The following is a 72,089-nucleotide window of genomic DNA, read 5'->3' as shown; positions in this document are numbered from 1 at the left end:
TTCTGACCCTCTGAGCCTGCCAAGACCTGATGACTGTGCTGTCTGGATTTCTGACCTGTATCTGTGCCCTGACTCTGCTCTCGGATTCTGGTTTGGACTGTTCCTGGATTTCTGATCACCTGGACCGGCTCTCGGATTTCGGACTCTGGTAATCCCCTTTGATTCTTCTGCCTGACTCTGCCATCACAGTTCTGACCCTGTGCCTGCCTTTCAACCACCGATCACCTGCCCAGTCTGTGAGAAAGATCCTTCCAGCTGTGATGATCAGACTCTGTTTCAGTTTTTAACCTCCTGCAGTTGTCACTTCAATAAACTGTTTTCTTTACTATTTCTGCTTTCGTCTGGTTGAATTCTGGGTCCTCGGTTTCAGTTCATTACAGAATAATCTGTCCATAATCTGGAGATTGCTACACTCCCACATGTCATACAGAGGAAGGGTATTGGTTTTAAATAACCTAGTCGCATCATACCTGTGGCACAAACTTTCCTGTTTAGACCCACCATCTGGTTTGTTTGCCAATATTCAAGCAAAAATCGACAACTTTTTTTGGAATAGGTTTCACTGGGTGCCACAGTCTGTTTTGTTTTTACCCAGAGAAGAGGGGGGCCAGGGTAATCTGTGTTTGGACTGATAAACTTGCCAGAAGAGCACACCAGTGGAGGACTTAAGTCCCCAATACAAACTGGTGATCTCCAATGGAGGTGCAATGGCCAAAAGCTCGTTTTTATAATTTATTAATCGGGGTGTTTTAAACAAGTGTCCTTTCTGCAGTCTGTCTAAAAATGTATTTCATGTTTTTATGGACTGCATCAGACTAAAGACCATTTTCAGAGCCATGGACTACAATTCAGATTGGGTTGGGAGCATGTGCGATGGGGATGGGGGGGAACGAAGCAATTTCACACATCCACGAAAAGACATCCCCTCACAGCAGGGATGCCTGCTATGAGCCTAGGCCACTCCTCACTATCTTACACACTTCTTCCTGGGGCTCTCGAGGAGATAGGGCTGGGGCCAGCCAGCCTTACGAGCCACATGGGACTCAGACACATGGGGCTCAAGGCCCACCAGCTGCACAGAACGGGCCTTCTGTGAAACTCATCTCCCCATTCAATGGAGCGACAAAGGGGGAAATTCTCATCTTCTGAGCTCAGGGCAAAATCTGGACTGAAATAGCTTGCAGCCGGGTCAGAGACTGAAAGCAGGACGTCGGACCGGCCTACCCTGTTCCGACCATGTTTCAGCCAGCCACAGAGCCACTAGCCTGCTGCTAAAAGAACCAACGTTTCCCTGGACCACTGCGCCCCCTTGGATGGCCAAAGTGAACCGAAGTCACATGAGGCACAGACAGGTTTGACAGAGAAACAAACAGGGAAAGTTTAAATGGTTGTTTGGAAGGTTTTTGTGATGCGGTTACATTGTGGTTTCAAACATAAGGTTTTTCTTGCTTACCTCTTCTATCGTTTGGTAATGCTACGAGCATTATCACCGCATTAATATGGAATATAAATGTCGGTTTAAAGGTGTCTTGTATAACTTTAGAAATAACCGATTTTGGCGACTGATCACTACAGCGACCCCTAGCTCCCAGAGGTATAATTGCAGTAATAAAATCAAGTGTCCCAAAAGTTTACAGATTGTTACTGTGAAAATAATTTTTTTAAATGTTATTTTATCAAATAATGTTTTGTTTGGCTTGGGATTTGCATTGTGAATGGGTTGAAACACATGCAAATGTTGTTCTGAATTAGTTAAGCTAATTTAAGATCATTCCATGTTCTTTAAGATGAACTTTAGTTCTTTAACTGATGATTCTGATGATGTTGATCAACCACTTTGTTTTGTCTTTTGTTTCTTTTTGTGTGTATATAGTTCCTTAGATTATTTTTATCTTCATTTTGTTTAGTAGTTATTAGCCCCATTTACACTACCCTTGTTAAACTGATCCGAGCCGAGACCAGTCCGATCTTGGATCAGTTAACCAAGCTGAGCCTCGTTCTGACGACCGTTTACACATCACGCTATCCCGGTTCCTTGGTTGCTCATCGCCTCCTAGTGACGATCTTCAATACTGCTGCTCTCTGGGTTTGAAGGCGGGACCAAGAAAATCACAACAGCGGCGCCCGTAACATTCAGGATGCTATGCTTAAGTATTATTGTGATATTTCAGTGTTTGCGGAGAGTCAGGGGAAGAAGGCAACAGTTGGTGAATTTACTTGAGAGAGTCGGCTTTTGGGAAGTGGATGAGACAAACGAACGTCTACTTCGGGTTTGCAGACGCCGGAAACGACAGGCGCTGAGGTTCATCACGCTGCTAAGCAGAATCATCACTGGAAATCGTGTGGCACGGTAGGGAAGCTAGTATTATTATGAATGTCTGAAATTTGTCTGAATGGAGTGTGAATCGGGACGTGCAGCCAGACACGCCGGACTGTAAGGGCATGACGCGGTCTGCTCATGCGCTCTTCGTTGTCAGATAACCGGAACAGAAAAAAACAGGCCAAGACCACACCTGGAACTGGTCTGCATTTAACGCGGTCCAGTTATGTCTGGCTCGGTTCAGTTCAGTCTGCTTACCATTTACACTGGAGAGTTATCTCAGTTACCGAGCTCGGACTGGTCTCGGCTTGGTTAAAAAAGGGTAGTGTAAACAAGGTTTTAGTTAAGTTTCACTAGCTTAGTAGAGAGGATTTGTTGATTGAAACATAGTGTTAATTCAGATAAACAGCATTATATAGTGATGTTCTCTGGATGTTCATTTTATTTCTGTTAATAAATTCTTGAACTCGAAAATAAGTTGTCACTCCTTATTTTATATGTGTGCAGAGTTTGGTGTCAAAAGATCACCAGTGCTCGAATTCATATCTTTAAACTATTTTCCGGTGAGCTGATATTCACCAGAGAATACCTAACAGACAGTTATTTATTAAAAATTAAATAACTTTAAAACAGTGTGTAACTGCACAACATTAACCTTTTCTATTTGCCACCATTTTTATGACTTTTGAATTTATTGGAGGAGTCTACCAAAGCAAAAGAAAGAAGCCAAAGGCCCAACTTTTAAACTTTCTAATCAGCAAAGCAAAGATGGCCATTTACTTCTCCCATGGAAACAAACCGCGGGAAGGACCTCACCTTGATGCTGTGGCTCTGTGGAGGTGCAATGTTAAAGCCAGGATAAAGCTGGAGTTTGACTTCCACAGAGCTACACAGAACATGGAGGAGTTTATGCAGTTGTGGGGTTTCAACAAGATTTTATATAATGTGTCAGAAAAAAAGAGATCTACAATATAACAAGCTCCTTATTTAAGTATTTTATCTAAATTACACTTGTTTTTAACTAAATTATGCACGATTTTACATTTTGTAAATAAAGTTTTGTTAAGTCAAAACTTCGTGTGGGAGGAGTGTGAGTAAAGGAGCGGAAGAGAGTGAGCGTTAGAAAAGCTGTTTGAGTGATTTTCTTATTTTTTTCTAGCTTTTCATGGAGTGTATGTAAATATTATGTATATAGTTGTGTGTTGTACTTGAGTTTTTTAGGTTTTTGGTGCTTTTGTGGGGTTTGTTTCCATTGGACCGTGTTGCCCGGTGTCAGGTCAACGTCCTTGCATGCCATGGTGGTGGCTGGGGGTTCTGGAGCCTACTCCACACTGACACAGAAGAATGACCTAAAGGTGGGCGCTGGATCCGTAGACATTATGTACATAGATGCCTTGTTATATGCAGGAGCACATCCTGTGTTGCCGCCATATTGGATGGGTCTTTCTTACTCAAGGCTGGCATAGCAGCCAATGACAGTAAACTCAGAGGGAGCAACTTCACCCGTATTTTCTGCAGTTTATGGTTGCAATAACTGGAGATACCTATTGACGGTAGAAACTCAACAAATGGACCATGATTTTGTTTATTAATTTGTTATAGCTGTATTTCACAAAATAAGGCTGAATAACTTTGTCAAATTAAGTGCCATGGAGTTACAGAGTACAAACACATGCAAGAAGCTGTTGTTAAAATATCATCCCTTGACGCTGGTGATTCTCCCTGAATTTGTTGATGAGAGGGAACAAAGGCAAACAGTCGGTGAATGTAAATCAACCAAATATTTAATATTTGGAACCAAGTACAAAGATATCTTTGGAGATCAACACTTACAGTGATACAGTGGAAAGCCCCACCAGTGTCGATCTGATCTCTGTTGTGCCATGATGTTAAAGCTATGATCAGGGATGGGCACAAATACATCAAAATGTATTTCCAAATCCATCCATCCATCCATTTTCCAAACCGCTTAATCCCTCATGGGCAGGGGAGGATTAATGCACAGGCTGGTCTAGGCTGTAGCCTAGGGGCCCCACGTGTGCAAGGGCCCCAGATTGGCCAGGATATTTTTATTAATTTATATTTGCTCAAATAAAACATTGAAAAATAAGGCTGATTGGGTCTGCAAAATCTCCTTCTATCATCTAAGAAATATTTCAAAACTCCGTTCTACACTTACCTTGGCTGATGCAGAAAAACTGGTCCATGCCTTTGTCTCCTCCAGGCTGCACTACTGTAATGCACTTCCCATCGGGATCCCTAACAAGAGTCTGCAGAACTACAATATATTCAGAACAGTGCTGCAAGGATCCTGATGAGAGTCAGAAAGTATGACCACATCACACCCATTCTCCACTCCCTTCACGGGCTCCCTGTTTCTGCAAGGATTGAATACAAGATCTCAATTCTCACCCACCAGTGCATCTATGGAAATGCCCCACTATACCTGAAGAACTGCTCACCCCTCTCACTACAACACGATCCCGCCGCTCAAAACACTTAAATCACCTCCTCCTCCCCAAGACTAAGCTAAGCACCATGGGCGACCGTGCCTTCTGCTCTGCCGCTCCTCGGACCTGGAATGCCCTACCTGATCATCTGAGGGAACCACAGACTATTCAGACTTTTAAAAAAGGATTAAAAACATTTCTTTTTAGCAGGACGTATGACTTTTAACATTTTACAATTATGCTATTGATTTTATTCATAAGTGTTTTAAAGCGATGCTTAGTTTTAAATTTTGATTTTACCCTTCTATGATGATTTTACCTGTAGCACTTTGAGATTTTTCTTAAATGTAAAGTGCATTACAAATAAAATTTATTATTATTATTATTAGATGTGGGCCACATCTACCCAATCAGCTGGCCCAATGGACCCTGGCCATATCATGTGGCCAGGGTTCATAAGGTCAAATTGGTCTTCAAATGATACATCACTGGGTGCTACAGGACAGGAAAGCGGCAAGATGTCCGATAGAAAATACGATAGTGGGGCACAAAAACGGAAAGCCCAACGGCTGAAAGAACACCGTGACCAAGATCTTCTAAAAAAAATCCCAAAATTGACTGGTTATTTCAAGGCTGCCGAATCTTCATCTAGTCGACCAAGTAAAGATCCACAGGCACAGGAGGACTGCCAGCTAATGGCTAGCATTGGCGCGGTTGAAACAACTGCATCCTCAGCTGTAGCTGTAGCTAGCTCTAACCTTAATTATGGCAAAGAAGACACTTCCCACCTCCAAGAAGACCACGACCATGCCTCACTACCAGGTGACCTGGACTCAGATAAGGAGTCGGAGACAGAGGGTCTGACATTTCAACCTGAAATACCGGTGTGCTGTGTTGCCACCACCAACACCCCGGGAATTAGCCGTGTCATCCTAGCCGCCACAAATCCCTCCATGACGCCCTCACCTGTTGCTGCGGAGAGGGGACAAGAGTCTACAGATCCCACTACCTATAGCTCGGATCCCGCATGCTGGGATAAAATTGATGAGCATATGAGGACATACTGGGCTAAAATAGGACCTGAAACTTGTCAGAACAAAGACGCAGATGTCTCCGCCTCAGAAAGACAACATAAACACCAAAAGAGGTACTTTTCCAAAACCCTGTTTAAAAGAAAGCTGGCAAATGGCGAAACTGTGCCAAGAGAATGGTTGCTTTATTCCCCTTCAAAGGGCACTGTGTTTTGTTTTGCATGTACATTATTTGGGGGCAGCGATCAGAAGTCTGCACTCACAGCAGGCTATAGTGACTGGAAAAATGCCGCCACACGTTTGGCTGAACATGAAGGATCAGAGAGTCACAGAAAGGCTATGGTTGCTTATGTAATGCGCTGTGCTGAAGCTGGGTGTATAAATTCAGAACTAAAAAAACAATTTGACAATGAATGTGAATATTGGACAGAGGTTTTAAAGAGGGTAGTTGCGGTGGTAAAGTTCTTAGCAGAGCGAGGACTACCTTTCAGGGGACACAGTGACATTTTTGGCCAACCTGATAATGGGAATTTTATGGGTGTGCTGGAAGTTATCAGCGAGTTTGATCCATTTTTGAAAGCGCATATTGAAAAGTATGGCAATGCTGACAGGGGAACACCATCATACCTCTCTCATCAACAACATGTTTGGAGTTTATTGAACTGATGGGAGAGTGGGTCCTCACAGAGATAATAAGTCAGATAAAAATGGCAAAGTACTTTTCGATCAGTGTCGATTCCACTCCAGATGTTACATACACAGACCAGCTCACGTTCATAATGCGATATGTGTCACCTGACGGCAGCGTTACGGAGCGTTTTGTGAAGTTTCTGCCAATTGAGAGTCATTCAGGAGAGTCACTTTGCCAGTCTGTTCTTGGTGTTTTACAAGAGATGGGCATTGATATCGATAACTGCAGAGGCCAGTGTTACGATAATGCAGCCAACATGTCCGGGATATACAGTGGCCTGCAAACGCGCATTAAACAGATTAACCCGTTGGTTGAGTGGGTACCTTGCGCCGCACACACACTCAATTTAGTGGGGCTGAACAGTGTTAACTGCTGCCTTGAGACGGAGGAATTTTTTAACTTTGTACAGACACTTTTTAATTTTTCCTCCAAGTCCACATCCCGTTGGCAGACAATTAAAGCAGGTTTAGAGTCTAATGACAACCACAGGATAGAGACTTTAAAAAGTCTTTCAGACACTAGATGGTCAGCACACGCGCAAGCAACAAAAGCAGTGCACCAGAATTACGCCAGAATTCAAGAGTCACTGCAAAAGTTAGGTGATGACTGAAACCAAACCCTTACTGCTAGGGATGAAGCCAGGACGCTCTATGTGAAAATGAAAAAACTCGAGAATGCCATTCTGTGTAACTTGTGGAACAACATACTGCAACGTTTTCACAAGACTAGTACTGCTCTACAGGCAGTTGAACTGGATTTATGTAATGCTGTTAATTTGATCAGCTCATTGAGGGATTATGTGGCCAGCCTACGTGATGATTTCGACAACTTTGAGAGTGAAGCAAAAAACATGTCTCCAACTTTGTCCCAACACTACAAAGCGGACACACAGAGGCACAGAAAAAGGAAAAAACAAGCAGATGAATCTGATCAACTGGAGTTTGAGCGATCAGGCCGAGATAAGTTCAAAGTCACTGTTTTTATCGGCGTCATAGATCGACTTGTAGCAGAACTGGATCGGAGGTATCTCTCCTACAAAGATATTCAGCAGACATTTGGAGTTTTGAACAATGTTCCATCTATCTCCGTACAAGAACTTCGTACAGGAGCAGCTAATCTTCAGAAGTAATATGCTGTTGATCTGGAGGACGATTTTGTGGACGAAATTGTACAATTCAGAGAATTTATTAAAGAAAATGAAGACACCTCAGCAAGGTCACTTCTGCAACTTATAAGAGGACGGAAACTACAATCAGTGTTTCCAAACGTTGATATAGCCCTCCGACTGTTTATGACTTTGCCTGTAACCAATGCCAGTGGGGAGCGCTCTTTTTCAAAACTGGGACTAGTTAAAAATAGACTGAGATCTACTATGGGCCAAAACAGACTGAATCACCTGTCTTTGATGTCAATAGAAAGTGACATTCTGCGCAAATTAGATTTTACCAGCGTCATTAAGGACTTCTCTGTCAGAAAAACAAGGAAGAAAAACTTCTAAGGGTAGGAATATGATTGTTCTGCTGCTGATTATTGCTTGCTTTTATGTGCTGCTGCTGTTTATGGTATTTGTATGGCTTTATTTTATTGGAATATTATACAGCGTTTCGATTTGTCTCTGTCAAGATGTTGTGATTTTGTCGTAGTTAAACAGAAGGTGCTGCAAGTGTTTTTGGCCTAACTGTTGGTTTAGAAAGGTAAAATATGTTACTAGCTTGCAGGTGTATCTTTCAGGATTTTTTTCTGTGGCATTGCTGTTTATAGTAGGCTAATGGTTGAATTGTTTTGGACTGTAGACTAAGAGTGTTGCACATGAGGCGTGTAATTTAGGTGTACCCTTTTACACATGGCACTAAAGAATTTATTTTCTGGTAAAGCCGCTTGGGGGGGGGGGGGCACACAAAAAGTAGCCTAGGGGCCCCTGACCACCTTAATCCGCCACTGCTCATGGGGTCGCGGGGCTTGCTGGTGCCTATCTCCAGCGTTCACTGGGCGAGAGGCGGGGTACACCCTGGACAGGTCGCCAGTCTGTCGCAGGGCAACACAGAGAGACAAACAGGACAAACAACCATTCACACCTAAGGACAATTTGAAGAAGCCAATTAACCTAACAGTCATGTTTTTGGACTGTGGGAGGAAGCCGGAGGACATGCAAACTCCATGCAGAAAGACCCAGGGGTGTACTCGAACCCAGGACCTTCTTGCTGCAAGGCAACAGTGCTACCCACTGCACCACTGTGCAGCCCTTATTTTTGGATATTTTGTATTCCAAATAAAATACAAAATACCCACCTTAAAAATGTATCAAAATAAACTACAAAATACAGCAGCCAAAAAAATATCAAAATAAAACACGTTTTTTTTGTATTTTCAAAATACTACAAAATGCTTCATTCTAAGCGCCTTTTTCTTCTATCCCTTCACTTGTACACTATCTGGAAAAACATATGCTGACCCCTCATGTTAGACACCCCAATATAAACCTCTGCCCTGAGAAATGTTCAGTAACTCAAGAAGCCCTTCCTTAAGTATACTTATTTACTCTATTGGTGGAATAGATTGCTCACTATAAATCAGTGACAATAACTCAAAGACAAACAATCCAAATAGGCTGTGGGCCAGAATCTGTAGGGTGATTTTCGTATGAACTGTCAGGGGGCAACTTTCTTTCACTTGGATAAGTTGTTACACATAGCAGTGATCTCAAAACACCAATGTTCCCACGTTTTTTTAAGCCGATAAAAAAATTTGGTAACACTTTATTTGAAGGGGTGTACATAAGACTGACATTACACTGTCATAAACATGACATAACACCTGTTATGAACATAAATGACTCTTTATGAATGTTAAGGACTGTTGTCATTAATTGTCATTCGGTAAATTATGACACTATTAAAGGAAAGTTGACATTGTTTAAAATGTCTTTGTTATGACAACTTGACATTAACAGAGACAAAAATGTCTTTGTTATGACAACTTTACATAAACCCAAAGCTCATAACCCATCATAAATATGTCATGACAGATCTAATTATAAACCTTTAAAAAGTTATTGTTATGCATGTTTTTACATTAAATTACACTGTCATATGTGTTTGTTCTTAACTTTGGCTATCATAAGACCATTTAAATTGTTTTATAAAAATGTCTCCTTATAGGACTAGTTATAAAGATGTCATTAAGCATTTATATCCTGTCAAATGCCTTAATAAAATAGTCAAGAAAATGTTCCCTTACCTCAAGTAAAGTGAAACATATAGGACTAGTTATAAAGATGTCATTAAGTGTTTATATCCTGTCAAATGCCTTAATAAAATAGTCAAGAAAATGTTCCCTTACCTCAAGTAAAGTGAAACATATAGGACTAGTTATAAAGATGTCATTAAGTGTTTATATCCTGTCAAATGCCTTAATAAAATAGTCATGAAAATGCCTCCTTACCTCAAGTAAAGTGAAACATATAGGACTAGTTATAAAGATGTCATTAAGCGTTATTATGCTGTCAAAAAGTTTAATAAAATTGTTAGTGTAATCTCTTCCTAGACCTTTAAAACTTACACTTGAAAAAAGGATGTCCTAAAGTGTTATTACACTCATAAATGCTTTTAATATTATACCATAATAAATTATACCATAATAAAACCAATCCACAAGTAAACACAAACACTTTCTTTTATTTGCTTTGAACAATTTTTTTCTTCCTCCAACAGAGGGTTCAATTTCTGGCCGTGTTTGAGCACAAACCTTCAGTACTTTTAACAAAAAAGAAAAAGTTGTTCTTCCCCAAACAGAGGGTGCAACTTCTTGTTCAGCAGATTTTACTTCTGAAATACAAATAAAAAAAACTAAACACACAACTCAACAAAAAAAAAACAAAAAAAAAACAAGTTGTTTAAAAGTAATAGTCTAAGTGTACTTGTACATTATTGGGAGGAGTTTTCCACTTCTTTTTTTTGCTGTGATGGTTTCAGCCATCTCTTTTGGTATAGCATTCCTACAACGCTCTGCAAACTGGGAGATCTTCTCATTATTGTGGTTTCCTGGGAGCAGCTCCTTGAAGGTGTCAGGAAAGGTTATTGCAAGCTCAGCAATAACAGCTGTCCTCGCAATGGTGTTGCGGTCAACTTTAATCTTGTTGAAGGCCTTTTTCATAGATCCAAACTTAGTGAATCTCTTCAGGGCACTCTCATAGCGGTTGATAACTCCATCCACTGTGGTCACTTAAAAAAAAAAACATGAATAAATAAACAAAAAAAACAATAACAGCATCCACTTTAGGCATGGTTTGTTGGAGTTTTTTTTTTTGGAGCAGTTGGTTGGGGGTAATTGGGAAATTATCCAATTTTTGCAAAAATGGTTTTAGGCCATATCACTTAGCCCGGCCAGTAACCTTTACTCAATACCACTGACGGCAATATTACTGAGCACCATTGTTTAAAAAGTTGCTCTGTATCATCAGTTTTAGACAGTGAAAAAAACTATAAGTAAGTATTTACTATAAAATCAACCTAAATCATTCTCATTTGTGACCTAGGATGGAAGTAATAAAAACACTGGTCCTCTCCATTCACAATGTTTTTGTCAAGTTTGCTCCTTTTCTCCTAGCCATTGTTTACTTCATGGTTCCTGAGCCTATCAGATGACAGTTCCCAGGGTTCCCAAAACTGAGCACAGAATTTTGTATTTTATCTTGACAAAAGAGCAGCATCGCAAACATTGAAGCCAGTAAGAGACCAGAACAGACAATGCATTATACACATGTCCTGTGGAAGGAAAATTAAAAAAAAATTTAAAGTGGCATATTAGGCTACGTTCACACTGTAGGTCTTGATGCTTGATTTTGTTTTTGCTCAAATCAATAATTTTTTAGTTGGCCATTCATACTACCAATAAATTAATTCATCATACTGCTGTATGAACAGTATTTTATGAAGCACTAACTTCTACTACTGTGTGTGGATGTGTAGTTGGAGCCATGAGATTGTTGTGAAAGATGGATAAAATGCAACATGACCAGTCAGAGTGTGGATTGTATAAATATCGGATATGTAAACATATTGAAGCTACACAAATTGGCTGTGCTTACTTCTTGAACGGCTGTACGAATCAGAGTGTTTCTTGGACTTTTTGGTCTTCTTTTTCTTCTTCTTTTTTTCCTCTTCCTCTGAAGATGATGAGGAGCTTAAGTCTGTGGAAGAAGAGGAGGGGGTAGTAGATGTTGAAGATAGAGGAACCTGAGCAATCTCTCTAGAGCCTGGAGGTGGAGAAGAGAGAGGTCTATTAGTAAAGGTTTAAGAGAAGGTGCTCACACTGTAGTATTCTGTAAGTCCTTGGTTACTTTTGAAATCAAACCAGAATACCACTGGAACCTCATGCCATTGGAAACATTGGTTACACAATAGACAAAGCCGTACTTACATATTTCGACAGAATTTTGAGTGTATTGTACCACACGATATCAGTAAGTAAGCACAAGAACTATGGTAATCATAAGGTGCACAAGATTAAAAATGTGTACCATCATTTTTGGAGAAAATGTAATGATTTTAAGTGTGCCTGACAATCCAGAAAATTCCGTAAACTGCGAGCCGCCTTTGCCTGAATCCAAAAGGTTGCTACTCAGACATATGTCACAAATCCCAAGCGGCAAATATGATTGGTCCATCCATTTCATGGGTTATGGAAATCCATCACAATAGCAGCAAGTCCTGATGGATGTGTGGAGCCGTGTGAAGGTCGGCGGAACTACATCCATCTGGCCAGAGCCAGGTTACTTAAAGGGGTATTATTAAAATTACATGTGAGTCATCTTGGTTTGAGGTGGACTTCTGCACCTTAAATGCTTGGTTTCCTATGACTATAAAATAATAGCTTTTTGGTGCACAATGTACAACGTCTCACAGTGAGCATAACCATGTCACTCTACACTTCAAAATCCATACTATTTTTCTATTGATTTTATGACCGTTGTACCTGACTTGCTGCTAGATGCAGGTGCCACAGTGGCTTCCTTAATTTGTGTAAGAAGGAAGTCTTCTTACACAAAGAAAGGCAAGGTGAGGCAGAATCTTTTTCAGCTCCCTGTTGGCCTCCTCCAGGTATTTAATGCGGTCCTCAAGGTGATCAATCTTCTGTCTATCCATCTTTGCTTGTTGTTTCAGTTTGGTCAACTCCACTGCCCCCGTTGGTGACCCTGGAAATATGTATTGGGTAAATACATTTGATTTTAATATTAATTAAAACGTTTTATTTAAATTCCATCTAAAAAATGCCCCTTGCTGTTTACTGTACATGCAAATAAATGGGCAGTAAGAACTTAAATGGTTGTCATAAAAAAACAATATAAGTATCAAAATTAAATCTGTCTTTGTTAGCACAAGTATCATGATTACTGGAGCTGAATTAAACTATTCTGATCAAAGATTTGTTGAAGTTGATATAGACTACTAATGCTTCTATTTAGAAGATAACATTTATTGTTTAGATCGAAGGCACGTGAGGTTATAAGAAAGTAGGGCTGGGTGATATATTTATTTTATGAAAAATGAAATTTTCTGTTTAAGATTTGCTTTTAGGAAAATCTGTCTTTTTTGATCATCGTACTTATTGGGCTTTCATAGTTCACAGTAAGATCAGGTCATGATTTTTTGTTCTTAGATGTACACTAATAACTAAAAAACTAGCTTAATGTATAATAACACTATCTGTACACATTAAGTGTGTTATGTTTAATCCTTTTCAGTGGCAGGGCCTACAAATTATTGTTTTTCCACAATGTTTCACAGGTTGGATTTAGTTGCACTTAGAATTCAAATAAAAGTCAGCTTTTGAAGGTAATTCATGGCCTTCTCAATTTTTATTAAGAAATTTAAGGGAGAATAAAAATCAATCTTATTTTTGAGCCATATCTTCCAGCCCTACAAGATGTGTATTTTTGTCACTTAATATGCCTTCATAAATATTTAAAAACAAATACAATGGCTTATGTATGCTTGCAAGAGGCTTATTAAACCTTCAAGGGCTACTGTACATTTTTGGGTGTATCTCTTAATCCATAATAGCTACTAATTTCCTTTTTTTTAATCCAAAACGTGAGATCTTAGATTTTCCACTGATACCATTAACATAGTGGTTTGCCCTCCAAAACCGTATAGAAAACGGATAAAAATCAGTGACCGATGCGTCCTGGTAATGTGACGCAAAGTTCCCCAATCAGAGTACAGAATGCGGATAAAAAAAACTGTTAGACGACAAGATATTAGCTTGGTTTAACTTGATACGCTAGCATGAATCTGTAAGAAAAAGGCTATAAATAAGATAAAAATCAGCAAAGCAACAGTCCTTTATGAAGGTTTATTGTGCGTAATTGCACAGATAGTGATACATTTACACAATAAGATTTAACTTATTTAACTTCACAAAAGTATTCGCTGAACCAGAAATGACTTTGTATGTACATTTTTACATACTGACAAATAAGCTTATCAATGAAAAATGGATGTATAATGCTTAACTGAAACATTTTAGATGGTGTTATAACACCACTATGAAATAAAAAAAATCTTCAGGCAAAAATATGCTCTCAAAAGGCCTTAAGACATTGAAGCGTTACTAAATAAACAGATTGAACATCAGATGACATAGTTTACAGACAAATTAAAAACCTTTAGCAGCCTAAAATGTAACTTTTGTATTAACTGGGCTGGTGGGATGAGTAAATTTCACACCCTTCCAGAGAAAATAGTACACCAAAAGTAACTTACACAATTTCCTTGGGGAATATTTCATTTGCTTCTTTGGCTTTCGACCAACGGAGGCAAGTTCTAAATCTTGTGGCTTGTCCACGAAAGCCTCCTCCACAACCTCTTGCACTTCTTCGACAGCGTCCTGTACCCCCCCATCGCGTGTCTTTTTGCCAAAACGAGTCTCCATCTCGCTAAAATTGGCACAAAAAAAGAACACAAGCAGCATGTGACATCAGTTAAGTTGCTTTAGTAAAACACACAAAACGTAACTTTGACCTGGTAGTTTATTGTTTACTAGATTTAAATTTGAGAAAAAATATAAATGCCAGAATTTCTAGAATGTGTACAATTTTAAGGACTAATGTTCCAGATAAAGAGTTAGTTGAATTTAGCTAACGTTAACTGAAAGCTAGCTGAAATCAACTTTACATAGAACGAAAACTGTTTTTTCTTAAAAGATGTAATTAAATATTAAGCATAAGCCTACCTTTTATATTTATCTGGGGAGTTACCTCTATTCCCTTTTACACCGCAAGTAAAATATGGTCTGGTCCAGTCGTTTCTTCTAGCTTACATTAGGCAGGCACACAAGACGAAGGTGGTGTTCTTCTTCGTGGAGTTTTTTTTTGGCGGTTTGCAAAAAAAACACCATGTGCGCACTACCGCCATCTACCGACATGGTGTGGGGCACAGAATGATTATCAGTGAATTCTATTTAATTTCTTGCTATCCTCAAATTTCATTACCCACCTTTGTGGCTTTAAAAAATGTAATCAAATTATGATACTTTTACTGTCTTAATCTTTCAGCAATATAATTATTACATTATTTTTTTCTTGAATCTTTCCAAGGTCTTCTATCATCCATCTTCTTTCTTTTTCATATCTCCCACATGCTAATATAACAATATCTACACAATGTTGACATCTTCCCATAATGTTTCTTTTTTAAAATGAATATATGCAATATATAATTAAGTCCTGTGTGACCAAACGTTAATTATGTTATTAATTTATCCTCCCTCCTGTTTCTCTGTCCTGTACTCATTTCTCTTGATTGTATCATATTGAATCATATAATACAATCTACTCTTTTTTGCTTCTTTTCATTCATTTTGTCACTTTTTATTTATTTATTTGTTTGACTACACTTCTTGCCTCTGATTTTCTTGTAATTACACTAAAATTATTTTTCCTTTGTTGTTGCCATTTTGGCCTTCAATGGCTGCTGGTACCCATTAAAAAAAATAATTCCATCATCTGAATTCTGAACAACGAATGCTGTATTTCAACTAAAATGTCTTGTCTGCTTTCTGAGTGACTTTGCTTTAAACGTATAAGTGCTGAACTTGAATCCAAACTTACCAATGCTTTTAATGGTTTTAGGACTCTATCCACTGCAATGCTAATAGAATGGATAAAAAATCTCCCGTGTATACTGATAGTCCCTTATTGATTTGATTTCTTTGCACTTTTGGTACAACACTTGCTTTTCCTATGTTGCCAGCAGAGTTTTCTGATGTATCTGTCAATATCTTTACAACAATTTACTGTATGTATTCCTGCAGTATATATGAATTGAATATGACTTCTTTTTCCTTTTTATCTTTATTAATTTATTTTTGGTCCATAAATGCTAAATCTACTTTTGCATCTGTTAAAATCCATAGTGGAATCTGTGTTAATGTTACCATTGAATTTATGGTTTCGTTACTTATTTGTGTTAGGGTTAGGGTTCTTGACTATTTTATTAAGGCATTTGACAGGATATAAATGCTTAATGACATCTTTATAACTAGTCCTATAAGGAGACATTTTTATAAAACAATTTAAATGGTCTTATGATAGCCAAAGTTAAGAACAAACACATATGACAGTGTAATTTAATGTAAAAACATGCATAACAATAACTTTTTAAAGGTTTATAATTAGATCTGTCATGACATATTTATGATGGGTTATGAGCTTTGGGTTTATGTAAAGTTGTCATAACAAAGACATTTTTGTCTCTGTTAATGTCAAGTTGTCATAACAAAGACATTTTAAACAATGTCAACTTTCCTTTAATAGTGTCATAATTTACCGAATGACAATTAATGACAACAGTCCTTAACATTCATAAAGAGTCATTTATGTTCATAACAGGTGTTATGTCATGTTTATGACAGTGTAATGTCAGTCTTATGTACACCCCTTCAAATAAAGTGTTACCAAAAATTTAAACTGTAGCGCTCCTGGTCCAAGAGGTCACGTAATTCGAGTTTTGCTGCTCAGCCAATCAGATCGCTGTATTGTCAGCTGTGCGAGTTCAACCAGTTCATCAAGGCTGCGTCTGTAAGGTGTTGTTTGCATCTGTTTCCAAATGAAGAAAGCCCAATAATAGCATTTTCTGGTGCCAGTTGGCAGAGATCTTGACGGCAAGGAAAAAAAAATAGCCCAGTCCATCCATCCATCCATCCATCCATTTTCTATTACGCTTATCCCCGCTGGGTTCGCGAGGTGCCGGTGTCTATCTCCAGCTGTCAATGGGTGAGACGCGGGGTATAACCTGGACAGGTTGCCAGTCCATCGCAGGGCAGAAATAGCCCAGACTTTTGCCCAATTTGCCGTGATATCACCAAGACCTGCTGCGCTAGGATAGCACAGGCGACAGGTGTCTTTGTGCCAAACGACTTATCCCCGCCAGAATTTGTATCCCCTGCGTCGGGAGCGCATTCAACTGGAAGAATTAATCCAGTCAACTCCGCCTCATTTCCAACCTATTAGGCATGGAAATGAAGATGTTTTACTTTTCTTGATGAACTATAGCAATGGTGTTATAATGGATATTAATAATTATCAATTAAGTGAGCACACCACTCATGAAAACAAATGATGCATCGTTTGACTTTAAGTTATTTAATTTAAATGCATGAGCGTTTGAATGTCTGCGTCCCCCAACGCAGTCAGGAAACAGCAATGAGAAAAAGACCACACTAAACTTTTATACATTCTGGGCTAACAAAGAAAGTGGGAGGAATCTTCGGAGGAGTGCAGCCACTGGTACGATCCAGTTCCTATCTAACTCAGCTGCTCTCTGTGTCCTTGGATGTTGAAACACAGTAGTAAATCTGTAAGCATGAGAGCTTCTTTCACACGGGTAAGTAATACAGGTGCACCCAGAGAAGATATGATCAGAGTTACATACATCAATAAACTTTTTCACAACAGTTTTGTTACATTATCGTTCAGTAAGTGTGAACAAACTGAAAATGTAACACTTGTTAGTGCTATCATAAAGAATTGCTATGTCGGTTAAAACTCGATTGATCACTCGGTATAACACGTTATAAGAAAGTAAATGGCTCTGTGGTCATTTCCAGATGTGTCACGAAAATATTAGCTTTATGTTATTAGATTGTCGCATGTCTGTCTGCTAAAACCACAAATCCACCTTCCTGAGTCCATCACAGCTGTCTACTTGTTCGTCTGTTTTTCTTCTTTTTTTTGGTAGCTAGACCCGCATGAATAGATCATATAAAGCAGATTTCACGTGTGATCAAATGAACACTGAATAAAGGTACAGCCAAAATTATTAGACCTAATGAGATTTTAATTCAACCAAGAATCATATAGAAATATTAACCATATTAAGAAAATGAGATATGTCGCTTTTAAAAATAGAACAATGTATTAGGAGTTTAAAAAAATCTATTTAATTTTATTAGAATATGATGTTTAAAAATATTTAGACTTTACAAAGCTGGAGGTTAAAAGTTTTATTGATTTCAAGCACTCTCCTGACGCAGGGGATACAAATTCTGGCGGGGATAAGTCGATTGGCACAACGAAACCTGTTGCCTGTGGTATCCTAGCGCAGCAGGTCTTGGTGGTATCACAGTAAATTGGGCAAAATTCTGGGCTATTTCTGCCCTGCGATGGACTGGCGACCTGTCCAGGTTGTACCCCGCCTCTCGCCCATTGACAGCTGGAGATGGACACTGGCACCCCTCGCGATCCCAGCGGGGATAAGCGTGTTAGAAAATTAATGATGGATGGATGGATGGATGGATGGATGGATGGATGGTCTAGGCTATTTCTTTTTCACCAGAAAATGCTATTATTGGGCTTTCTCCATCTGGAAACAGATGCAAACAACAACTTACAGACGCAGCCATGATGAACTGGTTGAACAGTTGACAATACTGACAATACAGCGATCTGATTGGCTGAGCAGCAAAACTCGAATCATGTAACCTCTTGGACCGGAGTGCAAAATTTATATTTTATATTGGCTATAACTTATTAATGTGCAAGCGAAATCGTGGGAACATTGGTGTTTTGAGATCACTGCTATGTGTAGCAACTGATCCAAGTGCAAGAAAGTTGCCCCCTGACAGTTCATACGAAACTTCTTAAGGAGACGTCCTACAGATTCTGGCCCACGGACTAAAATGGATGATTTATTTAGACATTTAAACTGGTAAGCATTTTAACATTTTAAGTGATTTAACACCATAACTACCACAGTGCACAACCTTGATCAATGTAAATACCAAAAACAGTAAAAAATAAAAAATCTAGTTGTTAAATTAATACTGTAAAACATAAAAAAAGAAAGGCAAATTGCAAACTCAAGTGTTGCGTTCTAATTCAATTCAATTCAATTCAATTTTATTTATATAGCGCCAAATCATGAAACATGTCATCTCAAGGCACTTTACAAAGTCAAGTTCAATCATATTATACAGATTGGGTCAGATTATACAGATTGGTCAAAAATGTCCTATATAAGGAAACCAGTTGATTGCATCAAAGTCCCGACAAGCAGCATTCACTCCTGGGGAACCGAAGAGCCACAGGGAGAGTCGTCTGCATTGTACATGGCTTTGCTGCAATCCCTCATACTGAGCAAGCATGAAGCGACAGTGGGAAGAAAAACTCCCCATTAACGGGAAGGAAAACCTCCGGCAGAACCGGGCTCAGTATGAACGGTCATCTGCCTCGACCGACCGGGGTTACAGAAGACAGAGCAGAGACACAATAAGAGAGACAAAAAAGCACAGAAGCACACATTGATCTAGTAATCTGTTCTACATTAGATGGTAGTAGCGGGTGAGCCGTCATCTCTGGATGATGTCACAGTTAACAGAACGCCAGACCAGGTGTACCTACTCTGAAGAAAAAGAGAGAGACCAAAAAGTTAAAAGCTGAAATGACTATAGTTATTTCAATGTAATACAATGCAAAACTGGAGAACAGTAGACTGAGGAACAGTAGAAATCAGTAGAGTGAGAAAATTAGACCCTGATGTCCTCCAGCAGCCTAGGCCTATCACAGCACAACTATAGAGATAGCTCAGGGTATGAGCCACTCTAACTATAAGCTTTGTCAAAAAGGAAAGTTTTAAGATTAGTCTTAAAAATAGATAGGGTGTCTGCTTCACGGACCAAAACTGGGAGTTGGTTCCACAGGAGAGGAGCCTGATGAACTGAACTCTTGCCGCAGCATTTTGGATCAGCTGAAGACTTCGAACTGCATTTTGTGGACTTCCTGATAGTAAAGAATTACAATAGTCCAGCCTTGAAGTAACAAATGCATGGACTAGTTTTTCAGCATCACCCCTGGACAGAATGTTTCTAATTTTGGCAATATTCCGGAGGTGAAAAAAGGAAACTCTGGAAACCTGTTTAATATGGGATTTAAATGACATGTCTTGGTCGAAAACAACACCAAGATTTTTAACTTTATTACCAGAGGCCAAGTTAATGCCATCCAGATTAAGTGATTGATTAAGAACTTTATTTTTTTGAAGACTCTGGCCCAAAGATTACAACTTCTGTCTTGTCAGAATTTAAATGCAGGAAATTTAAAGTCATCCAGCTTTTGATGTCATCAAGACATGACTGCAGTCGAAGTAACTGATTGGATTCATCAGGATTTATGGATAAATATAGCTGAGTGTCATCAGCATAACAGTGGAAATTAATCCCATGCTGTCTGATAATTTTGCCAATCGGAAGCATATATATATAGTAAATAGAATTGGTCCAAGGACTGAACCCTGTGGTACTCCACAAGTGACCCTAGAGTTTGAGGAAGATTTATTATTAACATGAACAAACTGGAATCTGTCCGACAGATAAGATTTAAACCAGCCTAATGCTTTTCCCTTAATCCCTACAGTATGCTCAAGTCTTTGTAGGAGAATATTGTGATCAACTGTATCAAATGCAGCACTGAGATCTAACAGGACAAGTATAGACACAAGTCCATTATCTGAGGCCATGAGAATATCATTGGTGACCTTCACCAGAGCTGTTTCAGTGCTATGATGAGCTCTAAAGTCTGACTGAAACTCCTCAAGTAGGTCATTACTTTGTAAATGTTCAGATAGTTGATTAGCAACTACTTTCTCAAGAATTTTAGATAAGAAAAGAAGATTAGATTTAGGTCTGTAATTTACTAACTCATCTTGATCAAGAGAAGGTTTCTTAAGTAAAGGTTTAATAACAGCTACTTTAAAAGCCTGTGGTACATATCCATTTACCAAGGATAGATTAATCATGTCTAAAATAGGACCACTGATCAGAGGGAATACCTCCTTAAAGAACTTGGTTGGGATTGGGTCTAACATACAGGTAGAAGGTTTAGTTGAAGCTAAAATTTTACATAGCTCAGAAAGCTCTACTGCGCTCTACTGCGTTCAGACACTGCGCAGGTTCTAAGGATTCCTCCAATGCTGCCTCACTTACTGAGGACGAGGTAATCATGTTTGGGAGGATGCCAATTATTTTATTTTTAATGGAATCAATTTTATTTATGAAGAATCCCATAAAATCATTACTGCTAAGAGCTAAGGGAATGGATGGATCAACAGAGCTGTGGCTCTGGGTAAGTTTGGCAACTGTACTGAAGAGAAATCTAGGATTATTCTTATTCTCCTCAATTAATGATGAAAAATATGCTGCTCTAACTCTGCGAAGGGTCTTGTTATACAACAATAGGCTGTCCCTCCAGATTAGGTAGGATTCCTCTTGGTGTGTAGAGCGCCATTTTCTCTCCAATTTCCTAACATTGTGCTTCAAGGAACGCAGCTCTGAATTAAACCAAGGAGCCAGCTTCCTGTGAATAATCACCTTCTTTTTCAAGGGAGCTACATTGTCTAATGCAGAACGCAATGACGAAGTCATTTCGTTTACAAAGACATCTATTTGTGAATTGGAAGAAACAACATTGCTGCCATCTACAGGGCATTTCTGCAATACGGAGGATATAAAAAAGGGGACAGACTCTTTAAGTTTTGATACAGCATTATCCGATAAAGATCTACTATAATGGAACCCTCTTTTGGGGGTGGAGAACTCAGTTAGATTAAACTCAAATGTTATTAAAAAATGATCAGATAGGACAAGGTTGTGAGGAAATACTGTTAATTCTTCACAATCAATGCCATATGTCAGCACAAGGTCTAAAGTATGGAGCCAAGAGTGCGTCGGTTTATGCACATTTTGAGCAAAACCAATTGAATCTAGGATAGTTTTAAAGCTAGTTTTCCAAGCTTTTGAACTCAACTTGTAAGCCTTGTGCTGTGTAACCTTACCTTGTTTAAACTGTGGATCAAAAGAAGGGCTCTAGTTCTCATGTTCTGCCCTCTACTCGCCCAGATTCAACCATAATTTGTTACCTTACAATATTACTGTCTTTGAATTGTAAGGCATTACACTACGTTTACATTACTTTCACCAAAATAACAGGAAATATGGATTTCTTCATGTGTTCAATGCAGCTCATTACACGGCAGGAGGTGATGTGCTATGGCATAATGACTGAGCTAGGCTTAAGGCTAACAAATTATCTCTGAATGGCAGAGATAACTCAAAATTCCCTTTCTACAGTCATCTAAACAGGGCAATCAGATTCCAGGACCAGCTTTTTTAATTATTGGATAATCTTCTTTGGTACCAATTAAGCATTTCTCAATTTTGGATTAAAAAGCAAAGTAACTTCAGTTACTGAGAATTGTAAAATATACTGAAATTGTATCGGTAATGCCTCACATCACTGCATTACTGCAAAAAGCAATGCATTACTGTAGCCCAATTAAATTACTTTGTTACTGCATTACTCGCTGGTGAAGATTCTCAGTCATCCAGGTCATGCTGCATTACTCCCAACACTGATATTGTGTAGGCTACATACAGTCAACAGTAGAACATTATTTGGGTACATTTCTAAGAAAAAGTTAATTAAAACGGGTTTGCCAGTCCTTCAGGGCTGGCATGGAGTATCATCCATGAGAGGAATCTCATGAGCAATCAGGTTATTGCAACCCAGATCACTGTCATGGGCTGAGAAAACCTCGCCTTCCCCTTATCATCCACATTCTTAAGTTGATCCAACACAGACTCAGAAATTGACTGAGATGAGACGGTTGCAGCATAGGGTACTACCTTTGTCACACCGGCCAGCAAACTTGGCATTGTAACTGCAACCAGTCTGGTCTAAGGATAGAGCAGCACATCTGTACAACCCACATGTATAACTAAAATGTTAACAATGCCCTAACCAAGGCAGGTGAGTTAAACAATCCAGCAGGCAGGTCAGACTCCAAGAGCTCAAACAATGCACTGGTGCCCGATCGTCCAGAGCATGTGGCTGCCACAATTTTCATCACACCACCAGATATACTACAAGCCTTTTTACCACCCGCTCTGGTACTCCCAGGGGCTCCACATAAGGTCTTCACACTGGTCTGGTGGCACTTGTGGAACACCTGCTGAACAGGTTCTGGGATTTGCAGAAACTGTTCAGGTTAAATAAACCCAAACCATGTTGTCCAAAGAGCTCTCTGTAGCATCTGCTGAAAACATTTATCCCCAAGACACCAGGGAGGGGAGATAAATCTCCCTCAGAGGTGAACTTGATCACAAAAACACCACACTGCATCATTGTCTTACTGAAGAGTTCAACTACATTTTCAGATAACCAATATAGCCAAACCATTAGCTGCCCCAAATTGTAGCCAGTTACAAGATCAAAGCTTATCTGTAGCCCACGGTTCAAAATGTTGGTGAAAGGATCTTTCGGTGATTGTTGACACCACGAAACCAGTATCCAACAAGCAGGGATCCAATTCCCCTCTCATTTTAAATTCTATCTGGGGACATGACCACATAAGCTTTGAAACTTCTGAGCCAGAAGCTGCACCCCCTGAACTTTGGATCTACAGTTCGGCGGGCCTTATTTTTGCGATGGTGCAGCATGATTGCTCAGCAGGGAACCCCTTCTCCTTACCGAGCCTGACCTTTTACCGGACAGAACTTGACCTGATGTCCACCCTCCCCACAGTAAAGGCAAAGATTTAGTTGCTGCCGGCGTCGACGCTCCTCCATGGTTAAGCCCACCCTTCCCAGTTGCATGGCTTCTGGGTCAGAGGAGTCCTGGGGGGGTGAAGAAGCAGCCGGGGCAGATGAAGGTGTCTTGGGATGAAAAGAGAGAACCGAACGACGTTCCCGTCGTCATTCAGCCAGGCGTAAATCAACGCGGGTGGCCAAGTCCTCTAACTGCTTTAAAGACTTTGGGTAGTCCCGTGTGGCGAGCTCATCCTTAATTCTATCGTCCATAACCTCTCTGCAGATAGCAGATGAAACTCAATAATGTACTCTGATACTGACCTTTTTTCCTGTCTAAGGGATAAGAGCCCCCTTGAGGACTCTCATCAGGGTAACAATGGGCTGAACACTAGTGAGCTCACGGGAGAAGGCATAATATGAGTGGCAGATGGGGAAATCATTCTACCACTCGGAGGCTCCCCAAAGTCTAGCCCTTCCGCTTAGCAAGGAAATAACATAGGCGACCCTTGCATGGTCAGTGGGGAAAGAAGAAGGCTGCAGCTCAAAATGAATCTTACACTGAGTGAGGAAGGCACGACACTGGTTAGAATCGCCCTTAAACAGTTCGGGAGGGATGAGACGCGGCTCAGGGGGTGATAACGTCACCGGAAGTGACGTAATGTCGGCAGGCGATGTTTGCGGAAGAGTCAGGGCTGGAGCCGCCTGGTCGCGGAGATGAGTTATAATCTTGGTGATGCCTGCTTCTAATTGAGAGATGGATCTCTCCACGCCTGCCCGCCACTGACCATCGGGTCATCGGGATGGATCCATTATCTTTGGCCAGATCATTCTATAATGCGTCGAAAGCTGGATCCAAGATTAACCAAACAGGTCAGTTACGTTTAAAAAGGTTTATTCAAAATCCAGAGCAGCACGCCTCGACTCTCACGGCTCGCGCTCACTGGTGTAGAAGTTTGATAAACATCATTAAGGTCATTCTGACCTGTCTCTCAGCAATGGGAGTAAAGAAAGGAAACATCTGGATGTGGAGCGATAACTTTGTTTAACTGTAGTGTTCCAAAATTGTAAGTCCAGCCACCAAGAAGCTGGATGTCACTAGCTTGCAATACACACCAATGGAGACACACATATTTTTATCATAACGCACACACATCTGTGGCTTATAATAGTCTGTTCACGGTATTGTTTGTTAGAACTTTTTGCTTGTACCTGTTGGACGTGCAAGGAGTAATAAAGGAAGTTCTCGTTGGCATTAGACAGAGGAACAATTTCTCCCCGACTCTTCTTTCGTTTTTAAGGTTCAATAGTTAAATAATTTCCCACACTGGCTGCAAACTCCTCAAAGTGAGCAGAAAGACTTTGTGAAGAACTGACCTTGTACTCAGGAGAGCTGGGCAGTAAAGGCAGATGCCACGGGGGCTGAATCCGTCCGCAGGTGAGCCTGAAGCCGTTGAGCGGCTGAGGGGAAGTCAGCCAGAGTGGGGCTTTCCAGAAGGCGTTTGTCCAGGTCTGGTATCGGGGGTCCAGCAATCCAAGCGAAGCACAAGGGGAAGATCCGAATGGGGGGTCCATGTCCTGGTCCAAATCTAAATCTGGTACACAAGGAGGCAGTCCAAGGGTAGGGGTTCCAGGAGGCAGGGGACCAGGCAGACAGACACTGGCTAGGAATAGGCAGGCTCAAAAACACGGTTACTGGTCGACGTCAGGTTCTGGGACAGGCAGGTAGTAAATAATGCTGGAAAGTGACTAACCGTGAGGCTCAAAAAACGATCTGGCACTGGAGACTGATTTGTAAAGAGCTTTTATACAGGTGGAGACAGGTGAAGCCAGTAGAGGTTGATTGCAGAGGGGTGGAGACTGGACAGGGGTGTTAATTGTGAACAGAATCAGTTTCAGTGCCAGAATCATCACAGAGCACCCATAAAGCTTCTGAAGCACAGCAATTATTCTGCAATTATTCTTCCTTGGGATGGAATTTTATGTCCTCATGCGCCTCTCGTTCAAGGTGGTCAAATAAGAAAAACGTCTAATCCAAATCAGTTCTCATGCACCCCTTTTCTTCTTCCAGAGGAAGAAAAGGCATTGGCTCGATAGTGTGACGATCTCGGCACTGGCTCTGATCTTTTCCTTTGTTCAGCACACCTGCTCATTCTCCACCCTGCTCGCAATTAGTCCTCATTGGTTCCACCTGTTTTCACCTCCTTATAATCCCTGTGCAGATCAGAAGCCAGTGCCAGATTGTCTCAAGCCACCTGTACGAGCATTCCAGCGTTTCCTTGTTCTGCCTGTCCGTGTCTGACCTGATTCTGCCCTCTGTTACCAAGCCTGCCTGTTCCCCGTTCTGATTCTGCCTGGAGCCTTGACCCCCCCCCCCCCCCCCGCCTGTGAGTACCGGATTCTGCCTTGCCCCTGTGGTTATTCTGAGCCGCCTGTTATCGGACCTGGACCGGACCTGGACCTCACCTATCGGATTCCCCTCTCTGTGCTGCCGCTGGACAACTGCCTCTCTGTGATCGGACCCGGACCCCCCTGGATAACGCCCCTGGATTTCCCTGAACGGATCGTCTGCCCGCCTGTAGTCGCTCTACGGCTTCAGTCCTGGAACCCCGGCCCGAAGTTAAAGCCCAAGCTTCGGAGTCCCACTACCAGGTTAGTGACCCAGCCTCCCTCATTCTTGCCCGACACCACCAGCTGATCACTAACCTGTTGTCTCTGCTGCAGGGAGGTTTCCGGTCTCTGAGCGAGCAGCGAGTTCCGAGTGCCTGCGGCGGCGCATCTTTAATAAACTTGCTTAAAAAGTCACTGACCTGTCTGGTTTGAATTCTGGATCCAGTTTCCTGTTCTTTACATTACAATCTGGCCAGCATGGATCCATCACTGGAAGGACAGTGGCGCGCAGGCGTTGAGAAATCAATTTCTCAACTAGAAACCGGGGTTGCTGAAATCCTCGCTCACCTCCGCAGCCAGGCTGCTCCAGCCCCGCCACTTACGCAAACAGTGGCCCCAGCCGCCGCGTCACGCACCTTGACGTCAGCGCTACCCGAACCGCGTCTATCTCCACCCGAGCGCTACAGCGGCGATCCCGATCAGTGCCAAGCGTTTCTCACACAGTGTGAGATCCAGTTTGAGCTACAACCATCTGCTTACCCCACTGAGCGCTCCAAAGTGGCTTTTGTGATTTCTTTGCTTGCAGGCAAGGCTAAGTTGTGGGCAGTTTCGGAGTGGCAGAATGATTCCCCTATCTGCCATTTATATTTTGCTTTCTCTCATGAGTTGACCAGAATTTTCAGCCCGTTATTACCCTGCCGAGAGTCCACTAGGGGGCTCTTATCCCTAAAGCAGGGTGAAAAGTCTATTTCAGACTATATAATTGATTTTCACCTGTTAGCAGCAGAGAGTTTGTGGAATGAACACGCCCTAATGGATGTTTTTATCACAGGACTAAGTGAGACAATAAAAGATGAGCTTGCCACCCGTGACTACCCGAGGTCTCTCAAACAGTTAGAGGATTTAGCCACCCGTATTGACCACCGGCTATCAGAACGGCGAAGGGAGCGCTGATCGGCTCCTTTACACCACCCCAGAACACTCTCAAGATCTCCTGTCGCCTCACCACCCCCCCAGGGTCCTGCTGACCCCAAACCCATGTGGCCTGGGAGGGTCGGTCTAACCACGGAGGAGCATTGGCGCAGGCTGCAGCAGGGACTCTGTTTATACTGTGGGGGAGAGGGTCACAGAGTCAGTTCCTGCCCAGTAAAGAGGTCTGGCTCAGTAGGGGTGGGGGGGTGGGGAGGTTCCCTACTGAGTAGCACTAAACTCTCCATCTCCCCAGATCTGCTGTTACTCGCCACTCTAACGTCCTCTGCTCGGTCCCATCAGGTCTCTGTCTTTGTCGATTCTGGAGCCGACACAGAGTTCATGGACGAGACGTTCGCCAGAAAGCTGAATCTAAGACTTCACCCTGGTCCGTCCCCTCATAGCATCGTCGCCCTGGACGGTCACAGGCTCAATCACTCCCGCCTCGTTACGGAGCCTGTGGAGCTGCTGATGGAAGGTAACCACAGAGAGAGGTTAACTTTTATGATCATTGACTCCCCACAGGTTCCCATCATTCTGGGGGTTACATGGCTCAGGTGACATAACCCCCAAATTGACTGGCGCCGGGTCGAAGTTATGGGCTGGGCCCCCTCCTGTTCTGCGTCCTGCCTATTATCTGCTCAGCCCATCCAGGTTTCTAAGGGAGAGGTGGAACAGAAGTATCCAGATCTCTCCAGAGTTCCCCCTGATTACCACGACCTAAGGGAGGTTTTCAACAAGGCTAAGGCTACAAGTCTCCCTCCTCACCGGCCGTATGACTGCTCTATCGACCTGTTATCTGGGACAAACCCCCCCAGAGGTTGTCTTTATTCTCTGTCTGCCCCTGAGTCCCAAGCCATGCACGATTACATCTCTGATGCTCTGAAGGCGGGTATAATTCGTCCCTCCTCCTCTCCTGCTGGCGCTGGGTTTTTCTTCGTAGGGAAGAAGGATGGCTTGCTCCGGCCGTGCATTGACTACAGGGGGCTAAATGACATCTCTGTCAAGAACCGTTATCCGATCCCCCTTATGAACACAGCTTTCGACCAGATTCAGGGGGCAAAGGTGTTTACAAAGCTAGAACTTCGGAATGCTTACCACCTGGTCCGTATCAAGGAAGGCGACGAATGGAAGACCGCCTTCAACACACCAACAGGCCATTACGAGTACCTGGTCATGCCGTTCGGCCTCACCAACGCCCCGGCTGTGTTTCAGAATCTAGTTAAAGAGGTTCTCAGAGATATGATAGGAAGATACGTGTTTGTCTACCTGGATGACATCTTGGTTTACTCTGAGAACCTCACCATCCACAGACAACATGTCCACTCCGTTTTGCTCCGGCTCCTAAAGAACCAGCTATATGTCAAGGCAGAGAAGTGTGAGTTTCATGTCACTTCCACTTCCTTCCTTGGCTTCATGTTATCCCCGGGACAGATTTCAATGGACCCAGCCAAGGTCTGTGCTGTTATTGAGTGGCCCCTCCCAGCTGACAGAAAGCATCTCCAGAGATTTCTGGGGTTCGCTAACTTTTATCGGCGGTTTATCCGCAACTACAGCCAGGTTGCCGCCCCGCTCCACGCTCTAACTTCAACTAAGCTCAAGTTCACTTGGGATGAACAGGCGGCCAAGGCGTTCAAGCGCCTCAAGGAACTATTCACCTCTGCTCCAGTGCTGGTCTCTGCTGACCCAGACAAGCAGTTCATAGTGGAGGTTGATGCCTCAGGTTCCGGCGTCGGAGTGGTTCTTAGCCAAGAGGCCAATGATGGTCGCATTCACCTCTGTGCCTTTTTCTCTAGGAAACTGTCTCCCTCTGAACGCAACTATGATGTGGGCAACCGGGAGCTGCTGGTGGTCAAGTTGGCTCTAGAGGAGTGGAGGCACTGGATGGAGGGATCCAAAGTGTGTCCACAGACAGAAGACATGTTGGTGTGTTGCGGATTCCAGGCTCAACTGTTTGTTGTTTTGTATCGTCCACCAGGCCCTTACTCTCAGGTTTTGGATCAGTTGTCAGACTTCTTATCTGATTTGGTGATAAACACTGACAAGGTTATTATAGTGGGTGATTTTAAAGGTATACTACGCAACCGGGGTTGATTTTCCAGCGAGGCTCCCCCCAGAGGGCGAAAGTAAAAGTGCACTGTCGTAAAGATGCTCAGCTGTTCTGGTTTCTCCGTCAAGCCAGGCGCGGTTGTTTTGAGCTTAGCAGACAGGCGAACGCAACGAAAAGTGGAAAAAACGGCAGTACAAACAATGACTAACACAGTGAAGGTATGAACATCAAGCTTACCGCAGCGCTATCTTGGCCACAGCGCTATCAAGCCGCCGCCCGCCGCCGCCCGCCTCGCCCGCCTCGCCAGGCCGCGGCCGCCTCGCCAGTTTTATTATTATTATTATTATTATTTTTTTTTTTTTTATGTTGGCGAGACGCTAACGCCACCGCCTCGCCAAGCCGCGGCCGCCAACATAAAAAAAAAAATAAAAAAAAATAAAAAAATAAAAAATAAATAATAATAATAATAATAATAATAATAATAATAAAACTCAATATGCTTGCATGTTTATTTTACGTTAACACGCGGTTCTTTGTTGTTGCTTTCGCGTGTGCATATAGTGAATGGCAGGGCAAAAACACATGGAGTTCTCGCCGTAAAGCGAGACTTCTGTGTGTGCGGGCCGTGAGCTCTTGCAATTGTAAGTGCGGTATTTCCCCCACAGACCCCCAGGGCGGCCGAGAAAACCTTTGTTCGACCTGAAATGACTCATTTAATCATCCAAAACAGTATGGAACACATTAATTAACTGAAAAATGTTGCATAGTATGCCTTTAACATTCATGTTGACACAGAATGTGATAACCTTAGTGTAGCCTTTAAAACTATCCTAGATTCAATTGGCTTTGCTCAAAATGTGCATAAACCGACGCACTCTTGGCTCCATACTTTAGACCTTGTGCTGACATGGCATTGATTGTGAAGAATTAACAGTATTTCCTCACAACCCTGTCCTATCTGATCATTTTTTAATAACATTTGAGTTTAATCTAACTGAGTTCTCCACCCCCAAAAGAGGGTTCCATTATAGTAGATCTTTATGGGACAATGCTGCATCAAACTTTAAAAAGTCTGTCCCCCTCTTAATATCGTCAGTATTGCAGAAATACCCTGCAGATAGCAGCAATGTTGTTTCTTCCAATTCACAAATAGATGTCTTTGTAAACGGTATGACTTTTTCATTGCGTTCTGCATTAGACAATGTAGCTCCCTTGAAAAAGAAGGTGATTATTCACAGGAAGCTTGCTCCTTGGTTTAATTCAGAGCTGCGTTCCTTGAAGCACAATGTTAGGAAATTGGAGAGAAAATGGCGCTCTACACACCAAGAGGAATCCTACCTAATCTGGAGGGACAGTCTATTGTTGTATAACTGTGATGATCTCGGCATTGGCACTGATCTGTCCCACCAGTACACCTGCTCATCTCCACCGTGTCTGCAATTAGTCCTCATTGGTTTCATCTGTTTTCACCTCCTTATAATCCCTGTGCAGATCAGATGCCAGTGCCAGATTGTCTCAAGCAAGTTGTATGAGCATTCCAGCGTTCTCGTCCCTGTCTGCCTGTTTCCTGACCCCTGTGTTTCTTCTGAGCCTACCCGTGAACGAACTTGGACTGGACCCGGACTTTCCCTGTTGGACCTCCCTTCTGTACCGCCGCCGGATAATTGCCCTCTGTGTACTGGACCTGGACTCCCCCGGATTACGCCTCTGGAAAAGCCCCTATCGGATCCCTGCCTGTTCGCCCGCTACCCTCCACTCCCGGATCAGTTCGCTTGGGTTTCTGCCGGCTCTCCGGACTCAGCTACCCCAACTTCAGGGGTTAACCACACTAAGCGCGAGCTACTGCGCGTGGAGAGGGCGAGTCCACTTCCTGCTTGTAAATAAAAACATTGAAAACGCCACTGACCTGTGTCGGCTGAAATCAGAGTCCTGCTCCCGCATATTACAATAACAAGACCCTTCGCATAGTTAGAGCAGCATATTTTTCATCATTGAGGAGAATAAGAATAATCCTAGATTTCTCTTTAGTAGAGTTGCCAAACTTACACAGAGTCATAGCTCTGTTGATCCATCCATTCCCTTAGCTCTTAGCAGTAATGATTTTATGGGATTCTTCATAAATAAAATTGATTCCATTAAAAATAAAATTATTGGCATCCTCCCAAACATGATTACCTCGTCCTCAGTAAGTGAGACAGCATTGGAGGAATCTTTAGAACCTGCGCAGTGTCTGAACTGTTTAAAAGCAGTAGAGCTTTCTGAGCTATCTAAAATTTTAGCTTCATCTAAACCTTCTACCTGTATGTTAGACCCAATCCCAACCAAGTTCTTTAAGGAGGTATTCCCTCTGATCAGTGGTCCTATTTTAGACATGATTAATCTATCCTTGGTAAATGGATATGTACCACAGGCTTTTAAAGTAGCTGTTATTAAACCTTTACTTAAGAAACCATCTCTTGATCAAGATGAGTTAGTAAATTACAGACCTAAATCTAATCTTCTTTTCTTATCTAAAATTCTTGAGAAAGTAGTTGCTAATCAACTATCTGAACATTTACAAAGTAATGACCTACTTGAGAAGTTTCAGTCAGGCTTTAGAGCTCATCATAGCACTGAAACAACTCTGGTGAAGGTCACTAATGACATTCTCATGGCCTCAGATAATGGACTTGTGTCTATACTTGTCCTGTTAGATCTCAGTGCTGCATTTGATACAGTTGCTCACAATATTCTCCTACAAAGACTTGAGCATACTGTAGGGATTAAGGGGAAAGCATTAGGCTGGTTTAAATCTTATCTGTCGGACAGATTCCAGTTTGTTCATGTTAATAATAAATCTTCCTCAAACTCTAGGGTCACTTGTGGAGTACCACAGGGTTCAGTCCTTGGACCAATTCTATTTACTATATATATATATATGCTTCCGATTGGCAAAATTATAAGACAGCATGGGATTAATTTCCACTGTTATGCTGATGACACTCAGCTATATTTATCCATAAATCCTGATGAATCCAATCAATTACTTCGACTGCAGTCATGTCTTGATGACATCAAAAGCTGGATGACTTTAAATTTCCTGCATTTAAATTCTGACAAGACAGAAGTTGTAATCTTTGGGCCAGAGTCCTCAAAAAATAAAGTTCTTAATCAATCATTTAATCTGGATGGCATTAACTTGGACTCTGGTAATAAAGTTAAAAATCTTGGTGTTGTTTTCGACCAAGACATGTCATTTTAATCCCATATTAAACAGGTTTCCAGAGTTTCCTTTTTTCACCTCAGGAATATCGCCAAAATTAGAAACATTCTGTCCAGGGGTGATGCTGAAAAACTAGTCCATGCATTTGTTACTTCAAGGCTGGACTATTGTAATTCTTTACTATCAGGAAGTCCACAAAATGCAGTTCGACGTCTTCAGCTGATCCAAAATGCTGCAGCAAGAGTTCTGATGAAAATCAACAAGAGGGATCATATTTCTCCAATTTTAGCTTCCCTTCATTGGCTTCCTGTTAAATCAAGAATAGAATTTAAAAATCTCCTTCTAACGTATAAAGCCCTTAATAATCAAGCTCCATCATATATCAGAGCTCTGATTACCCCGTATGTTCCTAACAGAGCACTTCGCTCTCAGACTGCAGGTCTGCTGGTGGTTCCTAGAGTCTCTAAAAGTAGAATGGGAGGCAGATCCTTTAGCTATCAGGCTCCTCTCCTGTGGAACCAACTCCCAGTTTTGGTCCGTGAGGCAGACACCCTGTCTATTTTTAAGACTCATTTTAAAACTTTCCTTTTTGACAAAGCTTATAGTTAGAGTGGCTCATGTTACCCTGAGCTACCTCTATAGTTGTGCGTTTTATGCGTTAGTCGAAGAATTTTAAATTCTATTTTTGATTTAACAGTAAGCCAGTGAAGGAAGGCTAAAATTGGAGAAATATGATCCCTCTTGTTGATTTTAATCAGAACTCCTTCTGCAGCATTTTGGATCAGTTGAAGACTTTAAACTGCATTTTGTGGACTTCCTTATAGTAGTAAAGAATTACAATAGTCCAGCATTCAAGTAACAAATGCATAGACTAGTTTTTGAGCATTGTTCCTGCACAGAATGTTTCTAATTTAGAAGGTGAAAAAAGGAAACTCTGGAAACCTTTTTAATATGGGATTTCAAAGACCTGTCTTGGTCAAAAATAGCATCAAGATTTTTGACTTTATTACCAGAGGCCACATGTGGAATATTGCTAAAGTAATACTTTAGCAATATTTCCAATTGATAAAGTGTTACTGTTACAGTATTTCTTTTTGGTGTTTATCCACCAATTTAACTGTCAAACGTTCATAAAAGCTGTCTCAATGCAAGAAAAGAAACCCTTAAACACATGAAATAACAATTAACTTTAAAGAACTAAAAAGGTTTTGTTAACTTTTGACATAAAGCTGGATTACCAGCTAGTAAGATACCTTTGATTAAATTGGTATACTAATGTTTAAACCAGGGGTGTCAAACGTACGGCCCGCGGGCCAAATCCGGTCCGGTGGCCCAATGCATTTTCATTATTCAACGGCTGTATCTCCTCGCTGCATCGACCGATCTTCACCAGATTTTTTTGTGAGTCGTGGGGGAGTGCTGCCCAACGCATTCGTGTGAATCGTCAGGTGGACGGGCGGGAAAAATGCGTGACAACTTCTGCGGTGGCTGGCGGCCGGCAGTGCGCGAACCACTGCGGTGGCCAATAGGCCAGAGCGGCGCTTGGCTGCAAGGGCTGATCATCACCGCTTGCAGTTTTAATTAGGCCCGAGCAGCGAAGCGCTGTGAAGGCCTATTGTATCTGTAGTGTTAATTAGGCCCGAGCAGCGAAGCGCTGCGTAGGCCTATTGTATCTGTTGTGTTAATTAGGCCCGAGCAGCAAAGCGCTGCGAAGGCCTATTGTATCTGTAGTGTTTAATTATTATTATTAATCTGCCACCCCAAAGAGGGGCCTTTTTGAGGGCTTTATCATATTCAAAAACTCACCAAACTTGGCAGATGCATAAAGACTGTTTAAAAATGTTGTATTTTAAGATCGTCACAAAAATCAAAAGAAAAATGCCTCAACGGCGCCACCTAGCAATTTTCAAAGGACCCTTTGCTATTCACTTACTTAATCGTAGAGCCGAGATTTGGTACAGTTGTAGAGCTCAACAAGACGCTCAGAATTTACTATTAACGTCATAGTGCAAGTATCACAGGAAGTTGGCCATTTTAGACTGAAAGTCTGATTTTGACCTCAATTTTGACAGTTACAGCATTGATATAAGATCGAACTCCTCCCAGAGATATCGAGCGATCGGCTTGAAACTTGGGCAGTCTGATCATAAGGCATGGCCAATTAAAAGTTATCAAAACGGTGAGTTTTTGAGCATGTTGAAGGGGGGATAGCACGGGTCAGTTCACCTACTCGCCATGAAACACAAAACTGTTATATTTCATACACAAAAACTCACAGAGCCACCAAACTTTCAGTAATTGATCACCATCAGGCCTCCTATAATATCCAATGGTCAAATGATGACATTGCTTAGGCCACGCCCCCTGACAACAGGAAGTGTCATGTTTTGTTGCAAGCGGTCGCTATGTTACCCCTCTGAGCTAATCAACATGAACCTGTGCCCATAGAGAGAAGACATGTCGGTGTGTTGTGGATTTCAGGCCCAACTGGATTCGATGGAGCAGGGAGGCGTGGTGGCGTGGGGAATTCACCTCAAACGCCGCCGCCATATGTCCAGACTTCCATAGGATGTTGACAAATTTAATGAAAAGTAACTTAAAATTAGCTTAAAAGGACAACATTTTTAAAAGTCAAAAGGCTTATTTAATGCTTTGAGGACATCTCTTCTATTCGGCTACAAAATCAACCAAAACAGGATGATCTTTTAAACTATAAGACCATTTTTAGGATGTCAAAACATAGATTTTAAGCTGGTGGGTCGCCACTGCCTCCGGTGGCCAAATGCATCGCTGCATCAACTGATCTGCACCAGATTTTTTGCGAGTCGTGGGGGAGCGCTGCTCAATGCCTTCGTGTGTATTGCCCGGTGGACAGGCGGGGAAAAAGCGTGACAGCTTCTGCCGTGGCTGGCGGCCGGTGGTGCGCGAACCCCTGCGGTGGCCAATAGGCCGGAGCGGAGCACAATAAAGATTTAAAAAGAATTGTAAAATATTTTTCTGGAGCTTGACTCAAATTAAAACAATGTTTATAATTATTGGTAAACATTTGTATACTCTATGTTTATCTTGTTTTTAAGTATTTTATATTTACAATAAAATGCATAATTTATTTTTTAGACTAGTTCCATATGTAAGGTTGCAAGAAATCTTGTAACTATACTGAATTTGCAGCTTAAGAAGATTGGGTTTGACAGACCACACCAACTGTCCCCTCAATCCAGTGCACACAATACCAGAACAGACCTCATCACGCTCTACAGTACATCAAGAAAACTATATCAACTAAAACAAGTTCACGAGTGCACATGAAATGAAGGTAATCCATATTTGTGTGTCAGGGTGTCTAAGCACTCTCCAGAATTTGACATCTCAGCAGAACCTGTAATAATTATAGAAAGTAACGTTATAGTTGTTCTGCCTTTTGTTAAGACAGCAAGGAATTCATGTCGTGAATACATTACATAAATAAGATATTAATTAATTCTTAATCAGAGGAAATCCATGGTAAAAACAGTTAGAAACGTTTTGGGTTCATATTTTATCAAAGTGAGACATCACAACTTAGTTAGATCTCTATGTGAATTACGAGAGATAGTGAGTGCTCTCACCTTAAAAAAAGATCTTTGACGTATTTTGCTCCGGTTAAAAGCTGCTTTTCAGCTATGAAGCTAGGGAAACTACTAATGTTGAAGTTGAATTTGTTCTACACGCTTCTGCCTTGGAAAAATATTTGTCTTTTTACAAAAACAATGTTTAAAGCCAGATTTGGGAACAAAGGTTATTCAGACAACGCAAGAAAAGGAAGCTTTGTGTGGGGAACTTTTGTCCTAGCTGTCTAGATGCATATGGCCCCAGGACAGCACAATAGTTTTCTTGAAGTATAATTTTGGAGAAGTAGAAACAAGTATTAATTTCAAAAGGTAGGTAAAAAAAACAAAAAGTTATTACAAAATCTTAAAATGTTGGATAGTCGTTATTTCCATCTTGCTGTGAAAATTGGTGAAATGTCATTTTTAATGCTTAGATATAAAATTGCAAGGCAATTACTAAAATTGCCTTTTGTTGAAAATGTTTTTTGGCATGCCATACTTTATATTTATAGGTAGCCTAGATGTGCATAATAAAAGAGTGGAACTAAAAGCTGGTCTAAAATTTTTATGGAGTTTTAACTTGCTAAGAGTAATAACGTTAGATGATTATATCTTTAAAATGAGATAACTGTCTCATAAAATGTGATAGTTTACTTGGTCTAAAGAGATGATTCAATTCAATGTTATTTATATAGCGCCAATTCATGAAATATGTCATCTCAAGGCACTTTACAAAGTCAAAATCAATCAGATTATACAGATTGGGTCAGATTATACACATTGGTCAAAAAAATTCCTATATAAGGGAACCAGTTCATTGCATCAAAGTCTTGACAAGTAGCATTCTCTCTTGAAGAAGCGTAGAGCCACAGGGAGAGTCGTCTGCATTGTCCATGGCTTTGCAACAATCCCTCATACTGAGCAAGCATGAAGCGACAGCGGGGAAAAAAAACTCCCCATTAACGGGAAGGAAAAACCTCCAGCAGAACCGGGCTCAGTATGAACGGTCATCTGCCTCGACAGACTGGGGGTTACAGAAGACAGAGCAGAGACACAACAAGACAGACAAAAAAGCACAGAAGTTCTACATTAGATGGTTGTAGCGGGTGATCTGTCTTCCCTGGATGATGCCACAGCTAACAGAACGCCAGACCAGGTGTACCTACTATGAAGAAAAAAGATAAATCAAAAAGTTAAAAGCTGAAATGACAACAGTCATTCAAAATTGAAGAACAATAGACCCTGATGTCCTGCAGTAGCCTAAACCTATAGCAGCATAACTATAGCTCAGGGTAACATGAGCCACTCTAACTATAAGCTTTTAAAAAAAGGAAAGTCCCAAGAGCCAGCTTCTAGTGGAGAAGTTCAAGTATCTTGGGGTCTTGTTCACGAATGAGGGGAAGATGGAGCGGGAGATCGACAGGCGGATTGGTGCGGCATCTGCTGTGAAGCGGGCGCTGTATCGGACCGTTGTGGTGAAGAGAGAGCTGAGCCAAAAGGCAAAGCTCTCGATTTACCGGTCGATCTACGTTCCTACCCTCATCTATGGTCACGAGCTTTGGGTCGTGACCGAAAGAACGAGATCCCGGATACAAGCGGCTGAAATGAGTTTTCTCCGTAGTGTGTCTGGGCTCTCCCTTAGAGATAGGGTGAGGAGCTCAGTCATCCGGGGAGGACTCAGAGTAGAGCCGCTGCTCCTTCACGTCCAGAGGAGCCAGTTGAGTGGCTTGTGCATCTGGTTAGGATGCCTCCTGGACGCCTCCCTGGCGAGGTGTTCTGGGCACGTCCCACCGGGAGGAGGCCCAGGGGAAGACCCAGGACACGCTGGAGGGACTATGTCTCTCGGCTGGCCTGGGAACGCCTTGGGATTCCCCCAGAGAAGCTGGCCCAAGTGGCTGGGGAGAGGGACGTCTGGGCCTCCTTTATAAAGCTGCTACCCCCGCGATATTGCTAAAGTGTTCCTTTAGCAATAGTCCAATTGCTAAAGTGTTACTTTTACATTACTTTTGGGTGTGTATCCACCAATTTAGATGTCAAACTTTCATAAAAGCTGTCTTAATGCAAGAAACAAAACCCTTAAACACATGAAATAGCAAGTAACTTTAAAAAAATAAAATGGTTTTGTTAACTTTTCACATTAAGCTGGACTAACAGCTAGTAAGATACCTTTGATTAAATTGGTATACTAATGCAGGGCAGTCAAAAGTAGCCGGTCAACGGCGGCAAATCGCCGTCTATAGCAGCTCCTGCCGCCGCCTACTTTTCCCCGATTATACATCCCAAAAATCACTTTAGCATCTGTCTCCACTGAGAGCAACATTAATGAGTGATTGGGTTCCTTGTTCCAACCGAGATGCTACTTTTCCGATCAAAACACAGACCGGTGTTATGCCGAAAAGTGCAATAAAACCGTGAGAGCCGACGTGAGTTCTGAAACTGCAAAGCTTTTTCTTAAGCGGAAGATCAAACGTGCACAGCACAGCGTTCATAGACCAGTGTGATGCATTCACGAGCGTCAGAAAGCTATGGTGCATTCAGGAGCATGGGACATTTCAAACTTACAAGGAAAGAGGCATAAAACGGAATAGAACTTAACTCATACAATAATGTATTTATCCAGAAACAGCGTGGGTTTTCTTACAATACTGAATGCTCTATAATTGTATTTCTGATATTTTTTGATTATGCACATCTGTTAGCTTTTTATTCTGAAAAATCTACAATATTACATATAATAAAATATAATATTACAGCAGCAAATTATCAAAGTTTTTCAGGGGATGCATTTTGTGTTTGTGTCTAGAATCCTCGTCGATGATATGATATCGTGTCGTGTGTGTGATGAGTGCAAGTGAAATTAAACTGAGATAAGAAATATCGAAAGAGCAATATGACTGAAATAAATTCAACATGTAAATTAAATTTCAAATTCCAACCCTGTATTTTTATCATAAAAATTCGACTTTGTTTGTGAAGAAATGTTATGATCGTTTTTAGAACAGAACTAAAATAATAATAATAGACCTCACCTAATCTGATCTGTTTTATGTGGTGCTAGTAATTCAAATTAAACAAATTTTATGCAAATGGGGATTACCTTTGTCATGGTTTAAATTTTGTCTGGCTTCTTTGTTATTTTGTAGTTCACTTAGCTCTCCCTTGCTCAGCTTTAGTCACTCCTCTGGACACTAATTAGTTTTCATTCCCGTCACCTGTCAGGCAGCAATTACCCCTGATCTCTTGCCACCTGTGTTCACCTCTTTATAAGACTCACCTCATTCTGTTCTCGTCGCCGGTCCATAGCGTTCACTTGGCGCTCAGTCTCTGCCAGAATCCTTGTCAGCTCAGTTTTTGTTACAGTCAGCCTGAAGACTCCCTTCAACTTGGTTTTTTGTTACAGTCAGCCAATAGACTTTCCTTCAGCTTTGTTTTGTTCCAGTCTCAGCCTAGATCCAGCTCAGCTCTGTTCACACTCCTGTTCTCTCTAACCCTCTGCTCTCAAGTCCACGGCTCAGAGGTTCTGCTCTCAAGTCCACGGCTCAGAGGTTCTGCTCTCCACGACCTCAGCTCAGATGCTCTGTCCTGGTCGGCTCCAGAGTTCCTCCCGGTCAGTCTCTCTACACGCCTCCTGCCAGCCAGCTTCTGCACCCTGCACCTCCGTCTGTTGAAAGACTCTGGGTTCTTCATCATCCATCTTCCACACCATTCAATAAAACTCACTTCTAAGAACTAGCTCTGTGTGTGCGTGCTGTGTCCGGGTTCATCCTAGACAAATATCATAACAACCTTACCTTGTTAAAACATGATGATAACATCATGTGAAAAAAGTATGTTTTAAGAATAATAATAAAAAACAAAAGTTGTTTTTGAAGAATTAATCATTCAAATTTTTTGCCTTTTATTCAATTTGAAACATGCACTCTGACTCTATTGTTTAAATAATCACCTGTCTTGAAAGCTTCCAAAATATATCAGGGAGACTCTATTTTTCAAAATTCTCCCCTCCGGGGCTCGGCCACCGGCATAAGTGTACCCTCCAATATGATAGTGTGTGGCCTGCTACTGTAAAAAAGTTTGACTGCCCTGTAATGTTTAAACCAGGGGTGTCAAAGCTACGGCCCGCGGGCTGAATTCGGCCCGCCGAACGATTTAGTCCGGTCCTGTGGCCAAATGCATTATCATTATTCAACGGCTGTATCTCCTCGCTGCATCGAGCGATCTGCACCTGATTTTTTGTGAGTCGTGGGGGAGCGCTGCCGAACACGTTCGTGTGAATCGCCCAGTGGACGGGCGAGCAAAATGCGTGACAGCATCTGCGGTGGCAGGCGGCCGACGATGCGCAAATCCCAAATGTTGACATTGTTGGTGTGTTGTGGATTTCAGGCCCAACTGGATTCGATGGAGCAGGGTGGCGTGGTGGCATGGGGAAGTCACATCAAACCATATATTTTTAATCTATTGAAATTGATAGCATTGGAATTTGCTCAAACTTGTCCACCAGGTGGCAGCAAGAGACCACAAATAAACCACAAACCAAGTTGTCTTGTTCAGTGAGTATTCACTGAGCTATATTATACACCGGAGTGCTGATTTTGCAGAAAAACTGAAGTCACTGGCCGCCATCTTGCTACTTCCTACTCTCACAGAATACCATTGGGATTTGGTTGTAACAACAAGCAGTTTTCTTGCTGTGGGAAAACGTTTCACAGGTAATTCTACAGTCAGTGGATGCACTAACACTCAACTACTAGGAAATTAGGTGCTGAAATATTTTACATGTTATTCATATTAAATATATGTTTAATGTTTAAACCAGGGGTGTCAAACGTACGGCCCGCGGGCCGAATCCGCTGTATCTCCTCGCTGCATCGACCGATCTTTACCAGATTTTTTGTGAGTTGTGGGGGAGTGCTGCCCAACGCTTTCGTGTGAATCGCCCGGTGGACGGGCGTGAAAAATGCGTGACAACTTCTGCGGTGGCTGGCGACCGGCGGTGCGCGAACCCCCGCCGTGGCCAATAGGCCAGAGCGGCGCTTGGCTGCGAGGGCCGATCATCACCGCTTGCGGTTTTATTTGAGTTTACTTTACTCTGATGACACACGACTGTGTCCCCAGGTTCACCACCATTCACATTGTGAAGTTTGCAGACGACACAACGGTGGTGGGCCTGATCAGAGACGACACGACCAGGACCAGGACTGATCCTGAACGTGGAGAAAACAAAGGAGATCATCGTGGACTTCAGGAAGAAATGGCCTCGCCATGCTCCACTTCTCATTAACAGCTCAGCTGTGGAGGTGGTCAGCAGCAATAAATTCCTTGGGGTGCACATAACACACAACCTCAGCTGGTCTGTGAACACCATGTCACTGGCGAAGAGGGCACAGAAGCGCTTGCACTTACTGCGGAAGATGAAGAGAGTCCACCTGCCCCCGCCCATCCTCACGACCTTCTACAGAAGTACCATAGAGAGCATTGTGACCAGCTGTCTCTCTGTGTGGTGTGGAGGCGGCAGCACCTCCGACTGGTGGAAAATGAGGAGAGTGGTGGGGACAGCAGAAGGGATCATCAGGGCTCCTCTTCCCTCCATTAAGGACATTTCATCCCAGCGCTGCATGTCACCAGCCCATAGCATCAACAGAGACCCTCAAACCCCCACCATGAACTGTTCCCCATATCTATCTATCTATCTATCTATCTATCTATCTATCTATCTATATATATATATATATATATATATATATATATATATATATATATATATATATATATATATATATATAATGAATGTTCTTCATTTACAGGTTCAGAGCCTTGGCGTCATTCTTGACAGCCTCCCATCCTCTCCTTCACTTTCCACATCATCACCTGGTTAACTTTCATCTCGGCAGCATCAAGTTCTTCCTTCATACTGTTGCCAAACTGCTTCACAGTCCACTCACCTCTTGACTTGACAATTTCTGCTCCCGTTCTCCAGTCCATATCGTAGCTGCAGTTTATTTTTTTTATTTGACGTAGTTTCCTTAATAATTTGCATGCATCAAAATCCTTGTGATTTTATTTAACGGCGGTCCTGGTGAGCAGCTGCTCCTGAAGTGGAGCTTCTGCTTATTGACTGACAGCCGATGCAGCTCTGCCTTCTTTGTTACAGAAAAGCTCAGGTGGAATTTTTTTCACTTTTTCTGAATCAGACTCATTAAATACGGGACACTGTTTCACATTCCGAACATTGTAAAAAAAAAAAAAAAGAAAAAGTGCATCATGCTAAATTAGCCTGAGCTAATAGCAAATCATGAGGATATCCCTGTTTGTTTTATCAGCTAAGTTACTGGCAGTGAGGGAATACACGCTGACAGGTGACGTGGCCACAGGTGGAATTAATTAATTAATTAACTGCAGGAGCAGCGACAGATACACTTACCGATTAAGCTGTTGTCAGTTGTTCATTACTTACAATTGAGAATAATAAAAGACTGATAATACTTTTCTGTGGAGTTCCATTATCAGTTTTATATTTATCAGATTTTGTTACTCCCATCTGTACCTGTATAACTCTATTAAACAAAAAATCTTCAATCCAATTATAGGCCCTTCCTGTTATGCCCATTTTATATAATTTTATAAGCAACCCATCCTTCCATACCATGTCATATGCCTTCTCATTATCAAAAATATTGCTACTACTACTTCCCTATTAACCTGAGCTGTTCTAATATCTGATTCCAAACACACAACTGGATCCATTGTACTTCCTTTTCTGAATCCACTTTGACATGAAGACAACAGTCTTTTACTTTCTACATAATATGTAATCCTTTCTGTTATCATTCTTTCCATAATCTTTCCTAAACATGAAGTAAGTGCAATTGGTCTATAACTTAAAGGGTTTGTTGGATCCTTTCCTGGTTTAATAATTGGCACAATAATTGCTACCTTCTAATTAGAAGTTAATCTTCCTTCTTTCCAAATCTTATTTTATAAACCTAGAAGTTTTTCTTCAGCTTGTTTCCCTAAGTTTTTTTTAACATAATATAGCATATCTGATCTTTTCCAGGTGCTGTTAATCCTGATCTAAATATCACTCTCTTCATTTCTTGCATAGAAAAATAAACATCCATGGCATTTCCTGGAGTTGTTTCACCTTCTAAAATAAAATCATTTATCCTTCTTGTCTGCTCTCTCCTAAATTTTCCCGTTTCTGGTAAATTATCTGAACTATGGATCTTTGCAAATGTTCTTGCCACTACTTCTAGTTTTTCTTCATTTGTTACTGCTGTTCCATCTTCATGTTTTAGAACTGGATATGTTCTCTCTGGTCTATTTTCCTTCATTTTCTTAATCATTCCCCATACCTAAGCTATAGGGGTTGTTCTGCCTATTGAATCACAATAATCTCTCCATTTTGTCTTCTTTGCCTTCTAAATAACTTTCCTTGCTTCTGCTTGATCTTTTTTATATTCAATAAAATTTTTTAAATTATGTGTTCTTTAGAAAACCTTAAAAGCTATCCTCCCTCTTCAAGTCTCTGCTCCGCTTAGAAAAAAAATACGGGATGTGACGTCACTTCCGGTGATGTGCCCAAATATGGGCATAATGGCCGCCCTGTTCACAGTTCTGGTTGGTAGAGCTCTGGATGATGAGAGCTGTGAACTGATCACAAACTTCATAAATTTGTTAAAAATCAACGGTTTGCTCTAAAATTCTGAAAATATTCATGGATCTCAAAGAGTGCTTTATCTAACTATGTGATTTTTTTAAACGCCCATTGAAAAAAGCGTTTCAGAGAAAAAAAATATTAGCCTTTATAGTCTTGCACGTGTGAATTTCAAAGTCTTTGAAATAGTTCAAAATCGGCTGGATTTTTACCAAACTGGAGTAAACATTTAGTCTGAATGTGCTTTACAAATAGTGGCCATTTGTATTGGGATTGAACAATATTTGTGGAAAATACATTGATTTCTCCATTTTACAAACTTTTAAAAAATCAGAGTGTGCAACTTTGAAAAACCTCAATACATGCAGTGAGAGAATTGTTACACCTTATTCAAGGAATACATCCTGAAAATCTGTGATCGTTACACCACAAAATTGATTTTTAGTAATTTTTTGAAGTTTTATAGGTTTTTTTCACACTTTTGGAAATAGGCCCCGCCCACTTGTTTCAATCATTACTATATTTAAGACTTTAGTTAAGGGCTATTACTGGAAGGGGATGAAAAAGGTTTTGTAAAAATCCGATAAGCCATTCTTGCGTAGTAGATTTCTTGACATCACAGCGCCCCCTAGTGATGGACGATCCTCAAACGCGGGTCACATGTGCAAAATCTTATTTGGACTATGTGTTATGAAGAACATGTCAAAATCTGTTATAGTTTTAGAATAATCAGCAATTACATTTAGAGCTAGCTAGCTAACAATCACTTATTTTAGCGTTACTTTTCGAAAAAGTCAAAATTCAAAAATCCGCCGTGATAACTTTTTTTATTTGTCCATTATATGGTTATATATGGAGTTTTGTGCGGATTGCACAAAATATGTAGGAGGAGTTTAACAAGAAAGGTTTAACCTTTGTAGCCATGTAGCGCGAAAACTAGCTGGGAAACGAAGGGTGTGCTAGGGTGACCATATTTTCATTTGGGAAAACCAGGACACCTTGGAGCCGGGGGGGGGGGATCTCTGTTCCCATGCATAGAGATGTCTGTGGCATGCACTCACTTAACATAGGCCTACGTAATCCTACAATAACATGATATTTACAGTTGGTTTATTAAAAATGCTTTTCAGTAAAAGTCAACAGCAATAACTCCAATAACAAATGATAATTTTATTCAAAATTTATTTATTAAAATATGCTTAACAATTCCTGTAATGAATGAATAGCACAATAAAGGCCTCCCATTTGTCTCGACCCGGTCTGAAAGCGTGGAAACTCTTTTATAAATCGTCGGTAAACATACATTTGCGCTTCGGCATGTTGTTGGCGTACTGACAGCCACGCTATCTATCTTCTGATTAAGAACAGGGCTGCCCGCACTGACGCGGCTCAGAGATTACGTCACACGCAGCGCTGTGCGCAGTGCCCTAGTGCCTGTCAATTTAATGGTCCAATGAAGGTAATTTAAAAAACAGGACATTTCCTCACTTTCTAAAAAAACCCCGGGACGCCCGGGACAGGACGTGAAATACGGACATGTCCCGGGAAATACGGACGTTTGGTCACCCTAGGGTGTGCCAATTCCCTTTATTTTGCAGAATCATCCAATAAACAAAGTGATGTGAAGTTTTTGAGTGTGGGACCAGTAGTTTGGTGGTTATAGGCCAAAACGCATTGTCCTTTGTTATAGCACCCCCTAGTTGTTGAGGGGTCTGAATTTCTGGGTTTGAGTAGCGGTGCACATTCTGTACTTGGATACCTGATTCAATAGGTTCATTACAAATCCGCATGGGCCGCCCAATGCGTTTTAGCGGAGAATAATAATTACCCATAATAATAAATAATTTAAAAACACACGAAAAACAATAGTGTTCTCTGCTCACAGAGCAGACGAACGGCATAGCCGTTCGCCTGCGCTGCGGGCTTGGAATCCTAATAACCTGTTTAAATCCTTAAAAACAAACAGAAGTTCTTTAAACTGAACTCTAAGATAAACAGGCAACCAGTGAAGGGAGGCCAAGATGGAGTAATGTGCTTTATTTTATTTTTTTCCATTAAATGGTGTGCAGCAGCTTAGAGTAGTGTTTCCATATTTTTGCCTTGAAAGAATAGGTTTTACCTTTGTGTAGCCGGCCTCAGGCGTGCTACTTGTTTGACTCTGCGTTGTGTAGTGACCACCGCTCAGGCATTCCAGGTCAGCCTACTGATGGCGTATTTATTCTGTACAGAGTGATATGAAAACTGTTCAGCAGCAAATATCATACCCAGCCGACATCAGCCCACCTTCCTCCATAACAGCCATGAACGGTCTGGTCTGAATTATTACATATTCTAAATCAAGATGAAACAAATGAAGATAACAGAAACACGCCACCAGCAAACCTCCACAATAAGTAATGTATAAAAAAAACTTAGTGAAAAATAAAAAAGAATAAAACTCCGACATTGAACAAAAAAGTTCAACCAATAAATAAAACAACAACATACCTGTACAGAGTGATATGAAAACTGTTCAGCAGCAAATATCATACCCAGCCGACATCAGCCCACCTGCCCATGACAAAGGAAGCAAAAAAAATGTAGCATTGCGCGGGAAAAACGGTCGGCTCATTCACAGAAATGATGCGACAGTAAAACTCTTTCACTCCATAAAAAAACATTCCATTCACCGTTAACTAACAAGAGCTCCGTGAAAACTCACCTTCCTCCGTAACAGCCATGAACGGTCTGGTGAAGGAGGAAGTGACGTCACAAGTTATACCCGCAAAAATAAAACTAAACTTTCCGAAAATTATTATACATTGTATTTTTCTTTAAAATAATAATTCTAACATAAAACGGAAAATCAAAAAAAAAAAAAAATAACGAAAATATAAAATCAAGGATATTTGGTGGAATGAATTTTCTTCCTTCCACACTACACTCACCCCCCCGAATGACACCAAAATCCTGATTGCTCAACAAAATAACTCAGTCCCATACTGGGAAACCCATACTTAGACAAAAGTAGAATGGGAATTCCAAAGAATACTATCTTTATTATCAGCTATAGAAACTACCTGTTAACACAGGTCTAGAGAAATTTAAGGGTGATCAAGCCTCAAACTCTCACGGATCAGTATGATGCCGAATACACCAAACCACCCATCTACTTATGTCCCGTGCTTCAACGCAACCATAATAATGGACATCTCACAAATGGAACCAGAAAAGAAAATAAACAATCATCCTTACTAAAACAGTGTAAGTAGAGACTGTGATCTTCTGCGAACTGAGCCGGTAAACTGCCAGATACTAAATGGCTTCTGAGTCAACTTTTTTGACAACCCTACCAACTCGTGTCCTAACTCCACCTGAGCCACCTGCTCTGCCAAAGACGTCACTACTCAAACCCTGACCCCCATCTGCTGTGACTACTGCTTCTGTAGGTTCATCTCTTGGGTTGCTTTCTGCTAGGGTCACAGCTAGACCATCACACTCTGTGAGGTCAAGAGTCTCAATCTCAGATTCATGCATGTTCAAGGATTCATGACCCATGCCCAGTGACTCTCCACTGCCACCTGCTGTCTGTTTTTGGCACGGCCGCCCTTGCTCTGGAACAAAAATGCTGATATCCCTCGTTTCACTGGGTATCTCTGCATTGGTTGTGTCTCCTGAATCCTCATCCTCAGCTGTACCCAAGACTCCTACTATAGAAGACAGGTCCCCAGTCTCATCAAAATTGCACATTGTCTCGTTCCTGTCATCATCTGCTGACTGAACAGGCAAGAAACTGACATGACTTAGACTTAGACTTTCTTTATTGTCATTTTGTATTCACAGAGTGCATACAGAACGAAATTTCGTTTTCACACAGCTCAGAAAGATTGCAGTAACTCTACAGGATACCTGACAGTGAATTACAGTACAGACATCCAAGATGAGGTTTCGGTGCACTACTTTTGTTTCCCCTTTTTCACCCTCCAACTTGTAGATGTGTGTCTTGGGGTCCTTGTCTATGACTCTGTAGACTTTTGACTCCCACTTGTCGGCCAGCTTCTTCTTCCCTCTCTCTCCTTTATTAGCAAGGAGGACTCTATCTCCTTTGTTCAGCTGAAATCCCGTGATCTTTTTGTTGTATTCCCTGGCCTGCTTATCCTGTTCCTTCATGGTATGTTTCTGAGCAATACATGCCGCCTCTTTCAAATAGGACATTAGTGTCCTGGCATAACTGCTGTAATCAACCACCACTGGATCATGCAGGACCTGTTGAAACATGACATCAACTGGTAGTCTCGGGACACAGCCAAACATGAGATGAAAAGGAGCATAACCGGTCGTCTCATGTACTGTCGCATTGTATGCGAGTGTCAATGCCTGTATTTGCTGGGGCCATTTGGCTTTTTCTTTGAGAGGTAGTGAACGGAGCATACCTCCCAGAGTCCTGTTAAACCTTTCGGTCCCACCATTTCCCATAGGATGATATGCAGTGGTATGCGACTTGGATACGCCAGACAGCTTTAATAACTCTGTGATAAGCTCACTCTCAAAGTTAGCCCCCTGATCAGTGTGAATCCTCTCTGGGAACCCATACACACAGAAGACATGGTCCCATAGCTTCCTTGCAACTTGTTTTGCTGTTTGGTTTGCACATGGGAAGGCATGAGCCAACTTTGTAAAGTGGTCTGTGACCACAAGAACATCCACAGATTGCTGTCAGTTGTTTTCTGCGCTCCAGAAGTCCAAACACACCAGTTCCATTGGAGCAGATGTCCTGATGCTTTCAAGTGGGGCTCTGGCTGAAGGCTCTGGTGTCTTAGCCAGTATACATCTCTGACACTTTACATAGTTTCTGATGTGATGTTCCATCTTTGGCCAGAAGAAGCGCTGTCTCGCCAGATAGATTGTCCTTGCCTGACCTTGATGGCCAGCTAAGTCATGCACCCCGCACAAAGCTTTCTCTTCCAGACATTTGGGTAGAACAAACTGATGTCTCCTTTGTTTGCTTAAAGGGTCTTTGATTACTCTGTAAAGAACCCCATCAAGAACCTTGAGTCTCTCCCATTGTTTTAAAAGAACAAGAGCTCCAGGGTCAAAACCCTCTCTTTCCCTTCTGGATGGCCTTCTTTTCCGGCTCAGAAACGGCAGTATTTTAGAAATACTGAGGTCTTGTTCTTGGTTGCGTTGGAGTTCTTCCAGGGAAAAAGCAGGTAATGGCTCCAGTCCTGTTGTGGCAACCTGTTGGACAGTCTGGACTAACTGAACTGCCCTAGCCTCTGTAGACAAATCCCACCGGTCATGTACATCAATGATGGCTTTTATAGCTGTATGACCTGGGGAATGAAGTGAGTGAGACTTAGCAGCATTGAATTGTGCTGCTCCTCCTACACAGTGACACTGGACTTTAAGACGGAAGACGTCTTGAATCCCCTGTTCACCAACCCCATCAGACTCAACAAGAAGATCATCATAACACTGAGTGATGAGCCTATGACCAACTGTTTTGGCAAATGGATCTCTGCTGAGAGCGTCTGCCACAACATTCTTGGTGCCTGGGATATGCTTTAAATCGAACGTGTATGGAGCAAGTTTGGCAACCCAGCGCTGTTCGCAAGCATCAAGCTTTGGCTTCGTCATAATATATGTTAATGGATTGTTATCTGTCCATACTGTGAAAGTGTTGCCCTTTAGCCAATGGCTAAATTTCTCGCAAACACTCCACTTCAAAGCTAGAAATTCAAGTCGGTGGGCTGGATATCATCTCTGAGATCCACTTAGTGTCTTACTCGCTGTTAAGAAGCAATAATATTTTCTGTAACAATTAAGTTCTGGAATGTGTATATGTGATGTTTTTGTTTTCAAAATGTTTGTTACCTTTTGGGTGTGTCCTTATAGCAGCCATCTTGGAACCTACCAAAGAGGAGGCCCGCCTCAAACCCAGCTCTTTTATAGAAAGGACCTTGTTTGCTGGACTTTGATTGGCTGGGCAGTTAATTGAGGAGGTGGCGACAACAGTATATAAGGAGACTGTTGGCTGTACCAAGGGAAGAGAGAGAAGGCTTGAGAGTCTGAAGGGAAGATGTAATTTTTTTCCCCCCCCCTTGGCCCTGACCTATGCTGTGCTGAGGGAGGCCTAATAAACCACCTTTGTTTAAACTGCAGCCAACTTTGAGGAGTTTTCCTTCCACACCACACCTCGCAGCGTAACAGTGGTGTCAGGAGTGGGATTGTTTACGCCTGTGAATGAAGGAAGACAACAGGCTAAATGAGAGGAGTAGGGCGTGGAAGAACTCGTGGGACAAAGAAAAGCCCCCTTTCTGAGATGGAAGGACAAAGCGGAGGACCAGCAGAGCCGGATTCACTACCTGAGGGAGCCATGGCTGGCGAAGACATTTTTGAACCGGTTGTGCGGCCTAAGCATACCACAGTTGGAGCTGTGAGTAAAGAGCATTCTGAAACTGACATCTTTGATGAAATAAGAGAATTTATGCAACGTTCTAAACGAACAGAAGCAATACTGTTTGACCAGATTAAACAGTTGTGCAGTAACATGCCAAAGCTGCAAAGTGATGTTTATGCTGAACAGGAGCTGTCTATCAGAACTGGCATTTCTACAGAAGCAGCTGTTCCAAAGCGAGAGACTAGGACACTGTCTCAGCTGTCTGCAACAGAGGAAGTCCAAGGAGCCTCTGGTTACCAAGCGGAACCTTATTCTCCATCTCAGCCCCAGCAGCATAAAGCACAAGTAGCTCCAGCACAAAGAGTGGAACCAACCCGTGGAGGTGATCCAAGAATACCTGACTTTAAGGAGGGTGAGGATCCTGAAAGTTTTTTCATACGTTTTGAACGCATTGCTAAAACATGGGGATGGCAACCAGCTGAATGGGCTGCTAGAGTGGTCACATTATTGACTGGAAAAGCCCTTGAGGCATATGCTGGTATGGATGAGGACCAATCTGACTCTTATGACGCTATTAAAGCTGCTGTGTTGTCTAAGTTTAATGTAACAGAAGAGACCTACAGATACCGGTTTCGAAGCATCAGTGTTCCAGTGGGAGAGGGTGTACGTGAAACCTACGGTCGGATAAAGGGACTCTACAAGCGATGGATGCGGCCTGACAGTCGGAGTAAAGAAGAGATGGGGGAAACGATCATCTTGGAGCAGTATCTACGTGTGCTTCAACCAGACGTCCGCACATGGGTGAAGGAGAATAATCCAAAGACTGGAGAGGAAGCGGCAGACCTGGCTGAACGTTACCTGGCTGCTCACAGAGAACCTTCTAGGTCAAGAGTGACTGAGAGACCAAAGTCTATGGAGGTAAAACCTCCAGGTGCAACTAATGTTGCCAATTTGGACAAGAGGGGTGGTAAGAAGTACACACAACCTGGACCAAGGTATGGTCTCATTTGTTACTATTGTCAGCAGCCTGGTCACAAAGCTTCCTTATGCCCATTAAGAAAAAGTAAGTCAGTAGAGTTATGTGTGGTACCTTCCAAGGAACATAATTATGAACTTTCTGATGACATGATTCCACATAAACATGTAGTTGATGTGGTGATAAATGGCAAAGCTGTAAAAGCTCTTGCAGACACAGGTAGCTCACGAACTCTGGTGAAATCATCTTTGTTGAGTAATGTACTGCCTCACTTTAACAAACCGGTAAACATTACTTGTGTTCATGGATGTCAAAAAGAGTATCCAACTGCTGATGTCACTATTGATGTTGAAGGACAAGTTTTTATGTTGACTGTTGGAGTTTTGAATCAGTTAGCATATGATGTTATCCTAGGAGAAGATTTACCAATCCTAGATAGTTTGGTTCAAGAAAACTTAGTGGCTTATTCCTGTGCTGTCACCACACGTTCCATGAAAAAGGATTTAGAACTTCTGCCAGATGTAGATGATGATCTGTATGAAGGAGGAAATAAAATCAAGAAATCAAAACGACAGCGTAGACAGGAGAAAAATAAGAACAAAAGCAGGTCAAAACTCCCTGAACCTGCATTGCCATTAACTCCATGTATTGATTTCCAGTGGAAAATTCCTAATAACTTTAATGAGAGACAAGAAAACGATCCATCTTTGAAACCTCTCTTTAATAAAGCACATAAAGATGGTGGAAAAGAGAGTGCTGCTGAGTTCAAAAGTTTAGCAGGAGAGCCTTTCATTATAAAGGATAAACTTTTGTATCTAGCAGATATTGCTGAACCCAGACTTGTTGTCCCAAAAGAATACCGTTTAGTAATTCTGCATTTGGGTCACACTATACCATGGTCAGGACACTTAGGACAGGCAAAAACTTATAATCGTGTTGCTCAACGTTTTTATTGGCCAGGATTATATAAAGATGTAGCTGAATACTGCAAAACATGTCATGACTGTCAGTTGGTGGCCCCTACTAAAGTGTCAGACCGTGCCCAGTTGCAGACATTGCCTATAATGAGTGTTCCTTACGAGAGAATCGCCATGGATATCATAGGTCCCTTACCTAAGAGCAGTAATGGTCATAAATATGCATTAGTCATCTGTGACTATGCAACCCGATATCCAGATGTTTATCCATTACGTTCTCCGCAGGTTAAACATATTGTCCGGTGTTTAGTAGACCTTTTCTCCAGAGTTGGTATCCCAAAGGAGATTCTGACAGATCAGGGTACCAATTTCATGTCACAAGTGATGAAAACTCTTTATGATCAACTGGGTGTAAAAGGGATTCGTACTACTCCATACCATCCAGAAACCGATGGTTTGGTAGAACGATTTAATGGTACATTAAAGCAAATGTTGAGAAAGTTTATTGATGATACTGGCAAAAACTGGGATAAATGGTTGCCTTTCCTTTTGTTTGCTTACAGAGAGGTACCACAAGCCTCAACTGGTTTTTCTCCGTTTGAGTTAATTTATGGGAGACAGGTTAGAGGCCCTTTGGACATGCTGAAGGAGAACTGGGTGGCTGGAGCGGCATCAGGATCCAGTGAAGCAGCTTCACCAACTAACATCATCTCCTACATACTTCAGATGAGAGACAACCTGGAAAAGTACAGAGAACAAGCTAAAGATCATATGGAGAAGGCTCAACATAGGCAAAAGGTATGGTACGACAGACGTGCCCGTGAAAGAGAACTGAAGGCTGGCCAGAAGGTCTTAGTACTCTTGCCCAGTGGGCCAAGTAAGTTGCTTGCTAAATGGCAAGGACCCTACACTGTGGTTAGAAGAGCAGGACCAGTGACTTATGAAATTATCTGTCCAGAAAAACAAAAGTCAAAGCAACTGCTTCATGTAAATCTATTAAAGGAATATCATGAAAGAAATGTTCCAGAAATTGATGTGAAGCAGAGCCTGATGGTACAAGATGTTCAGCCTGAAGACAGTGCCATGTTGAAAGATGGGGAAGCTGAAATGAGTCCATGTAGAGACTTGACCAAATCTGAAGAGGCTCCAAAGCATCTGACTCCTGATCAGTGGCAACAGCTGGGTGAGATTAAACAGTCTTTTCCATCTCTATTTGCAGATGTACCTGGGCGAACTGAAATTATAACACACAAAATAACTTTGAAAGATGCAACACCTGTTCGTCTTAAGCCTTACAGGATTGCAGAAAGAATGATGGATCCACTGAAAAAAGAGGTCCAGATGATGCTGGAAATGGGAGTGATAGAGCCATCAAGAAGCGAGTGGTCAAATCCCATTGTGCTGGTTCCTAAAAAAGACTCAAAGCAATTACGTTTTTGTTCTGACTTCAGAAAGTTGAACAGTATTTCCTGTTTTGATTCTTATCCCATGCCACGCATTGACGAGCTACTGGAAAGACTGGGGAAGGCCAAATATATCACAACCTTAGATTTATGTAAAGGTTACTGGCAAGTGCCTTTAGATCCATCCTCTAAGGAATACACAGCCTTTCAAATTCCAAGAATGGGTTTATTCCAGTACACGGTTCTACCCTTTGGTCTTCATGGAGCACCAGCTACCTTTCAAAGGTTGATGGACATTATTCTTAGTGACTGTTCAAAGTTTGCTGCTGCCTACCTGGATGACGTGGTGATCTACAGTGAAACTTGGGAGAATCACCTACAGCATCTAAAGGTTGTAATGGCAAGGATCCAGAATGCTGGTCTCACTTTGAATGTGAGCAAGTGTGCATGGGCACAAGAAGAAGTAAAATATCTGGGCTACCTTGTTGGCCATGGACAGATAAAGCCACAACTTGAAAAAGTAAAAGCCATTCAAACAATTCCCAGACCTCAAACAAAGAAGCAAGTGAGATCATTTTTGGGATTAGTTGGGTGGTATAGAAGATTTATACCCCATTTCTCAACATTGGCAGCCCCTCTGACTGAATTGACAAAAAAGTCTACTTCTAAAATTATGTGGAAGGAGGACTGTGAACATGCATTTCAATCTTTAAAGAAACTGATTTGTCAAGCTCCTGTTTTACAGAGTCCTAACTTTTCCAAGCCATTTGTTGTTCAAGTGGATGCTTCAAATGTTGGTCTTGGAGCAGTGCTAGCTCAGGGAGAAGCTGGTGAAGAAAAACCTGTCCTTTTCTTAAGTAAAAAGCTTTTTGACCGGGAGAAAAAGTACTCCACAGTAGAAAAGGAAGGACTTGCAATAAAGTGGGCTTTGGACTCTTTAAAATATTATCTCCTAGGAAGGGAGTTTAATCTGCAAACTGATCACAGACCTCTGAAGTGGATGCATTCCAAGCAGCATCAGAATGCCCGTATATTACGTTGGTGCCTTGCTCTTCAGCCATACCAGTTCACCATACAGCATTGTCCAGGTAAGAAAAATCTTATTGCTGACTACCTTTCTCGTTTGCCTGAGTTTTGTAAACCAGAGGGGGAGGAAGTGAGTAAATGTTAAGAAGCAATAATATTTTCTGTAACAATTAAGTTCTGGAATGTGTATATGTGATGTTTTTGTTTTCAAAATGTTTGTTACCTTTTGGGTGTGTCCTTATAGCAGCCATCTTGGAACCTACCAAAGAGGAGGCCCGCCTCAAACCCAGCTCTTTTATAGAAAGGACCTTGTTTGCTGGACTTTGATTGGCTGGGCAGTTAATTGAGGAGGTGGCGACAACAGTATATAAGGAGACTGTTGGCTGTACCAAGGGAAGAGAGAGAAGGCTTGAGAGTCTGAAGGGAAGATGTAATTTTTTTTCCCCCCCCTTGGCCCTGACCTATGCTGTGCTGAGGGAGGCCTAATAAACCACCTTTGTTTAAACTGCAGCCAACTTTGAGGAGTTTTCCTTCCACACCACACCTCGCAGCGTAACACTCGCGAAAGCTATGGGTCTTGCTTTGCTTTCACCCTCTGGTATCTGTGACAACACAGCACCAAGTCTATCTAGGGAAGCATCGATGGACAAGATTAAAGGACGTGAGAAGTCAGGGTGAGCAAGAACCACACAGTCCATCAGACTTTCTGCTTATTAAAAGCTGAGTCGCATTCCTGTGTCCAGTCATCTGGTTTAAGCTTCCTATAGGTCCCCGCATTTGCTCTTGCCTTTCCCCTTCTTCTCTGTCTAGCAGTAAGAGCAAAGAGTGGTTTAGCCAAAGAAGAGCAATTGGGGAGGAAGTGCTGGTAATAGAATACCATCCCCAGAAAAGATTTAATCCGTCGAACAGAAGGTGTACATCCATCATCTTCCATCAAATTCCCTCCCAAGGCAGCAAGACAGTCAGACTGGTGAGGAAGAGGATGAGCATCCTTAAGGGTTCTGGCATTTAGCCACCGGAAATTAGTGCAAATCCTGACATGTCCATCCTTTTTCCAAACCATTACCAAATCTCCTGATGCTGTTCTCCATGTGGTACACCTCTCCCTTAGGTATGTGTCCATAAGTTCCTCCCACTCATACACTGATAGCTTATCTGACACATCTCCTCTAAAACTGGGAGGTTCCCTGACATCAGATTGCATAATCAATCTTATGCCTGCCAGGTTATGTGTAAGGTCATTGAGAGTCTGATCTGTACCTGAACCCTGAGCTCGTGCATCTCTGTCCTCATCTGCCTTACTTTCTCCCTTTAACTGAGTAGATATAACCTGTCCGACTTCCTGTGCTGTGTGTAATGAGATTTTTTAAAGCTGGATCACTTATGTCTGACATTGCTGACAGCTGATCGGTGGTAGGATGACTAGGTAACCGAGTGGAGCTAAAGGCTGGTGATCCCACACTTTCTGCATTTCTGACAGGGGTATCACAAAGCTCCCTCAAAAACCTTCCTCTGCCGAGGCCTAGAGGATTCTCATTTGTTGTAACAACATCTGCTTCTCCAAACTTGGAAGCCATTTTTGATAAAAAAAAAACAAAACAACCTTAACCCTGTATTATAATTCAATTCAATTCAATTTTATTTATATAGCGCCAAATCATGAAACATGTCATCTCAAGGCACTTTACAAAGTCAAGTTCAATCATATTATACAGATTGGGTCAGATTATACAGATTGGTCAAAAATGTCCTATATAAGGAAACCAGTTGATTGCATCAAAGTCCCGACAAGCAGCATTCACTCCTGGGGAAGCGTAGAGCCACAGGAAGAGTCATCTGCATTGTACATGGCTTTGCTGCAATCCCTCATACTGAGCAAGCATGAAGCGACAGTGGGAAGAAAAACCACCCATTAACGGGAAGGAAAAACCTCCGGCAGAACCGGGCTCAGTATGAACGGTCATCTGCCTCGACCGACTGGGGTTACAGAAGACAATACAGAGACACAACAAGAGAAACAAAAAAGCACAGAAGCACACATTGATCTAGTAATCTGTTCTACATTAGATGGAAGTAGCGGGTGAGCCGTCTTCTCTGGATGATGTCACAGTTAACAGAACGCCAGACCAGGTGTACCTACTATGAAGAAAAAGAGAGAGAGCAAAAAGTTAAAAGCTGAAATGACGACAGTCATTTCAATGTAATACAATGCAAAACTGGAGAACAGTAGACTGAAGAACAGTAGAAATCAGTAGAGTGAGAAAATTAGACCCTGATGTCCTCCAGCAGCCTAGGCCTATCACAGCACAACTATAGAGATAGCTCAGGGTATGAGCCACTCTAACTATAAGCTTTGTCAAAAAGGAAAGTTTTAACATTAGTCTTAAAAATAGATAGGGTGTCTGCCTCACGGACCAAAACTGGGAGTTGGTTCCACAGGAGAGGAGCCTGATAGCTAAAGGATCTGCCTCCCATTCTACTTTTAGAGACTCTAGGAACCACCAGCAGACCTGCAGTCTGAGAGCGAAGTGCTCTGTTAGGAACATACGGGGTAATCAGAGCTCTGATATATGATGGAGCTTGATTATTAAGGGCTGTATACGTTAGAAGGAGAATTTTAAATTCTATTCTTGATTTAACAGGAAGCCAATGAAGGGAAGCTAAAATTGGAGACATATGATCCCTCTTGTTGATTTTCATCAGAACTCTTGCCGCAGCATTTTGAATCAGCTGAAACAATAATGAAACATAATGAAACAATGGTTCTTAAGCTATCAAACTCAGTTGAATTACACAACAACAAAAATGCAATGGGGAAAAAGAATGAAACAACCCCTTTTTTCAGAGTCCTTTCAACTGTGTAACAGCGTAGCTTTGCAACCAGCAACTTTAAAGGAACCTCTTGGTGATGATCAGCAGCCCTCGTTGACCAAGCTGTTGTTGATCCAAGATGAATCCGGATCGTCACGGCACCACTGTAGCCGGCCTCAGGCGTGCTACTTGTTTGACTCTGCGTTGTGTAGTGACCACCGCTCAGGCATTCCAGGTCAGCCTACTGATGGCGTATTTATTCTGTACAGAGTGATATGAAAACTGTTCAGCAGCAAATATCATACCCAGCCGACATCAGCCCACCTTCCTTCGTAACAGCCATGAACGGTCTGGTCTGAATTATTACATATTTTAAATCAAGATGAAACAAATGAAGATAACAGAAACATGCCACCAGCAAACCTCCACAATAAGTAATGTATAAAAAAACTTGTACATTGTGAAAAATAAAAAAGAATAAAACTCCGACATTGAACAAAAAAGTTCAACCAATAAATAAAACAACATACCTGTACAGAGTGATATGAAAACTGTTCAGCAGCAAATATACCCAGCCGACATCAGCCCACCTGCCCATGACAAAGGGAGCAAAAGAAATTTAGCATTGCGCGGGAAAAACGGTCGGCTCATTCACAGAAATGCTGCGACAGTAAAACTCTTTCACTCCATAAAAAAACATTCCATTCACCGTTGAACAACTCACAAACATGTTAGCTTTAAAGACTGTTTAACATTTTTTCATTACACTCGAACTTCTAACCAACAAACTAACAAGAGCTCCGTGAAAACTCACCTTCCTCCTTAACAGCCATGAACGGTCTGGTGAAGGAGGAAGTGACGTCACAAGTTATACCCGCAAAAATAAAACTAAACTTTCCGAAAATTATTATACAGAGTATTTTTCTTTAAAATAATAATTCTAACATAAAACGGAAAATCAAAAAAAAAAAAATAATAAAAATATAAAATCAAGGATATTTGGTGGAATGAATTTTCTTCCTTCCACGCTACATTTGCTTTGTTCCTTACATAATAAAAATGACTTAACTGAGTCACCGTCCATTTAAAAATCGAGGGGCTAAACATTCATTGTCAGGGTGTCTAAATCAACAGGATCAACAGTTCTTTGGGTGTTTCAACTGGTATATTTGACAATTCATGATTTGCAAAGACAAAGAGATTTAAGTTTTGATGTTCTCCTCATCATTTACTTTATCTCTTTCTATAGATTCTCTTTCTCATTCAATTTAGAACTTTCCATACGCCTTATCATCTAGGTCTATATTGAAAAACCTACAGTAAAGTAATGAAATGTTGATTCTGGATGTAGGTTAGGAATTCCTTCAATATAAACCAAAGAAAGTTTTACATTTCCTGCGAGAAGCTGGATAAAATCTTTAAAAACGAGACAACAGTATTTTCACACCTCACGTAGTATCTCAAGGAAATATTTTAATCTAAATGTTTTAGGCTAAATATTTTAGGCTAAAATGAGTAAACCCTAGTGATGGATTTTTGGGTAAACTAAATAGAGCAGTGTTACATGTCATTGTTTCTAAAACAGCATTTTTTTGTGCTGTGTCTAAAAAGGCAAACAATGAGAGTATGCCCACTGCTCCAGGGACCACTAGACCACTGCGGACAGCCACATATCAGCTGCAAGGGGCAGACAACAGCTAACAATGTCAAGTTACTTTTCTGTAACCAACGCAGTCACGTCCGCATTAGCTACCCCAAACAGCACAGCAGCAGCTGGAGCAAGCTCTACTGCCACTAACGTAGGGAAATCAGATGGTCTTCGAACAACATTTGGATCCAATGCAACACTGCATGCGTAGGTGCTCTGTTGTCTGGACACAGCCATCAACAGGTACTATATACACGACAGGGGGGGACGCCAGCCAATCAGCACGCAGGGTCAGCCTGGCCTGCCCACTCAGCTCTCTCTCAAAAACATGAAGAGGAAAAGAAGTGCCGTTTGGCTATTTTTTAATAACGTAAATTAAATAAAGCTGTATGTTTTGTAAAAAGCCGGTTAAATTCAGTGGAAACACAAGAAATTTATCTAAGCATGTGAAAAACCATGAGCAAGAAAACGTTGCGCGACAGAAACGGAGAAAGGAGACGAAACTTCTCTCATTGCCCCGACAGACCCAGACCCACAGACTGACGTCACTGACTGAGGCGTTTCAGTCCTCCTGAGAATATCCAGGTAGATCAGAGTGGTCATCTTCAGCAGCAGTTCATGTTAACTTTCAAAGTAGATATTATGTATCATATGTTACCGCAGCCCACACAGAAAATGTAATTAAGACCTTGAAACATATATCCTATTAAAAAGTGTTATTTAAGATAAGATAACATTAGCTAATCCTTTTGTCCCACAACGGGGGGAAATTATAGGATTAAAGCAACAGGCAGGTACACACAAACACAGACAAAATTACATAAGGATTGAAAGATATAAGAGGTTGATTAGGAAAAAACACTATGAACATAACATTATTATTATTATTGTTATTTAATTGTAATAATAAAATAAAAATCACAAAACCCAAAAGGTCAACAGTTTAATGATACGGGGGGGGGGGACCCAACGTGTGTTTGAGGAGGAGGAGGAGACAGAGAGAGCCATCCCTAGCAATAACAGAGACAGTGCAGGTGGAGAGGCTTACTGTCCGATTGGATAGTCTGGGCATAGTCTCTCAGCGATGGATCACGCGTTCATTTCAATGATGATTATTCACAGGAAGCTGGCTCCTTGGTTTAATTCAGAGCTGCGTTCCTTGAAGCACAATGTTAGGAAATTGGAGAGAAAATGGCGCTCTACACACCAAGAGGAATCCTACTTAATCTGGAAGAACAGTCTATTGTTGTATAACAAGACCCTTCGCAGAGTTAGAGCAGCATATTTTTCATCATTAATTGAGGAGAATAAGAATAATCCTAGATTTCTCTTCAGTACAGTTGCCAAACTTACCCAGAGCCACAGCTCTGTTGATCCATCCATTCCCTTAGCTCTTAGCAGTAATGATTTTATGGGATTCTTCATAAATAAAATTGATTCCATTAAAAATAAAATAATTGGCATCCTCCCAAACATGATTACCTCATCCTCAGTAAGTGAGGCAGCATTGGAGGAATCCTTAGAACCTGCGCAGTGTCTGAACTGTTTAAAAGCAGAAGCTAAAATTTTAGCTTCATCTAAACCTTCTACCTGTATGTTAGACCCAATCCCAACCAAGTTGTTTAAGGAGGTATTCCCTCTGATCAGTGGTCCTATTTTAGACATGATTAATCTATCCTTGGTAAATGGATATGTACCACAGGCTTTTAAAGTAGCTGTTATTAAACCTTTACTTAAGAAACCATCTCTTGATCAAGATGAGTTAGTAAATTACAGACCTATATCTAATCTTCTTTTCTTATCTAAAATTCTTGAGAAAGTAGTTGCTAATCAACTATGTGAACATTTACAAAGTAATGACCTACTTGAGGAGTTTCAGTCAGGCTACAGAGCTCATCATACCACTGAAACAGCTCTGGTGAAGGTCACCAATGATATTCTCATGGCCTCAGATAATGGACTTGTGTCTATACTTGTCCTGTTAGATCTCAGTGCTGCATTTGACACAGTTGATCACAATATTCTCCTACAAAGACTTGAGCATACTGTAGGGATTAAGGGAAAAGCATTAGGCTGGTTTAAATCTTATCTGTCGGACAGATTCCAGTTTGTTCATGTTAATAATAAATCTTCCTCAAACTCTAGGGTCACTTGTGGAGTACCACAGGGTTCAGTCCTTGGACCAATTCTATTTACTATATATATGCTTCCGATTGGCAAAATTATCAGACAGCATGGGATTAATTTCCACTGTTATGCTGATGACACTCAGCTATATTTATCCATAAATCCTGATGAATCCAATCAGTTACTTCGACTGCAGTCATGTCTTGATGACATCAAAAGCTGGATGACTTTAAATTTCCTGCATTTAAATTCTGACAAGACAGAAGTTGTAATCTTTGGGCCAGAGTCTTCAAAAAATAAAGTTCTTAATCAATCCCTTAATCTGGATGGCATTAACTTGGCCTCTGGTAATAAAGTAAAAAATCTTGGTGTTGTTTTCGACCAAGACATGTCATTTAAATCCCATATTAAACAGGTTTCCAGAGTTTCCTTTTTTCACCTCCGGAATATCGCCAAAATTAGAAACATTCTGTCCAGGAGTGATGCTGAAAATCTAGTCCATGCATTTGTTACTTCAAGGCTGGACTATTGTAATTCTTTACTATCAGGAAGTCCACAAAATGCAGTTCGAAGTCTTCAGCTGATTCAAAATGCTGCGGCAAGAGTTCTGATGAAAATCAACAAGAGGGATCATATGTCTCCAATTTTAGCTTCCCTTCATTGGCTTCCTGTTAAATCAAGAATAGAATTTAAAATTCTCCTTTTAACGTATAAAGCCCTTAATAATCAAGCTCCATCATATATCAGAGCTCTGATTACCCCGTATGTTCCTAACAGAGCACTTCGCTCTCAGACTGCAGGTCTGCTGGTGGTTCCTAGAGTCTCTAAAAGTAGAATGGGAGGCAGATCCTTTAGCTATCAGGCTCCTCTCCTGTGGAACCAACTCCCAGTTTTGGTCCGTGAGGCAGACACCCTATCTATTTTTAAGACTAATGTTAAAACTTTCCTTTTTGACAAAGCTTATAGTTAGAGTGGCTCATACCCTGAGCTATCTCTATAGTTGTGCTGTGATAGGCCTAGGCTGCTGGAGGACATCAGGGTCTAATTTTCTCACTCTACTGATTTCTACTGTTCTTCAGTCTACTGTTCTCCAGTTTTGCATTGTATTACATTGAAATGACTGTCGTCATTTCAGCTTTTAACTTTTTGCTCTCTCTCTTTTTCTTCATAGTAGGTACACCTGGTCTGGCGTTCTGTTAACTGTGACATCATCCAGAGAAGACGGCTCACCCGCTACTTCCATCTAATGTAGAACAGATTACTAGATCAATGTGTGCTTCTGTGCTTTTTTGTTTCTCTTGTTGTGTCTCTGTATTGTCTTCTGTAACCCCAGTCGGTCGAGGCAGATGACCGTTCATACTGAGCCCGGTTCTGCCGGAGGTTTTTCCTTCCCGTTAATGGGTGGTTTTTCTTCCCACTGTCGCTTCATGCTTGCTCAGTATGAGGGATTGCAGCAAAGCCATGTACAATGCAGATGACTCTTCCTGTGGCTCTACGCTTCCCCAGGAGTGAATGCTGCTTGTCGGGACTTTGATGCAATCAACTGGTTTCCTTATATAGGACATTTTTGACCAATCTGTATAATCTGACCCAATCTGTATAATATGATTGAACTTGACTTTGTAAAGTGCCTTGAGATGACATGTTTCATGATTTGGCGCTATATAAATAAAATTGAATTGAATAGAATTGAATTGATCCCGCGTTATGGCCAACAAAAATGACTGATTGTGATTGAATGAATGTTGTGCGTTTAATGGCAAAAAGGAAGCCTTTCTCAGAGATTCAGAGGGCAGAGTATCTAACATATTCTACCTCCTGCAATGGAAGGGAAAACATTTGTTAGGGACTGGCTAATATACAGCAGGTCATAAAAGGCCATATTTTGGCTGCAGTGCTTGCTGTTCTCTTATGAAGAAAAGATCAACTAGTGCAGTGAAGCGGTGTTTGGGGTGTGGCAGCGATGCTCCCAGTTCACCTCCTGCTGTGGCGTGGCCAGAGGGCCACCTTCGGTTTTGACATTTTAACTTGTTTTTTTATGTTTATTATTTTTGTTCCAGCCCTTTTGTGGTTTTTATATAACAGTTTATTTTATTTGGGCAGTTATTGTTTTTCTTTTATATTAGTTTTAAGAGTGTTGTGCTTATTAATAGTTTTGTTTGTTTTGTTGGCAGTGCTGAGGTCCGGCAGTGGTGCTGGTGTGGCCACAGCGTCTTCCTTTTTGTGCGTGCTGTGATTTCTGAGTTTGGGTTGTCTCACTGTGTTTGGTGTTTTACGGGGTTTTTATTTGCTGTGACGCCGTCCTCATAGTGGTCCTTCTGATAGTGACCTCAGCTGTAGTTTCTTTTGTTTTTCTTCAAATTCTGTTGGCTTATTATGAAGAACTGGTTTTAAAGTGCTTTTTAAATGGTTTTAAAGTGTTTTAACTGCATGTAATAAATTGTTCTTGTGGTAAACCTTGAAGCTGTCTCAGATATTTCAGATCACGCATAAACTAAACCTGTGTGCTTTTAAAAAGGAAAGTAATATTCTCTGGGTGAATTTCCCAGGGTGGCGTTGTTGAACATTTATTTTATATAATATTCCAAAATTTCACCTAGTGTAGTCACAGATAGATAGATAGATAGATAGATAGATAGATAGATAGATAGATAGATAGATAGATAGATAGATAGATAGATAGATAGATAGATAGATAGATAGATAGATATGGTTTATTCCGCATCAGATGTAAGGGTTGTTATTTTCCAGCTAAGAATGAGCAATCAGCTCACATGTTTTTTTATATTCACTACTTTTATATACTGGACGCGCCCACTTAACATTTTATTTTAATTGCACTGCTTAGTTGACTTTATGAAATATGAAATAGGGTATCTCAATCAAAATGTGCGACATATATACCAACAAAGTCTGATCGCAAATATTTTATTTTCGAAAAGAGCTACATAATCGAAGAAGCTTTGCAACGGGTTTAAAGCCAATGGTTCTTGTCAATTGTAAACTCATAGCCTACTCCTCCTACAGAAAGACCCTCCTTCGTCAAGTGACCACTATACAACCGCAGTCCGTTTATAAGCACAACGCAGCGTCACACACATGCTGTTGTGTGGCGTTCCGGCTGCTGCGCACGAGTTTTTCACAGAACGCAGGCATGGCAAAAGATGCTCGAGACAACTGGGAAAATCCCATGCAGTTTGTACTAGCTTGTGTTTCATATGCCGTTGGACTGGGGAACGTGTGGCGGTTTCCTTACCTCTGTCAAATGCACGGTGGAGGTAAGTTACTAATTATTACCGAATGTCCCGTTACTTTAAACACTCTTGTGCCTATATACCAGGTTTATGATGTACCCATCATAACCCTGGCAACTAGATTTTTGTGCGGTCAAGTTTATTCATTGTGACAACTATAGCTGTTGGACCATTGTACCGAATCTGTTGCATTCGTTTTAACGCATTTTTACTGTCGCAGCAGAGGTGTTTCGTAATGCCCGTTTAAATACAGCCAGATCTCCTTCAAGAGACCCTACGTTTTATTTGAGGTTTAAAAAGTAGTCAGGAGCATAAAAGCATATGCATTTTTTGTATGAATGAGTCTTTCTGATACAGTAAGCAGACGCGCACACCAGGTCAAGACTTACTGCTTCTAAAATGAGTCGTCTGTTCTGTGGTAAATTTCCACAAGGGAACCTAAAGCTGCTATTGTTAACAGCCAGCTGTTTTACAGATAAAAATAACTCACCAAAAAGCGGTGTGCAGCGAAAACCACATCTATCAAATAATTAGTTGTCAGATTTTATAAGGTAGTGAGGTTGTACTTTACAGAAGGTCAGGTATGATCAACATATTTAGGTTGAAACATAGGCTTCATGGCTCATCGCTACGTTTTCCCCTAGGGATCATGTAATGTCGGGGACTTTAGGATGCGAAATATTTGATTAAAATTCGTATTGGCAAAATCTCGTCACGATGTCATGGCAGTAGTGTGCAGTTTTCTCACCGTCCTGTGTCGATGCTACAGACCTGACTCGCGTATGGACCTTTCATTTCCGGCAGGTGAAGCTGAAAGTCTTGTAAATCTCATTTAAACCTGTCTGCATCACTCTTTGAGATGTGTTTGTTTGCAGTGTTAGGGGAACACTAAAAATAAATGGAATAGCTGTCGAGCTTCATCATTACTTTGGAATAACAACAACTAAGACATCAGTAGACTGTATAGCTACTTTGGTTTGGTTTAAATTATTCTGGGAGCCCCGTAGTATGCTTAAATATCTTAAACTCCTTTTGAACATTATCACATTAGTTAGTTTTATGCTGAAGTGTTTGAAAATAGGCAGGTAAAAGACTTCAAAAGATTAGAACATGTTGATGACTTGCTAAATTGCAAGATATTGTCTACAAGATTCTGTTCAGGACCTTAAATTTAATTTCCATCCTTCTCCTTCATAACGTTATTAAAGAAGGCTGCAATCTTCCTGAATAAGATAACTAAAACAGCTAATTGTCTTGTGATATTTCAGTTCAAATTTGCCATGTGATTTACAAGAGAAGCCCAACAATGAATATGGCACTAAAGTACTCCAGAAGTTTGCAATAAGATAAGATTAGATAAACACCAAAGCAGATAGGTCATGGTTTTGTCTATACAGCACATTTTGTCCATTGTTGTTTATGCTTTTGTGCAGATCAGGTTTATTTCCATTCCTTTTCTTTAACTTTATACCCTAGCTTTATTCGAGTATTATTACTCTTTACCTGAAAATTAAAATACATTCTAGGGCCATGATCTGCAATTGTAGTTAAAGCAAGTAGTTTATAAACTAAACATTTACATCTTTCTTTAAAGTATGTCTTGATTCTGAGATCGACCAACTCGGAAATACATGCATTAGTGACCATATTTAAAAAAAAAAAAGTGGCATTAAGATCGTGATTGCGCCATTAAAGGTTTTTTTAAGGACTAAAAATTGTCCCTTGGCGACCGCTAGACCGTAAATCCACAATTTGGGTCACGTGGTACGATGACGTAGTTTGTTGATGTAGCTCAGGCTATGCTACAGAGAGTACAATAGAGTACACAACGACAAGTTCAAATGCGGATTCACAAAGTGATGATTTTAACACGAAAGACAGCGCAAGCATTTGTTACGATTCGGGTAAGTCTGAGATAAACATTTTAGCAGAATAAACGAAATGGGTTGCTAGTGTATAATAGGGGGTTTTCAGCTGACGTCACGCTCACGTGACTACTCAGCGCGTCCGCCATATTGGGTGGCAGTCGTTTCGCACCGTTGACCTGCATTGTATGACGCCTTAGGCAGTATTGGAAGTGAACAATGGGGAAAACGTGTTTAATTGTTGGTTGCACGGCCCGTGGAGGTGGAGATCAACGCTCTTTCTATCGCCTACCAGCCGTAATAGTGAATCAGTGTGAAAAAAAAAAAACAGCTGTCTGAACAACACCGTCACCTATGGCTGACACGGATATCCAGGTCCGATTTGGACGGTGTTAAGCTGGAATACGCCAGAGTCTGCGGTGCTCACTTTGTCACAGGTAATTAACTGTTAAGTATTTAAAACATGTAAGAAGAATATATTAATAATATGGCTTGGGCGTTATGACTTATTACTTTCCGCGGCTGTCATGTTGACTGCCTCCGCCGCCTCTACTGCCTATTACTACCGCATACTGTACTCCCTCTCTCAGCCGTGTTTTAATTTGATTAATTTCACCGTAACTTGATTTCAACCATGGTAAACCGTTGCTGTATTGTGGGCTGTAACAGCGCAACACATGATCGCCATGGGAAAAACATAGAAACAGATTAATTTTCCACCGCTTTCCTGCCTGGAGGCGCAACCACGGAGAACAACTGTTAGCGATAACAAAGAGTCGTCGGCTCGCTTGGATCGCGGCTGTAAGTCGACCGAACATAACTTTCCACAGTATCCCGATGTCAATGAGAGTGTGTTCTAAACGTTTGAAACACATAGCAGCTAGTTAAAAGTACATTACATTCGCGAGTGGTTGTTAGCGCTAACGGTTAGCATGTGCTAACCCGTCTGAGCGCAGCTTACCTTTGAACGAGTTACAGTGATAACAAAGAGTCGTCGGCTCGCTTGGATCGCGGTTGTAAGTCGACCGAACATAACTTTCCACAGTATCCCGATGTCAATGAGAGTGTGTTCTAAACGTTTGAAACACATAGCAGCAAGTTAAAAGTACATTACATGCGCGAGTGGTTGTTAGCACTGACGGTTAGCAGCTACTAAACTAGCATGGGCGAGTTACTGTGTTCCCACTGTTTGCTGGCTTTATGATCTGCAGCTCCTACCGGCGCCAATACGGTAAATACAACTTAATTTTGCACTGGTCATTGTTCTGCTTAAATAATTAAAGCCGCGAGCGGCGTCGATCGGCCCTGCAGCCAAGCGCCTTCGCGCACCGCCTGCCGCCGGCGGGCGGTGCAACACATTTGCAACACATTTGCGTCGGATTGTTTACATTTTTACCATCTTATTAAAACTCACCCGTCCACGTATGATGGCGATTTCCTTGATGTACATAACCAGATGTGAACTGGTTGTGAGCCTCTAGATCCTTGTAAGCTCTCATTTCCTCAAGAGTGTGCAGAGGGTTTTCACTGAACACCAGGTAATGCACTATGTCGCCGTGCTCTACATTTGGCCAATCATCTGGATTACGGCTAAACAAGGCACCGTGGAGGGCATAGGGGTCCATATGGTCGATCACGGAACATTTCCTCAGATATACGTCCTTATCTGGTCGCTCTAGCGTGCTGGCGTACTTATCCATTCGCGATACGATAATACGTGTAAGACAACTAGAGATAAGGAAGTGTGCCACCCAATATGGCGGACCGGAAGTTGGCCAGTGACGTCAGTGAAAACACCCTATTGGAATCGGGGCTTATAATCGCGGTTCTGGCTGACAGTTCGGATGTAAACACGGAAACAACCCGTCGAAGGATGATTGCATAGCATTGTTTATGACGGCTGAAATTTGCCAAAACAGCACATAAAAGAAAAAGATGTACATTCAGCCCAAACCACAGGTTCTCAGCATTATGTGTTCACGGAATTTTACTTAATAATCTGGACGTGAGCGCTCTGAGAGCGGACGCGCTCTGGGAGAAACACTCCGCTCAGGACTCGTGAGGCAACGCTGCGTCTGAAACGAAAGTTTAGAGGCTACCGGCTACTTGGCGATTCCATTCAGCGAGGATTTTCTCACCTCCAGGACTTTCGGGTTCGGAAATGTGTGTAAGGAGACATTATCCTTGTTGGTATTTGACTAACCATAAGCCACAAACATTTTAGCCATGTTTAATCTGTCTATTTGTGTTAGAGAAAGCGAGTTTGCAACCAGGAAGTAACTTGTTGCAATGTCAACAGATCGCTTGCCAACAAATGACGTCATCGGTCACGTGACACCTGGCGCAACATGTTTTATGATCCTTGCGCTAAAAAGCCTTAAAAATCCACTTTGTCATCGAATTTTTTATTTTTTTTTAACCCGGGTCATAATAATATATGAACTTTCTAATATATAGCAACTTGTATGATCTCAGAATCAAGAAGTACTTTAAGGTGATTGTAGAAGGAAATCACTCATCATATCTTATGATACACTTATAGTCAGTGAAAATTAAAGAGTCAGTTAATCTTTTGGAACAGATAAAATAAAAAGCAATCTTAAAATTAAGATGGTTTTAATTTGCTATTTAGTTCAGTAGGCTTAATCAAAGTCTGTTTTATATATTACAATTCTGTGGTATTCAGGGGCACTTCTAGAGATCATCAGAGAGGGCTACTGAGGTCATTGTTTTCCTGTTCCAATATCCTTATGTGTTGCTCACTTAGGAAATATTCCTAATAGGCAAGGCAAGGCAAATTTATTTGTATAGCACAATTCAATCTGGAGAGACTCAGACGGAGAAAGAGAAAACGATTAACAAATTTATTTGACAAAATGAATAACAGTTCTTTGGCGCTCGGGCCCCGGCTGAAGATTTGAGCAGTGAATTCCGACAAATTCAGATGAGCCCATCAACGCTGAATAGGGATGCTCCCCCGGGGCCCGACACTGGTGGTGGAGGTTGGAAAAGATGACGTCTTGGAATGCTGGTGGAAAAGGGGAGGAGGTGGGTCGAGCACAGCTGGAAAGCGACAGGCGGCGTGGGTGTGGAGCATTTTAAACGGAAGCTTGATTGAAGATTGGAGAAAGCGGGTCGAGGTCCGGAAATGAAGATGACGCAGTAATAACCTTAGTGCTCTGGATGGTTGATACACTGATAACAAGTCTGTGATGTATTTAGGTGCTAGGCCATTCAGGGATTTATAGACTAACAGGAGTATTTTAAAGTCTATTCTCTGAGATACAGGGAGCCAGTGTAAGGACTTTAGAACTGGGGTTATGTTCTCTGCTTTCTTAGTCTTAGTGAGGACGCGTGCAGCAGCGTTCTGGATCAGCTGCAGCTGTCTGATCCACTTTTTAGGCAGGCCTGTGAAAACACCGTTGCAGTAATCAATTCGACTAAAAATAAACGCATGGATTAGTCTTTCCAGATCCTTTTGAGACATTAGTTCTTTAATCCTGGAAATGTTCTTTAGGTGATAGAAAGCCGACCTTGTAATTGTCTTTAGATGCTTTTGGAGGTTCAGGTGTGAGTCCATCACTACACCCAGGTTTCGGGCCTGATCAGTGATTTTTAGCTGAAGCGACTGAAGCTGTGTGCTAACTTTTGATCTCTCCTCTATTGGTCCAAATATTATTAAGTCTTACTTCTGTTTTGTTTTTATTCAATTGAAGAAAATTTTGGCGCATCCAGGCATTGATTTCTTCTAAGCATTTACTTCTAAATGCTTAGACGTAAGGTGTATATATATATATATATATATATATATATATATATATATATATATATATATATATATATATAGTGATGAATTGTGTGGAGATGAACCCAGAGTTCAGCCAGACGCGACAGTAATTCTTTTGTGGTGGCAGGCGAACAGACAGGTTCCAGACCGATAACGTAACAGACGTCGAAACTGGACAGAGTCAAAAAACAAGAACAGGTCAGACATAACCAAAATACTGGAGGCTCTTACCGATGAAAAGAATGCAAAGTCCCGGCAACAAACAGAAAACTAAGAAAAGTTTAAATAGGCGGGCAGACAAGGTAGCAGGGAGGGACCAATTAACTAAAACCAGGTGGAAATGATCAAGGGAGCAAACAGAACAAGTCTAAAGATACAAATTAGCCTAAACAGAACACACAAAACACAAAACAACCCAGACAGGGTGAGCAGAAGAAAATAGTTCCATCAAAAACCAAAACCTAAACAAAACACAACCCAGACAGGGCGGACTAAAACCATCAAACATGTACCAAACAAAAAGGTCTCTAGACTCAAAAGTCTGGTAGACGTCCCGAAAGACGACCCCGGTGTGACAGACGTTCCGGCGGGCGTCCAGGAGGACGACCCCGGCGTGACAGACGTTCCGGTGGGCGTCCAGGAGGACGACCCCGGCGAGTCGGGGTGTAGGGTGGGCGGCCCAGGCGAGACGGGATCTCCGGCGGTCGTCCCGGCGAGCGGCCCAGGCGAGACGGGATCTCCGGCGGACGGCCCCGGCGTGACAGGATCTCCGGCGGACGGTCCCGGCGTGACAGGATCTCCGGCAGACGGCCCCGGCATGACAGGATCTCCAGCGGGCGTATAGGAGGCCGTCGGCGGATCAGGGTGACAGGAGGCCATCGACGGGCCAGGAACCTCGGAGGCCGGCGGCAGGCCAGAAACCTCGGAGGCCGGCAGCGCGGCAGGACCCTCAGAGACCGTTGGCAGGGCCTGGAGAGGGAGAAAACAGAACCTGGCGCCGAACTACTGGCGACTGGTGCGGGAGCCTGGCTACAGGCGGCTAAAGAAGGAGCCTGGCTACAGGCGACTAAAGAAGGAGCCTGGCTACAGGCGACTAAAGAGGGAGCCTGGCTATAGGCGACTAAAGAGGGAGCCTGGCTACAGGCAACTAAAGAGGGAGCCTGGCTACAGGCGACTAAAGAGGGAGCCTGGCTAAAGGCTGCTAAAGAGGGAGCCTGGCTAAAGGCTGCTAAAGAGGGAGCCTGGCTAAAGGCTGCTAAAGAGGAAGCCTGGCTACAGGCTGCTAAAGAGGGAGCCTGGCTACAGGCTGCTAAGGAGGGAGCCTGGCTACAGGCGACTAAAGAGGGAGCCTGGCTAAAGGCTGCTAAAGAGGGAGCCTGGCTAAAGGCTGCTAAAGAGGAAGCCTGGCTACAGGCTGCTAAAGAGGGAGCCTGGCTACAGGCTGCTAAGGAGGGAGCCTGGCTACAGGCGACTAAAGAGGGAGCCTGGCTAAAGGCTGCTAAAGAGGGAGCCTGACTACAGGCTTCAGGAGGCCCCGGGCTACAGGCTTCAGGAGGCCCCGGGCTACAGGCTTTGAATGAGGCCTGACTGCAGGCTGGAGTGAAAGCCAGACCCCTAGCGACAAAAAGTCTCAACAACAGTCTCTGGAGAATGTCGGACAGTGACAGCCAGTAGAGTCTCTCCCAAAGTTGGCTGTCTACCAGGGCGACTAGGGGTTGAGGCTTTAGGTGAACGCCAAGGGGGTCAAAGTCTCCAGGAGACCACGGATGCTTAGCCCTCTCCCCAGGCCAGGGGCGTCCGAAAGAGGAAGCGTCCGCCTGAGTTCCCACCTCGCAGGTCGACGGTGGGCCCTCCTGGGTCTCGACGTTGCGAGTTGGCGACGGACCCTTCTGGGTCTCCACGTCTTTAGTCGGCGACGGACCCTCCTGGGTCTCCTCTTGGGTTACACCTGGAGGCTTGGGCGAATGCGTGTCCTTCCGCACCCCTTCGTGGGCCTTGGACTGAGGCAGGTCCTCCTGGACCCCCTCGTGGGATTTGGATTGAGGCAGGTCCTCCTGGACCCCCTCGTGGGACTTGACGGAAGCCGAGGCGTCGGCCGGACCCTCGGGGACAGATTCAGGAGCCGAGGCGTCGGCCGGACCCTCGGGGACAGATTCGGGAGCCGAGGCGTCGGCCGGACCCTCGGAGACAGACTCGGGAGCCGAGACGTCGGTCGGACCCTCGGAGACAGACTCGGGAGCCGAGGCATCAGCC

At 42.0% G+C, this 72,089-nt stretch overlaps 2 protein-coding genes and 3 long non-coding RNA genes across 8 annotated transcripts in view; 2 read left to right on the top strand and 3 right to left on the bottom strand.

The window, feature by feature from the left end:
• Window positions 1-10,146: 10,146 nt before the first annotated feature.
• Window positions 10,147-16,064, bottom strand: LOC118561333. Of its 2 annotated transcripts, XR_004929962.1 has the most exons (5): window positions 14,725-16,064; window positions 14,256-14,428; window positions 12,466-12,685; window positions 11,579-11,746; window positions 10,147-10,712 (listed from the first exon to the last, which is right to left on the bottom strand). It is a non-coding gene; the product is annotated as an uncharacterized LOC118561333 (long non-coding RNA). The 2 variants fall into 2 exon arrangements; XR_004929961.1 differs by having other exon boundaries at window positions 14,256-16,064.
• A 29,703-nt stretch (window positions 16,065-45,767) lies between these two features.
• LOC118561335 lies at window positions 45,768-46,387 on the bottom strand. Its single transcript, XR_004929966.1, has 3 exons — window positions 46,345-46,387; window positions 46,131-46,193; window positions 45,768-45,863 (listed from the first exon to the last, which is right to left on the bottom strand). It is a non-coding gene; the product is annotated as an uncharacterized LOC118561335 (long non-coding RNA).
• A 3,029-nt stretch (window positions 46,388-49,416) lies between these two features.
• On the top strand, window positions 49,417-53,528 carry LOC118561329. Its single transcript, XM_036133352.1, has 2 exons — window positions 49,417-52,713; window positions 53,135-53,528. Exons 1-2 carry the CDS (start codon window positions 49,888-49,890, stop codon window positions 53,159-53,161), a joined length of 2,853 nt encoding a protein of 950 aa, XP_035989245.1. The 5' UTR covers window positions 49,417-49,887; the 3' UTR covers window positions 53,162-53,528.
• Window positions 53,529-57,384: 3,856 nt separating this feature from the next.
• On the bottom strand, window positions 57,385-57,908 carry LOC118561336. Its single transcript, XR_004929967.1, has 2 exons — window positions 57,746-57,908; window positions 57,385-57,479 (listed from the first exon to the last, which is right to left on the bottom strand). It is a non-coding gene; the product is annotated as an uncharacterized LOC118561336 (long non-coding RNA).
• A 6,083-nt stretch (window positions 57,909-63,991) lies between these two features.
• LOC105920845 (sodium- and chloride-dependent transporter XTRP3) overlaps window positions 63,992-72,089 on the top strand; it is a 95,404-nt gene continuing 87,306 nt past the window's right edge. For 2 of the 3 annotated variants that reach the window (XM_012856486.3, XM_021312875.2), the window contains exon 1: window positions 63,992-64,208. In XM_012856486.3, the coding sequence (XP_012711940.1) occupies window positions 64,085-64,208 (124 nt within the window). In that variant the 5' untranslated portion in view covers window positions 63,992-64,084. The remainder of the gene's footprint in view (window positions 64,209-72,089) is intronic. The other variant, XM_036133355.1, reaches the window with a different exon arrangement.

Source organism: Fundulus heteroclitus, unplaced genomic scaffold (genome assembly GCF_011125445.2).
Source record: "Fundulus heteroclitus isolate FHET01 unplaced genomic scaffold, MU-UCD_Fhet_4.1 scaffold_61, whole genome shotgun sequence".
NCBI classification, from domain to species: Eukaryota; Metazoa; Chordata; class Actinopteri; order Cyprinodontiformes; family Fundulidae; genus Fundulus; species Fundulus heteroclitus.
The sequence above is the reverse complement of the archived record's forward strand: the minus strand, read 5'-3'. Positions and strand labels throughout refer to the sequence as shown.

Bases quoted from the DNA above. Each gene is read 5' to 3' on its own strand.
- LOC118561329 (XM_036133352.1), top strand. From the start codon at position 49,888: ATGAGAGGAGTAGGGCGTGGAAGAACTCGTGGGACAAAGAAAAGCCCC. The intron at 52,714-53,134 runs GTATGGTACGAC...CTCTATTTGCAG, and splicing joins AGGCTCAACATAGGCAAAAG to ATGTACCTGGGCGAACTGAA.